The 72,089-nt window shown below is 52.3% G+C and overlaps 1 protein-coding gene across 1 annotated transcript; it reads left to right on the plus strand.

The window, feature by feature from the left end:
- Positions 1-26,641: 26,641 nt before the first annotated feature.
- On the plus strand, positions 26,642-37,849 carry LOC120928761 (zinc finger protein 84-like). The gene is made up of 2 exons (XM_040339752.1): positions 26,642-26,884; positions 35,606-37,849. The coding sequence occupies exon 2, from the start codon at positions 35,920-35,922 to the stop codon at positions 36,925-36,927; it is 1,008 nt and encodes a 335-aa protein (XP_040195686.1). The 5' UTR covers positions 26,642-26,884; positions 35,606-35,919; the 3' UTR covers positions 36,928-37,849.
- The last annotated feature ends 34,240 nt before the right edge of the window (positions 37,850-72,089 follow it).

The following is a 72,089-nucleotide window of genomic DNA, read 5'->3' on the forward strand; positions in this document are numbered from 1 at the left end:
GAATGGGGGGACCAGAGAATCATGAGGGAGAGGAGCATGGGGGGACCAGAGAAGCATGGGGGACCAGAGGAGCATGGGGGGAGAGGAGCATGCGGGGGACCAGAGAAGCACAGGGGGAGCGAGGAGCATGCGGGGACCAGAGAAGCATGGGGAGGACCAGAGGAGCATGGGGGAGAGAGGAGCATGCGGGGGACCAGAGAAGCATGGGGGGGGGGAGAGGAGCATGCGGGGGACCAGAGAAGCATGGGGGGGAGAGGAGCATGCGGGGGACCAGAGAAGCATGTGGGGGACCAGAGGAGCATGGGGAGGACCAGAGGAGCATGGGGAGCACCAGAGGAGCATGGGGAGAACCAGAGAAGCATGTGGGGACCAGAGGAGCATGGGGAGGACCAGAGAAGCATGGGGGGACCAGAGGAGAATGGGGGGAGAAAGGAGCATGCGGGGGATCAGAGAAGAATGGGGGGACCAGAGAAGCACGGGGGGGAGAGTAGCATGCGGGGGATCATAGAGAAGAATGGGGGGACCAGAGAAGCATGGGGGGGAGAGGAGCATGCGGGGACCAGAGGAGCATGTGGGGGACCAGAGGAGCATGGGGAGCACCAGAGGAGCATGGGGAGAACCAGAGAAGCATGTGGGGACCAGAGGAGCATGGGGAGGACCAGAGAAGCATGGGGGGACCAGAGGAGAATGGGGGGAGAAAGGAGCATGCGGGGGATCAGAGAAGAATGGGGGGACCAGAGAAGCACGGGGGGGAGAGTAGCATGCGGGGGATCAGAGAAGAATGGGGGGACCAGAGAAGCACGGGGGGGGAGAGGAGCATGCGGGGACCAGAGGAGCATGTGGGGGACCAGAGAAGCATGTGGGGGATCTGAGGAGCATGCGGGGGATCAGAGAAGCATGGGGGGGACCAGAGGAGCATGGGGGGGGGGGACCAGACAAGCATGTGGGGGACCAGAGAAGAATGGGGGGAGAAAGGAGCATGTGGGGGACCAGAGAAGCATGTGGGGGACCAGAGGAGCATGTGGGGGACCAGAGGAGCATGGGGAGGACCAGAGGAGCATGGGGAGGACCAGAGAAGCATGGGGAGGACCAGAGGAGCATGGGGGGGACCAGAGAAGAATGGGGGGACCAGAGAAGCATAGGCTATCAGAGAAGCATGGGGAGGACCAGAGAAGCATGGGGGGAGAGAGAAGCATGCGGGGGATCAGAGAAGAATGGGGGGACCAGAGAAGCATGGGGAGGACCAGAGAAGCATGGGTGGGGGACCAGAGAAGCATGGGGAGGACCAGAGGAGCATGGGTGGGGGACCAGAGAAGCATGGGGGGAGAGAGGAGCATGCGGGGGATCAAAGAAGAATGGGGGAACCAGAGAAGCATGGGGAGGACCAGAGGAGCATGGGGGGAGAAAGGAGCATACGAGGGATCAAAGAAGAATGGGGGGACAAGAGAAGCATGGGGAGGACCAGAGAAGCACAGGGGGAGAGGAGCATGCGGGGGACCAGAGAAGAATGGGGGGACCAGAGAAGCACAGGGGGAGAGGAGCATGCGGGGGACCAGAGAAGAATGGGGGGACCAGAGAAGCATGGGGAGGACCAGAGGAGCATGGGGGGAGAGAGGAGCATGGGGAGGACCAGAGGAGCATGGGGGGAGAGAGGAGCATGCAGGGGATCAGAGAAGAATGGGGGGATCAGAGAAGCATGGGGGGAGAGAGGAGCATGGGGGGAGAGAGGAGCATGCGGGGATCAGAGAAGAATGGGGGGACCAGAGGAGCATGGGGGGAGAGAGGAGCATGCGGGGGATCAGAGAAGAATGGGGGGACCAGAGAAGCACGGGGGGAGAGGAGCATGCGGGGGACCAGAGAAGCATGGGGGGACCAGAGGAGCATGGGGGGGAGAGAGGAGCATGCGGGGATCAGAGAAGAATGGGGGGACCAGAGAAGCACGGGGGGAGAGAGGAGCATGCGGGGGACCAGAGAAGCATGGGGGGAGAGGAGCATGGGGGTACCAGAGAAGCATGGGGGGACCAGAGGAGCATGGGGGGAGAGAGGAGCATGCGGGGGACCAGAGAAGCATGGGGGGGAGAGAGGAGCATGCGGGGGACCAGAGAAGCATGTGGGGGACCAGAGGAGCATGTGGGGACCAGAGGAGCATGCGGGGGACCAGAGGAGCATGTGGGGACCAGAGGAGCATGGGGGGACCAGAGAAGCATGGGGAGGACCAGAGGAGCATGGGGGAGAGAGGAGCATGCGGGGGACCAGAGAAGCATGGGGGGGGAGAGGAGCATGCGGGGGACCAGAGAAGCATGTGGGGGACCAGAGGAGCATGTGGAGACCAGAGGAGCATGCGGGGGACCAGAGGAGCATGTGGGGACCAGAGGAGCATGGGGGGACCAGAGAAGCATGGGGAGGACCAGAGGAGCATGGGGGAGAGAGGAGCATGCGGGGGACCAGAGAAGCATGGGGGGGGAGAGGAGCATGCGGGGGACCAGAGAAGCATGGGGGGGAGAGGAGCATGCGGGGGACCAGAGAAGCATGTGGGGGACCAGAGGAGCATGTGGGGGACCAGAGGAGCATGGGGAGAACAAGAGAAGCATGGGGGGATCAGAGGAGAATGGGGGGAGAAAGGAGCATGCGGGGGATCAGAGAAGAATGGGGGGACCAGAGAAGCACGGGGGGGGGGAGAGGAGCATGCGGGGGATCAGAGAAGAATGGGGGGACCAGAGAAGCATGTGGGGGACCAGAGAAGCATGTGGGGGACCTGAGGAGCATGCGGGGGACCAGAGAAGCATGGGGGGGACCAGAGGAGCATGGGGGGGACCAGACAAGCAAGTGGGGGACCAGAGGAGCATGGGGAGGACCAGAGGAGCATGGGGAGGACCAGAGAAGAATGGGGGGAGAAAGGAGCATGTGGGGGACCAGAGAAGCATGTGGGGGACCAGAGGAGCATGGGGAGGACCAGAGGAGCATGGGGAGGACCAGAGAAGCATGGGGAGGACCAGAGAAGCATGCGGGGGACCAGAGAAGAATGGGGGGACCAGAGAAGCATGGGGAGGACCAGAGGAGCATGGGGAGGACCAGAGGAGCATGGGGAGGACCAGAGGAGCATGGGGGGGATCAGAGAAGCATGGGGAGGACCAGAGAAGCATGGGGGGACCAGAGAAGAATGGGGGGACCAGAGAAGCATGGGGAGGACCAGAGGAGCATGGGGAGGACCAGAGGAGCATGGGGAGGACCAGAGGAGCATGGGGGGGATCAGAGAAGAATGACCAGAGAAGCACAGGGGGAGAGGAGCATGCTGGGGACCAGAGAAGAATGGGGGGACCAGAGAAGCATAGGCTACCAGAGAAGCATGGGGAGGACCAGAGAAGCATGGGGGGAGAGAGAAGCATGCGGGGGATCAGAGAAGAATGGGGGGACCAGAGAAGCACGGGGGGAGAGGAGCATGCGGGGACCAGAGGAGCATGTGGGGGACCAGAGAAGCATGTGGGGGACCTGAGGAGCATGCGGGGGACCAAAGAAGCATGGGGGGGACCAGAGGAGCATGGGGGGACCAGAGAAGCATGGGGAGGACCAGAGAAGCATGGGGAGGACCAGAGGAGCATGGGGGGAGAGAGGAGCATGCGGGGGATCAAAGAAGAATGGGGGAACCAGAGAAGCATGGGGAGGACCAGAGGAGCATGGGGGGAGAGAGGAGCATGCGGGGGATCAAAGAAGAATGGGGGAACCAGAGAAGCATGGGGAGGACCAGGGGAGCATGGGGAGGACCAAAGGAGCATGGGGGGAGAGAGGAGCATACGAGGGATCAAAGAAGAATGGGGGGACAAGAGAAGCATGGGGAGGACCAGAGGAGCATGGGGGGAGAGAGGAGCATGGGGAGGACCAGAGGAGCATGGGGGGAGAGAGGAGCATGCAGGGGATCAGAGAAGAATGGGGGGATCAGAGAAGCATGGGGGGAGAGAGGAGCATGTGGGGGATCAGAGAAGGATGGGGGACCAGAGAAGCATGGGGGGGAGAGAGGAGCATGCGGGGGAACAGAGAAAAATGGGGGGACCAGAGAAGCATGGGGGGACCAGAGGTGCATGGGGGGGACCAGAGGAGCATGGGGGGACCAGAGGAGCATGGGGGGGACCAGAGGAGCATGGGGGGGACCAGAGGAGCATGGGGGGAGAGAGGAGCATGCGGGGGATCAGAGAAGAATGGGGGGACCAGAGGAGCATGGGGAGGACCAGAGGAGCATGGGGGGAGAGAGGAGCATGGGGAGGACCAGAGGAGCATGGGGGGAGAGAGGAGCATGCAGGGGATCAGAGAAGAATGGGGGGATCAGAGAAGCATGGGGGGAGAGGAGCATGCGGGGGACCAGAGAAGCATGGGGGGACCAGAGGAGCATGGGGGGGAGAGAGGAGCATGGGGGGGACCAGAGGAGCATGCGGGGAACAGAGAAAAACGGGGGGACCAGAGAAGCATGGGGGGACCAGAGGTGCATGGGGGGGACCAGAGGAGCATGGGGGGGACCAGAGGAGCATGGGGGGAGAGAGGAGCATGCGGGGGATCAGAGAAGAATGGGGGGACCAGAGGAGCATGGGGGGAGAGAGGAGCATGCGGGGGATCAGAGAAGAATGGGGGGACCAGAGAAGCACGGGGGGACCAGAGGAGCATGGGGGGAGAGGAGCAAGCGGGGGACCAGAGAAGCATGAGGGAGAGGAGCATGGGGGGACCAGAGAAGCATGGGGGGACCAGAGGAGCATGGGGGAGCGAGGAGCATGCAGGGGATCAGAGAAGAATGGGGGGATCAGAGAAGCATGGGGGGAGAGAGGAGCATGTGGGGGATCAGAGAAGGATGGGGGACCAGAGAAGCATGGGGGGGAGAGAGGAGCATGCGGGGGAACAGAGAAAAATGGGGGGACCAGAGAAGCATGGGGGGACCAGAGGAGCATGGGGGGGACCAGAGGAGCATGGGGGGACCAGAGGAGCATGGGGGGGACCAGAGGAGCATGGGGGGGACCAGAGGAGCATGGGGGGAGAGAGGAGCATGCAGGGGATCAGAGAAGAATGGGGGGATCAGAGAAGCATGGGGGGAGAGGAGCATGCGGGGGACCAGAGAAGCATGGGGGGACCAGAGGAGCATGGGGGGGAGAGAGGAGCATGCGGGGGAACAGAGAAAAACGGGGGGACCAGAGAAGCATGGGGGGACCAGAGGTGCATGGGGGGGACCAGAGGAGCATGGGGGGGACCAGAGGAGCATGGGGGGAGAGAGGAGCATGCGGGGGATCAGAGAAGAATGGGGGGACCAGAGGAGCATGGGGGGAGAGAGGAGCATGCGGGGGATCAGAGAAGAATGGGGGGACCAGAGAAGCACGGGGGGACCAGAGGAGCATGGGGGGAGAGGAGCAAGCGGGGGACCAGAGAAGCATGAGGGAGAGGAGCATGGGGGGACCAGAGAAGCATGGGGGGACCAGAGGAGCATGGGGGAGCGAGGAGCATGCGGGGACCAGAGAAGCATGGGGAGGACCAGAGGAGCATGGGGGGGGGAGAGGAGCATGCGGGGGACCGGAGAAGCATGGGGGGGAGAGGAGCATAAGGGGGACCAGAGAAGCATGTGGGGGACCAGAGGAGCATGGGGAGGACCAGAGAAGCATGGGGGGACCAGAGGAGAATGGGGGGAGAAAGGAGCATGCGGGGGATCAGAGAAGAATGGGGGGACCAGAGAAGCACGGGGGGGAGAGGAGCATGCGGGGGATCAGAGAAGAATGGGGGGACCAGAGAAGCACTGGGGGGGGGGGAGAGGAGCATGCGGGGACCAGAGGAGCATGTGGGGGACCAGAGAAGCATGTGGGGGACCTGAGAAGCATGCGGGGGACCAGAGAAGCATGGGGGGGACCAGAGGAGCATGGGGGGGGACCAGACAAGCATGTGGGGGAGAAAGGAGCATGTGGGGGACCAGAGAAGCATGTGGGGGACCAGAGGAGCATGGGGAGGACCAGAGGAGCATGGGGGGAGAAAGGAGCATGTGGGGGACCAGAGAAGCATGTGGGGGACCAGAGGAGCATGGGGAGGACCAGAGAAGCATGGGGGGGATCAGAGAAGAATGGGGAGACCAGAGAAGCATGGGTGGGGGACCAGAGAAGCATGGGGGGAGAGAGGAGCATGCAGGGGATCAGAGAAGAATGGGGGGATCAGAGAAGCATGGGGGGAGAGAGGAGCATGGGGGGGATCAGAGAAGGATGGGGGACCAGAGAAGCACGGGGGGAGAGGAGCATGCGGGGGACCAGAGAAGCATGGGGGACCAGAGGAGCATGGGGGGAGAGAGGAGCATGCGGGGGAACAGAGAAAAATGGGGGGACCAGAGAAGCATGGGGAGGACCAGAGGAGCATGGGGAGGACCAGAGGAGCATGGGGGACCAGAGGAGCATGGGGGACCAGAGGAGCATGGGGGGAGAGAGGAGCATGCGGGGGAACAGAGAAAAATGGGGGGACCAGAGAAGCATGGGGAGGACCAGAGGAGCATGGGGAGGACCAGAGGAGCATGGGGGGGATCAGAGAAGAATGGGGGGACCAGAGAAGCATGGGGAGGTCCAGAGAAGCATGGGGAGGACCAGAGGAGCATGGGTGGGGGACCAGAGAAGCATGGGGGGGAGAGAGGAGCATGCGGGGGATCAAAGAAGAATGGGGGGATCAGAGAAGCATGGGGGGAGAGAGGAGCATGCAGGGGATCAGAGAAGGATGGGGGACCAGAGAAGCACGGGGGGACCAGAGGAGCATGGGGGGGAGAGAGGAGCATGCGGGGACCAAAGGAGCATGGGGAGGACCAGAGAAGCATTGGGGGACCAGAGGAGAATGGGGGGACCAGAGGAGCATGGGGAGGACCAGAGAAGCATTGGGGGACCAGAGAAGCATGGGGGGACCAGAGGAGCATGGGGAGGACCAGAGAAGCATGGGGGGACCAGAGGAGAATGGGGGGACCAGAGGAGCATGCGGGGGACCAGAGAAGAATGGGGGGACCAGAGAAGCATGGGGAGGACCAGAGGAGCATGGGGGGACCAGAGAAGCATGCGGGGGACCAGAGGAGCATGGGGAGGACCAGAGGAGCATGGGGAGGACCAGAGAAGAATGGGGGGACCAGAGGAGCATGGGGAGAACCAGAGGAGCATGGGGAGGACCAGAGAAGCATGGGGGGACCAGAGGAGCATGGGGAGGACCAGAGGAGCATGGAGAGGACCAGAGGAGCATGGGGAGGACCAGAGAAGCATGTGGGGGACCAGAGAAGCATGGGGAGGACCAGAGGAGCATGGGGGGACCAGAGAAGCATGCGGGGGACCAGAGGAGCATGGGGAGGACCAGAGAAGCATGCGGGGACCAGAGGACCATGGGGAGGACCAGAGAAGCATGGGGGGACCAGAGGAGCATGGAGAGAACCAGAGAAGCATGGGGGGACCAGAGGAGAATGGGGAGGACCAGAGAAGCATGCGGGGGACCAGAGAAGAATGGGGGGACCAGAGGAGCATGCGGGGGACCAGAGAAGAATGGGGAGGACCAGAGAAGCATGGGGAGGACCAGAGGAGCATGGGGAGAACCAGAGGAGCATGGGGAGAACCAGAGGAGCATGGGGAGGACCAGAGAAGCATGGGGAGGACCAGAGAAGCATGGAGAGGACCAGAGGAGCATGAGGAGAACCAGAGGAGCATGCGGGGACCAGAGGAGCATGGGGAGGACCAGAGAAGAATGGGGAGGACCAGAGAAGCATGGGGAGGACCAGAGAAGAATGGGGAGGACCAGAGAAGCATGGGGAGGACCAGAGAAGAATGGGGAGGACCAGAGAAGCATGGGGAGGACCAGAGAAGAATGGGGAGGACCAGAGAAGCATGGGGAGGACCAGAGGAGAATGGGGAGGACCAGAGGAGCATGCGGGGGACCAGAGAAGAATGGGGGGACCAGAGGAGCATGGGGAGGACCAGAGGAGCATGGAGAGGACCAGAGGAGCATGCGGGGGACCAGAGAAGAATGGGGGGACCAGAGGAGCATGGGGAGGACCAGAGGAGCATGGAGAGGACCAGAGGAGCATGGGGAGAACCAGAGGAGCATGGGGAGGACCAGAGGAGCATGGGGAGGACCAGAGGAGCATGGGGAGGACCAGAGAAGAATGGGGAGGACCAGAGAAGCATGGGGAGGACCAGAGAAGAATGGGGAGGACCAGAGAAGCATGCGGGGGACCAGAGAAGAATGGGGGGACCAGAGGAGCATGGGGAGGACCAGAGGAGCATGGAGAGGACCAGAGGAGCATGCGGGGGACCAGAGAAGAATGGGGGGACCAGAGGAGCATGGGGAGAACCAGAGGAGCATGGGGAGAACCAGAGGAGCATGGGGAGGACCAGAGAAGCATGGGGAGGACCAGAGAAGCATGGAGAGGACCAGAGGAGCATGAGGAGAACCAGAGGAGCATGCGGGGACCAGAGGAGCATGGGGAGGACCAGAGAAGAATGGGGAGGACCAGAGAAGCATGGGGAGGACCAGAGAAGAATGGGGAGGACCAGAGAAGCATGGGGAGGACCAGAGAAGAATGGGGAGGACCAGAGAAGCATGGGGAGGACCAGAGAAGAATGGGGAGGACCAGAGAAGCATGGGGAGGACCAGAGGAGAATGGGGAGGACCAGAGGAGCATGCGGGGGACCAGAGAAGAATGGGGGGACCAGAGGAGCATGGGGAGGACCAGAGGAGCATGGAGAGGACCAGAGGAGCATGCGGGGGACCAGAGAAGAATGGGGGGACCAGAGGAGCATGGGGAGGACCAGAGGAGCATGGAGAGGACCAGAGGAGCATGGGGAGAACCAGAGGAGCATGGGGAGGACCAGAGGAGCATGGGGAGGACCAGAGAAGAATGGGGAGGACCAGAGAAGCATGGGGAGGACCAGAGAAGAATGGGGAGGACCAGAGAAGCATGCGGGGGACCAGAGAAGAATGGGGGGACCAGAGGAGCATGGGGAGGACCAGAGGAGCATGGAGAGGACCAGAGGAGCATGCGGGGGACCAGAGAAGAATGGGGGGACCAGAGGAGCATGGGGAGGACCAGAGGAGCATGGAGAGGACCAGAGGAGCATGGGGAGAACCAGAGGAGCATGGGGAGGACCAGAGGAGCATGGGGAGGACCAGAGAAGCATGGGGGGACCAGAGAAGAATGGGGGGACCAGAGAAGCATGGGGAGGACCAGAGGAGCATGGGGAGGACCAGAGGAGCATGGGGAGGACCAGAGGAGCATGGGGGGGATCAGAGAAGCATGGGGAGGACCAGAGAAGCATGGGGGGACCAGAGAAGAATGGGGGGACCAGAGAAGCATGGGGAGGACCAGAGGAGCATGGGGAGAACCAGAGGAGCATGGGGAGGACCAGAGAAGCATGGGGAGGACCAGAGAAGCATGGGGGGACCAGAGAAGAATGGGGGGACCAGAGAAGCATGGGGAGGACCAGAGGAGCATGGGGAGGACCAGAGGAGCATGGGGAGGACCAGAGGAGCATGGGGGGGATCAGAGAAGCATGGGGAGGACCAGAGAAGCATGGGGGGACCAGAGAAGAATGGGGGGACCAGAGAAGCATGGGGAGGACCAGAGGAGCATGGGGAGGACCAGAGGAGCATGGGGAGGACCAGAGGAGCATGGGGGGGATCAGAGAAGAATGACCAGAGAAGCACAGGGGGAGAGGAGCATGCTGGGGACCAGAGAAGAATGGGGGGACCAGAGAAGCATAGGCTACCAGAGAAGCATGGGGAGGACCAGAGAAGCATGGGGGGAGAGAGAAGCATGCGGGGGATCAGAGAAGAATGGGGGGACCAGAGAAGCACGGGGGGAGAGGAGCATGCGGGGACCAGAGGAGCATGTGGGGGACCAGAGAAGCATGTGGGGGACCTGAGGAGCATGCGGGGGACCAAAGAAGCATGGGGGGGACCAGAGGAGCATGGGGGGACCAGAGAAGCATGGGGAGGACCAGAGAAGCATGGGGAGGACCAGAGGAGCATGGGGGGAGAGAGGAGCATGCGGGGGATCAAAGAAGAATGGGGGAACCAGAGAAGCATGGGGAGGACCAGAGGAGCATGGGGGGAGAGAGGAGCATGCGGGGGATCAAAGAAGAATGGGGGAACCAGAGAAGCATGGGGAGGACCAGGGGAGCATGGGGAGGACCAAAGGAGCATGGGGGGAGAGAGGAGCATACGAGGGATCAAAGAAGAATGGGGGGACAAGAGAAGCATGGGGAGGACCAGAGGAGCATGGGGGGAGAGAGGAGCATGGGGAGGACCAGAGGAGCATGGGGGGAGAGAGGAGCATGCAGGGGATCAGAGAAGAATGGGGGGATCAGAGAAGCATGGGGGGAGAGAGGAGCATGTGGGGGATCAGAGAAGGATGGGGGACCAGAGAAGCATGGGGGGGAGAGAGGAGCATGCGGGGGAACAGAGAAAAATGGGGGGACCAGAGAAGCATGGGGGGACCAGAGGTGCATGGGGGGGACCAGAGGAGCATGGGGGGACCAGAGGAGCATGGGGGGGACCAGAGGAGCATGGGGGGGACCAGAGGAGCATGGGGGGAGAGAGGAGCATGCAGGGGATCAGAGAAGAATGGGGGGATCAGAGAAGCATGGGGGGAGAGGAGCATGCGGGGGACCAGAGAAGCATGGGGGGACCAGAGGAGCATGGGGGGGAGAGAGGAGCATGTGGGGGAACAGAGAAAAACGGGGGGACCAGAGAAGCATGGGGGGACCAGAGGTGCATGGGGGGGACCAGAGGAGCATGGGGGGGACCAGAGGAGCATGGGGGGAGAGAGGAGCATGCGGGGGATCAGAGAAGAATGGGGGGACCAGAGGAGCATGGGGGGAGAGAGGAGCATGCGGGGGATCAGAGAAGAATGGGGGGACCAGAGAAGCACGGGGGGACCAGAGGAGCATGGGGGGAGAGGAGCAAGCGGGGGACCAGAGAAGCATGAGGGAGAGGAGCATGGGGGGACCAGAGAAGCATGGGGGGACCAGAGGAGCATGGGGGAGCGAGGAGCATGCGGGGACCAGAGAAGCATGGGGAGGACCAGAGGAGCATGGGGGGGGGAGAGGAGCATGCGGGGGACCGGAGAAGCATGGGGGGGAGAGGAGCATGCGGGGGACCAGAGAAGCATGTGGGGGACCAGAGGAGCATGGGGAGGACCAGAGAAGCATGGGGGGACCAGAGGAGAATGGGGGGAGAAAGGAGCATGCGGGGGATCAGAGAAGAATGGGGGGACCAGAGAAGCACGGGGGGGAGAGGAGCATGCGGGGGATCAGAGAAGAATGGGGGGACCAGAGAAGCACTGGGGGGGGGGGAGAGGAGCATGCGGGGACCAGAGGAGCATGTGGGGGACCAGAGAAGCATGTGGGGGACCTGAGAAGCATGCGGGGGACCAGAGAAGCATGGGGGGGACCAGAGGAGCATGGGGGGGGACCAGACAAGCATGTGGGGGAGAAAGGAGCATGTGGGGGACCAGAGAAGCATGTGGGGGACCAGAGGAGCATGGGGAGGACCAGAGGAGCATGGGGGGAGAAAGGAGCATGTGGGGGACCAGAGAAGCATGTGGGGGACCAGAGGAGCATGGGGAGGACCAGAGAAGCATGGGGGGACCAGAGAAACATGGGGAGGACCAGAGGAGCATGGGGGGGATCAGAGAAGAATGGGGAGACCAGAGAAGCATGGGTGGGGGACCAGAGAAGCATGGGGGGAGAGAGGAGCATGCAGGGGATCAGAGAAGAATGGGGGGATCAGAGAAGCATGGGGGGAGAGAGGAGCATGGGGGGGATCAGAGAAGGATGGGGGACCAGAGAAGCACGGGGGGAGAGGAGCATGCGGGGGACCAGAGAAGCATGGGGGGACCAGAGGAGCATGGGGGGAGAGAGGAGCATGCGGGGGAACAGAGAAAAATGGGGGGACCAGAGAAGCATGGGGAGGACCAGAGGAGCATGGGGAGGACCAGAGGAGCATGGGGGACCAGAGGAGCATGGGGGACCAGAGGAGCATGGGGGGAGAGAGGAGCATGCGGGGGAACAGAGAAAAATGGGGGGACCAGAGAAGCATGGGGAGGACCAGAGGAGCATGGGGAGGACCAGAGGAGCATGGGGAGGACCAGAGGAGCATGGGGGGGATCAGAGAAGAATGGGGGGACCAGAGAAGCATGGGGAGGTCCAGAGAAGCATGGGGAGGACCAGAGGAGCATGGGTGGGGGACCAGAGAAGCATGGGGGGAGAGAGGAGCATGCGGGGGATCAAAGAAGAATGGGGGGATCAGAGAAGCATGGGGGGAGAGAGGAGCATGCAGGGGATCAGAGAAGGATGGGGGACCAGAGAAGCACGGGGGGACCAGAGGAGCATGGGGGGGAGAGAGGAGCATGCGGGGACCAAAGGAGCATGGGGAGGACCAGAGAAGCATTGGGGGACCAGAGGAGAATGGGGGGACCAGAGGAGCATGGGGAGGACCAGAGAAGCATTGGGGGACCAGAGAAGCATGGGGGGACCAGAGGAGCATGGGGAGGACCAGAGAAGCATGGGGGGACCAGAGGAGAATGGGGGGACCAGAGGAGCATGCGGGGGACCAGAGAAGCATGGGGAGGACCAGAGGAGCATGGGGGGACCAGAGAAGCATGCGGGGGACCAGAGGAGCATGGGGAGGACCAGAGGAGCATGGGGAGGACCAGAGAAGAATGGGGGGACCAGAGGAGCATGGGGAGAACCAGAGGAGCATGGGGAGGACCAGAGAAGCATGGGGGGACCAGAGGAGCATGGGGAGGACCAGAGGAGCATGGAGAGGACCAGAGGAGCATGGGGAGGACCAGAGAAGCATGTGGGGGACCAGAGAAGCATGGGGAGGACCAGAGGAGCATGGGGGGACCAGAGAAGCATGCGGGGGACCAGAGGAGCATGGGGAGGACCAGAGAAGCATGCGGGGACCAGAGGACCATGGGGAGGACCAGAGAAGCATGGGGGGACCAGAGGAGCATGGAGAGAACCAGAGAAGCATGGGGGGACCAGAGGAGAATGGGGAGGACCAGAGAAGCATGCGGGGGACCAGAGAAGAATGGGGGGACCAGAGGAGCATGCGGGGGACCAGAGAAGAATGGGGAGGACCAGAGAAGCATGGGGAGGACCAGAGGAGCATGGGGAGAACCAGAGGAGCATGGGGAGAACCAGAGGAGCATGGGGAGGACCAGAGAAGCATGGGGAGGACCAGAGAAGCATGGAGAGGACCAGAGGAGCATGAGGAGAACCAGAGGAGCATGCGGGGACCAGAGGAGCATGGGGAGGACCAGAGAAGAATGGGGAGGACCAGAGAAGCATGGGGAGGACCAGAGAAGAATGGGGAGGACCAGAGAAGCATGGGGAGGACCAGAGAAGAATGGGGAGGACCAGAGAAGCATGGGGAGGACCAGAGAAGAATGGGGAGGACCAGAGAAGCATGGGGAGGACCAGAGAAGAATGGGGAGGACCAGAGAAGCATGGGGAGGACCAGAGGAGAATGGGGAGGACCAGAGGAGCATGCGGGGGACCAGAGAAGAATGGGGGGACCAGAGGAGCATGGGGAGGACCAGAGGAGCATGGAGAGGACCAGAGGAGCATGCGGGGGACCAGAGAAGAATGGGGGGACCAGAGGAGCATGGGGAGGACCAGAGGAGCATGGAGAGGACCAGAGGAGCATGGGGAGAACCAGAGGAGCATGGGGAGGACCAGAGGAGCATGGGGAGGACCAGAGGAGCATGGGGAGGACCAGAGAAGAATGGGGAGGACCAGAGAAGCATGGGGAGGACCAGAGAAGAATGGGGAGGACCAGAGAAGCATGCGGGGGACCAGAGAAGAATGGGGGGACCAGAGGAGCATGGGGAGGACCAGAGGAGCATGGAGAGGACCAGAGGAGCATGCGGGGGACCAGAGAAGAATGGGGGGACCAGAGGAGCATGGGGAGGACCAGAGGAGCATGGAGAGGACCAGAGGAGCATGGGGAGAACCAGAGGAGCATGGGGAGGACCAGAGGAGCATGGGGAGGACCAGAGAAGCATGGGGGGACCAGAGAAGAATGGGGGGACCAGAGAAGCATGGGGAGGACCAGAGGAGCATGGGGAGGACCAGAGGAGCATGGGGAGGACCAGAGGAGCATGGGGGGGATCAGAGAAGCATGGGGAGGACCAGAGAAGCATGGGGGGACCAGAGAAGAATGGGGGGACCAGAGAATCATGGGGAGGACCAGAGGAGCATGGGGAGAACCAGAGGAGCATGGGGAGGACCAGAGAAGCATGGGGAGGACCAGAGAAGCATGGGGGGACCAGAGAAGAATGGGGGGACCAGAGAAGCATGGGGAGGACCAGAGGAGCATGGGGAGGACCAGAGGAGCATGGGGAGGACCAGAGGAGCATGGGGGGGATCAGAGAAGCATGGGGAGGACCAGAGAAGCATGGGGGGACCAGAGAAGAATGGGGGGACCAGAGAAGCATGGGGAGGACCAGAGGAGCATGGGGAGGACCAGAGGAGCATGGGGAGGACCAGAGGAGCATGGGGGGGATCAGAGAAGAATGACCAGAGAAGCACAGGGGGAGAGGAGCATGCTGGGGACCAGAGAAGAATGGGGGGACCAGAGAAGCATAGGCTACCAGAGAAGCATGGGGAGGACCAGAGAAGCATGGGGGGAGAGAGAAGCATGCGGGGGATCAGAGAAGAATGGGGGGACCAGAGAAGCACGGGGGGAGAGGAGCATGCGGGGACCAGAGGAGCATGTGGGGGACCAGAGAAGCATGTGGGGGACCTGAGGAGCATGCGGGGGACCAAAGAAGCATGGGGGGGACCAGAGGAGCATGGGGGGACCAGAGAAGCATGGGGAGGACCAGAGAAGCATGGGGAGGACCAGAGGAGCATGGGGGGAGAGAGGAGCATGCGGGGGATCAAAGAAGAATGGGGGAACCAGAGAAGCATGGGGAGGACCAGAGGAGCATGGGGGGAGAGAGGAGCATGCGGGGGATCAAAGAAGAATGGGGGAACCAGAGAAGCATGGGGAGGACCAGGGGAGCATGGGGAGGACCAAAGGAGCATGGGGGGAGAGAGGAGCATACGAGGGATCAAAGAAGAATGGGGGGACAAGAGAAGCATGGGGAGGACCAGAGGAGCATGGGGGGAGAGAGGAGCATGGGGAGGACCAGAGGAGCATGGGGGGAGAGAGGAGCATGCAGGGGATCAGAGAAGAATGGGGGGATCAGAGAAGCATGGGGGGAGAGAGGAGCATGCAGGGGATCAGAGAAGGATGGGGGACCAGAGAAGCATGGGGGGGAGAGAGGAGCATGCGGGGGAACAGAGAAAAATGGGGGGACCAGAGAAGCATGGGGGGACCAGAGGTGCATGGGGGGGACCAGAGGAGCATGGGGGGACCAGAGGAGCATGGGGGGGACCAGAGGAGCATGGGGGGGACCAGAGGAGCATGGGGGGAGAGAGGAGCATGCAGGGGATCAGAGAAGAATGGGGGGATCAGAGAAGCATGGGGGGAGAGGAGCATGCGGGGGACCAGAGAAGCATGGGGGGACCAGAGGAGCATGGGGGGGAGAGAGGAGCATGTGGGGGAACAGAGAAAAACGGGGGGACCAGAGAAGCATGGGGGGACCAGAGGAGCATGGGGGGGACCAGAGGAGCATGGGGGGGACCAGAGGAGCATGGGGGGAGAGAGGAGCATGCGGGGGATCAGAGAAGAATGGGGGGACCAGAGGAGCATGGGGGGAGAGAGGAGCATGCGGGGGATCAGAGAAGAATGGGGGGACCAGAGAAGCACGGGGGGACCAGAGGAGCATGGGGGGAGAGGAGCAAGCGGGGGACCAGAGAAGCATGAGGGAGAGGAGCATGGGGGGACCAGAGAAGCATGGGGGGACCAGAGGAGCATGGGGGAGCGAGGAGCATGCGGGGACCAGAGAAGCATGGGGAGGACCAGAGGAGCATGGGGGGGGGAGAGGAGCATGCGGGGGACCGGAGAAGCATGGGGGGGAGAGGAGCATGCGGGGGACCAGAGAAGCATGTGGGGGACCAGAGGAGCATGGGGAGGACCAGAGAAGCATGGGGGGACCAGAGGAGAATGGGGGGAGAAAGGAGCATGCGGGGGATCAGAGAAGAATGGGGGGACCAGAGAAGCACGGGGGGGAGAGGAGCATGCGGGGGATCAGAGAAGAATGGGGGGACCAGAGAAGCACTGGGGGGGGGGAGAGGAGCATGCGGGGACCAGAGGAGCATGTGGGGGACCAGAGAAGCATGTGGGGGACCTGAGAAGCATGCGGGGGACCAGAGAAGCATGGGGGGGACCAGAGGAGCATGGGGGGGGACCAGACAAGCATGTGGGGGAGAAAGGAGCATGTGGGGGACCAGAGAAGCATGTGGGGGACCAGAGGAGCATGGGGAGGACCAGAGGAGCATGGGGGGAGAAAGGAGCATGTGGGGGACCAGAGAAGCATGTGGGGGACCAGAGGAGCATGGGGAGGACCAGAGAAGCATGGGGGGACCAGAGAAACATGGGGAGGACCAGAGGAGCATGGGGGGGATCAGAGAAGAATGGGGAGACCAGAGAAGCATGGGTGGGGGACCAGAGAAGCATGGGGGGAGAGAGGAGCATGCAGGGGATCAGAGAAGAATGGGGGGATCAGAGAAGCACGGGGGGAGAGGAGCATGCGGGGGACCAGAGAAGCATGGGGGGACCAGAGGAGCATGGGGGGAGAGAGGAGCATGCGGGGGAACAGAGAAAAATGGGGGGACCAGAGAAGCATGGGGAGGACCAGAGGAGCATGGGGAGGACCAGAGGAGCATGGGGAGGACCAGAGGAGCATGGGGAGGACCAGAGAAGAATGGGGGGACCAGAGGAGCATGGGGAGAACCAGAGGAGCATGGGGAGGACCAGAGAAGCATGGGGGGACCAGAGGAGCATGGGGAGGACCAGAGGAGCATGGAGAGGACCAGAGGAGCATGGGGAGGACCAGAGAAGCATGTGGGGGACCAGAGAAGCATGGGGAGGACCAGAGGAGCATGGGGGGACCAGAGAAGCATGCGGGGGACCAGAGGAGCATGGGGAGGACCAGAGAAGCATGCGGGGACCAGAGGACCATGGGGAGGACCAGAGAAGCATGGGGGGACCAGAGAAGAATGGGGGGACCAGAGGAGCATGCGGGGGACCAGAGAAGAATGGGGAGGACCAGAGAAGCATGGGGAGGACCAGAGGAGCATGGGGAGAACCAGAGGAGCATGGGGAGAACCAGAGGAGCATGGGGAGGACCAGAGAAGCATGGGGAGGACCAGAGAAGCATGGAGAGGACCAGAGGAGCATGAGGAGAACCAGAGGAGCATGCGGGGACCAGAGGAGCATGGGGAGGACCAGAGAAGAATGGGGAGGACCAGAGAAGCATGGGGAGGACCAGAGAAGAATGGGGAGGACCAGAGAAGCATGGGGAGGACCAGAGAAGAATGGGGAGGACCAGAGAAGCATGGGGAGGACCAGAGAAGAATGGGGAGGACCAGAGAAGCATGGGGAGGACCAGAGAAGAATGGGGAGGACCAGAGGAGCATGCGGGGGACCAGAGAAGAATGGGGGGACCAGAGGAGCATGGGGAGGACCAGAGGAGCATGGAGAGGACCAGAGGAGCATGCGGGGGACCAGAGAAGCATGGGGGGACCAGAGGAGCATGGGGAGGACCAGAGGAGCATGGAGAGGACCAGAGGAGCATGGGGAGAACCAGAGGAGCATGGGGAGGACCAGAGGAGCATGGGGAGGACCAGAGGAGCATGGGGAGGACCAGAGAAGAATGGGGAGGACCAGAGAAGCATGGGGAGGACCAGAGAAGAATGGGGAGGACCAGAGAAGCATGCGGGGGACCAGAGAAGAATGGGGGGACCAGAGGAGCATGGAGAGGACCAGAGGAGCATGCGGGGGACCAGAGAAGAATGGGGGGACCAGAGGAGCATGGGGAGGACCAGAGGAGCATGGAGAGGACCAGAGGAGCATGGGGAGAACCAGAGGAGCATGGGGAGGACCAGAGGAGCATGGGGAGGACCAGAGGAGCATGGGGAGGACCAGAGGAGCATAGGGAGGACAAGAGAAGCATGGGGGGAACCAGAGAAGCACGGGGGGAGAGAGGAGCATGCGGGGGACCAGAGGAACATGGGAGGGACCAGTGGAGCATGGGGGGGACAAGAGAGCATGGGAGGGACTAGCGGAGCAGGCCGGCATGGGAGAGACCTGTCACCTGAAGTGGGCGGGTCTGGATGAAGTGGGCGGGGCCTAATTTTTGGAGATGTTTGTATTACAATCCTCTTATCTGTCTTCAGAGACGAACGCCCCTGAAAAGGATCCAAATCATCCCCCCTCCCCCCACCTTCAATAAAGAGGAAGAAGGGCTCAAGGTGTGACGAATCAGGAACAGGAATAAACTTCCCGGCCCCCCCCACATCACCCCCCCCCCCCCCCCTCACTCTAGTCGCTCGGATGCGAGCCGGGAAATGTCGCATCATCAAAGAGCGAAATGGTGGCGTTTGCCCGGGACGTGGGTCCTCTTCCCCTTCTAGGGCTCCTCACCGGCACGAGTGGAAGAGAGAAAACCCGTTGGGCATGCTCAGTGGAAGTTCTACCAGGGAAGCCAGTAGGGTGGAGCCTCGGATGACGAGGATAATCCGTTCCGAGAGAACGCTCGTAATCCAAAGCACTCTCATATCAAAGCGACTTTCTCCATAGAAGTCAATGGAAACGAAAATAATTTGTTCCGCATTGACTTCAATGGCATGCAATACCTCATGTGGCCAAAGGTGGGGGGGGGCGCCGGAGAGCCTCGGAAACGGACGAAAAGTCCCGAGGACTGACCTCGGCAAACCTCGGAAACGCTCGGGAACGGAGTCGGAGATTGAACCAGATATCCGGCCCCTTCCTTCCTCACGCCAGACTCCAAACCAATTTCCGTCGCGAGGCGGGGGATTTTTTGAACCCTGTCGTAGGCAGAGGGCTGCCCTTTTATGGGCTAGGAAAGAGGTTGTCCGGGGGGGGGGGGGGTCAGAGGGGGCGGAGCTAAACCCAAGGTGGGCTGACAGGAGGAGGATCTAGGAAAGGAAAATTATGGTAAGAAAACAATTTTCCTCAACCAAAGAAGATACTCGGCTCTGTGTTCTCTTGGTAGGGGGTGGAACCAAGGGGGCGGTGCTCAGAGGTGGGTGGGGCCTCGGAGACAAGGGGGTTACTCAAAAAGGGGGAGTACTTTAACCCTGAAGTGAGGAGAAGATTTTTGAAGATTTTTATTACACTTTTTCCGTTGTCCGTCCTTCTCGAAATGCAACCCAATAAAAGTGTCTAAAACACCGAGCATGGAGTCACCGCAATAAAACGCCATTTTCATTGTAGTCCTGCCTGTTGTCTTCCTGTGTAACTGCTTCCTACTAAAGCCCCTCCCACTGTGTGCATAGCTCCTCCCACAGTGTGCATAGCTCCTCCCACCGTGTGCATAGCTCCTCCCACAGTGTACATAGCTCCTCCCACCGTGTACATAGCTCCTCCCACAGTGTACATAGCTCCTCCCACCGTGTACATAGCTCCTCCCACAGTATACATAGCTCCTCCCACCGTGTGCATAGCTCCTCCCACAGTGTGCATAGCTCCTCCCACCGTGTGCATAGCTCCTCCCACTGTGTGCCTGGACTGAGCGCCATTTCTATTTTCAGTGAAATCATTTTCCCAGCCTGATGTCTCCTCCTTCACCTCCGGCCTCCTATAGCTGCTTACATGATGTGCGTTGTGTCCGTCCGATATTTCCCTATTTTATCTCTGAAATTCTTATTTTTCCCCTTCAATACCTGCCCTCTACCCCCCACCTCCATTACCAGGCACTCTCACCCCCTACCTGCCCCCTACCCCCCCAATACCAGGCACTTTCACCCCCTACCTGCCCCCTACCCCCCCAATACCAGGCACTTTCACCCCCTTCCTGCTTTCCACCCGTCCAATCCCGGGCACCTTCACCCCATTCCTGCCCTCCCCCTATACCAGACACTTTCACCCCCATCCTACCCTTCACCCCCCCAATACCGGAACACTGTCACCCCCTTCCTGCCTCCACTCACCAATACCAGGCACTTTCACCTCCTTCCTGTCCTCCAATCCTCCCCCCAAAAACAGTCACTCTTACCCCCTTCCTGCCCTCCACCCTCACTCCATCTTGCCCTTCCCCCCTCCAATACCGGGCACTTTCACCCCCTTCCTACCTTCCACCCCCCCCCCCAATACCGGGCACTGTGACCGCCTTCCTGCCCTCCACCCCCCAAAACCAGGACACTTTCACCCCCTTCCCGTCCTCCACCCCTCCCCCCAATACCCGGCACTCTCACTCCGTCCTGCCCTCCACCCCCCCCAATATCGGGCACTTTCACCCCCTTCCTGCCCTCCACCCCCCAATTCCAGGCACTTTCATCCCCTTCCTGCCCCCCCACCCCCCAATACCGGGCACTTTCTGTAAAAAGCGCTTTGATGGGGCAATTAATGTAAGGGACACTTTGATGAGTACATTTGATGTCGGTGAAGGAGAAGTCGGGTGATGTCTCTAATCCTCGGTGGAGGAGAAGTCGGGGGATGTCTCTAATCCTCGGTGAAGGAGAAGTCGGGTGATGTCTCTAATCCTCGGTGGAGGAGAAGTCGGGTGATGTCTCTAATCCTCGGTGGAGGAGAAGTCGGGGGATGTCTCTAATCCTCGGTGGAGGGGAAGTCGGGGGATGTCTCTAATCCTCGGTGGAGGAGAAGTCGGGGGATGTCTCTAATCCTCGGTGGAGGAGAAGTCGGGTGATGTCTCTAATCCTCGGTGGAGGAGAAGTCGGGTGATGTCTCTAATCCTCGGTGGAGGAGAAGTCGGGGGATGTCTCTAATCCTCGGTGGAGGAGAAGTCGGGTGATGTCTCTAATCCTCGGTGGAGGAGAAGTCGGGTGATGTCTCTAATCCTCGGTGGAGGAGAAGTCGGGTGATGTCTCTAAGCCTCGGTGGAGGAGAAGTCGGGTGATGTCTCTAATCCTCGGTGGAGGAGAAGTCGGGGGATGTCTCTAATCCTCGGTGGAGGAGAAGTCGGGTGATGTCTCTAATCCTCGGTGGAGGAGAAGTCGGGTGATGTCTCTAATCCTCGGTGGAGGAGAAGTCGGGTGATGTCTCTAATCCTCGGTGGAGGAGAAGTCGGGTGATGTCTCTAACCCTCGGTGGAGGAGAAGTCGGGTGATGTCTCTAATCCTCGGTGGAGGAGAAGTCGGGTGATGTCTCTAATCCTCGGTGGAGGAGAAGTCGGGTGATGTCTCTGATCCTCGGTGGAGGAGAAGTCGGGTGATGTCTCTAATCCTCGGTGGAGGAGAAGTCGGGGGATGTCTCTAATCCTCGGTGGAGGAGAAGTCGGGTGATGTCTCTAATCCTCGGTGGAGGAGAAGTCGGGTGATGTCTCTAATCCTCGGTGGAGGAGAAGTCGGGTGATGTCTCTAATCCTCGGTGGAGGAGAAGTCGGGTGATGTCTCTAATCCTCGGTGGAGGAGAAGTCGGGTGATGTCTCTGATCCTCGGTGGAGGAGAAGTCGGGTGATGTCTCTGATCCTCGGTGGAGGAGAAGTCGGGGGATGTCTCTAATCCTCGGTGGAGGAGAAGTCGGGTGATGTCTCTAATCCTCAGTGGAGGAGAAGTCGGGTGATGTCTCTAATCCTCGGTGGAGGAGAAGTCGGGTGATGTCTCTAATCCTCGGTGGAGGAGAAGTCGGGTGATGTCTCTAATCCTCGGTGGAGGAGAAGTCGGGTGATGTCTCTAATCCCCGGTGGAGGAGAAGTCGGGTGATGTCTCTAATCCTCGGTGGAGGAGAAGTCGGGGGATGTCTCTAACCCTCGGTGGAGGAGAAGTCGGGTGATGTCTCTAATCCCCGGTGGAGGAGAAGTCGGGTGATGTCTCTAATCCTCGGTGGAGGAGAAGTCGGGGGATGTCTCTAATCCTCGGTGGAGGAGAAGTCGGGTGATGTCTCTAATCCTCGGTGGAGGAGAAGTCGGGTGATGTCTCTAATCCTCGGTGGAGGAGAAGTCGGGGGATGTCTCTAAGCCTCGGTGGAGGAGAAGTCGGGTGATGTCTCTAATCCTCGGTGGAGGAGAAGTCGGGTGATGTCTCTAATCCTCGGTGGAGGAGATGTCGGGTGATGTCTCTAATCCTCGGTGGAGGAGAAGTCGGGTGATGTCTCTAATCCTCGGTGGAGGAGAAGTCGGGTGATGTCTCTAATCCTCGGTGGAGGAGAAGTCGGGTGATGTCTCTAATCCTCGGTGGAGGAGAAGTCGGGGGATGTCTCTAATCCTCGGTGGAGGAGAAGTCGGGGGATGTCTCTAATCCTCGGTGGAGGAGAAGTCGGGTGATGTCTCTAATCCTCGGTGGAGGAGAAGTCGGGTGATGTCTAACCCTCGGTGGAGGAGAAGTCGGGGGATGTCTCTAATCCTCGGTGGAGGAGAAGTCGGGGGATGTCTCTAATCCTCGGTGGAGGAGAAGTCGGGTGATGTCTCTAATCCCCGGTGGAGGAGAAGTCGGGGGATGTCTCTAATCCTCGGTGGAGGAGAAGTCGGGTGATGTCTCTAATCCTCGGTGGAGGAGAAGTCGGGGGATGTCTCTAATCCTCGGTGGAGGAGAAGTCGGGTGATGTCTCTAATCCTCGGTGGAGGAGAAGTCGGGGGATGTCTCTAATCCTCGGTGGAGGAGAAGTCGGGGGATGTCTCTAATCCTCGGTGGAGGAGAAGTCGGGTGATGTCTCTAATCCTCGGTGGAGGAGAAGTCGGGGGATGTCTCTAATCCTCGGTGGAGGAGAAGTCAGGTGATGTCTCTAATCCTCGGTGGAGGAGAAGTCGGGGGATGTCTCTAATCCTCGGTGGAGGGGAAGTCGGGTGATGTCTCTAATCCTCGGTGGAGGAGAAGTCGGGTGATGTCTCTAATCCTCGGTGGAGGAGAAGTCGGGTGATGTCTCTAATCCTCGGTGGAGGAGAAGTCGGGTGATGTCTCTAATCCTCGGTGGAGGAGAAGTCGGGTGATGTCTCTAATCCTCGGTGGAGGAGAAGTCGGGTGATGTCTCTAATCCTCGGTGGAGGAGAAGTCGGGTGATGTCTCTAATCCTCAGTGGAGAAGAAGTCGGGTGATGTCTCTAATCCTCGGTGGAGGAGAAGTCGGGGGATGTCTCTAATCCCCAGTGGAGGAGAAGTCAGGTGATGTCTCTAATCCTCAGTGGAGGAGAAGTCGGGTGATGTCTCTAATCCTCGGTGGAGGAGAAGTCGGGGGATGTCTATAATCCTCGGTGGAGGAGAAGTCGGGTGATGTCTCTAATCCTCGGTGGAGGAGAAGTCGGGTGATGTCTCTAATCCTCGGTGGAGGAGAAGTCGGGTGATGTCTCTAATCCTCGGTGGAGGAGAAGTCGGGTGATGTCTCTAATCCTCGGTGGAGGAGAAGTCAGGTGATGTCTCTAATCCTCGGTGGAGGAGAAGTCGGGTGATGTCTCTAATCCTCGGTGGAGGAGAAGTCGGGGGATGTCTCTAATCCTCGGTGGAGGAGAAGTCGGGTGATGTCTCTAATCCTCGGTGGAGGAGAAGTCGGGTGATGTCTCTAATCCTCGGTGGAGGAGAAGTCGGGTGATGTCTCTAATCCTCGGTGGAGGAGAAGTCGGGTGATGTCTCTAATCCTCGGTGGAGGAGAAGTCGGGTGATGTCTAACCCTCGGTGGAGGAGAAGTCGGGGGATGTCTCTAATCCTCGGTGGAGGAGAAGTCGGGGGATGTCTCTAATCCTCGGTGGAGGGGAAGTCGGGTGATGTCTCTAATCCTCGGTGGAGGAGAAGTCGGGTGATGTCTCTAATCCTCGGTGGAGGAGAAGTCGGGTGATGTCTCTAATCCTCGGTGGAGGAGAAGTCGGGTGATGTCTCTAATCCTCGGTGGAGGAGAAGTCGGGTGATGTCTCTAATCCTCAGTGGAGGAGAAGTCGGGTGATGTCTCTAATCCTCGGTGGAGGAGAAGTCGGGTGATGTCTCTAATCCTCGGTGGAGGAGAAGTCGGGTGATGTCTCTAATCCTCGGTGGAGGAGAAGTCGGGTGATGTCTCTAATCCTCAGTGGAGAAGAAGTCGGGTGATGTCTCTAATCCTCGGTGGAGGAGAAGTCGGGGGATGTCTCTAATCCCCAGTGGAGGAGAAGTCAGGTGATGTCTCTAATCCTCAGTGGAGGAGAAGTCGGGTGATGTCTCTAATCCTCGGTGGAGGAGAAGTCGGGTGATGTCTCTAATCCTCGGTGGAGGAGAAGTCGGGGGATGTCTCTAATCCTCGGTGGAGGAGAAGTCGGGGGATGTCTCTAATCCTCTGTGGAGGAGAAGTCGGGTGATGTCTCTAATCCTCGGTGGAGGAGAAGTCGGGTGATGTCTCTAATCCTCGGTGGAGGAGAAGTCAGGTGATGTCTCTAATCCTCGGTGGAGGAGAAGTCGGGTGATGTCTCTAATCCTCGGTGGAGGAGAAGTCAGGTGATGTCTCTAATCCTCGGTGGAGGAGAAGTCGGGTGATGTCTCTAATCCTCGGTGGAGGAGAAGTCGGGGGATGTCTCTAATCCTCGGTGGAGGAGAAGTCGGGTGATGTCTCTAATCCTCGGTGGAGGAGAAGTCGGGTGATGTCTAATCCTTGGTGGAGGAGAAGTCGGGTGATGTCTCTAATCCTCGGTGGAGGAGAAGTCGGGTGATGTCTCTAATCCTCGGTGGAGGAGAAGTCGGGTGATGTCTCTAATCCTCGGTGGAGGAGAAGTCGGGTGATGTCTCTAATCCTCGGTGGAGGAGAAGTCGGGTGATGTCTCTAATCCTCGGTGGAGGAGAAGTCGGGTGATGTCTCTAATCCTCGGTGGAGGAGAAGTCGGGTGATGTCTCTAATCCTCGGTGGAGGAGAAGTCGGGTGATGTCTCTAATCCTCGGTGGAGGAGAAGTCGGGTGATGTCTCTAATCCTCGGTGGAGGAGAAGTCGGGGGATGTCTCTAATCCTCGGTGGAGGAGAAGTCGGGTGATGTCTCTAATCCTCGGTGGAGGAGAAGTCAGGTGATGTCTCTAATCCTCGGTGGAGGAGAAGTCGGGTGATGTCTCTAATCCTCGGTGGAGGAGAAGTCGGGGGATGTCTCTAATCCTCGGTGGAGGAGAAGTCGGGTGATGTCTCTAATCCTCGGTGGAGGAGAAGTCGGGTGATGTCTCTAATCCTCGGTGGAGGAGAAGTCGGGTGATGTCTCTAATCCTCGGTGGAGGAGAAGTCGGGTGATGTCTCTAATCCTCGGTGGAGGAGAAGTCGGGTGATGTCTCTAATCCTCGGTGGAGGAGAAGTCGGGTGATGTCTCTAATCCTCGGTGGAGGAGAAGTCGGGTGATGTCTCTAATCCTCGGTGGAGGAGAAGTCGGGTGATGTCTCTAATCCTCGGTGGAGGAGAAGTCAGGTGATGTCTCTAATCCTCGGTGGAGGAGAAGTCGGGTGATGTCTCTAATCCTCGGTGGAGGAGAAGTCGGGTGATGTCTCTAATCCTCGGTGGAGGAGAAGTCGGGTGATGTCTCTAATCCTCAGTGGAGGAGAAGTCGGGTGATGTCTCTAATCCTCAGTGGAGGAGAAGTCGGGTGATGTCTCTAATCCTCAGTGGAGGAAATTCTCTCCATCTACAGGCGGTGACTACAATGTATGGAGGATCTTCATACACCTCATTGTTCTCTCCCTTCCCCTATCTCCCCGGATATTTCTCCTAGTCTGTCTCTCTAGCTGAAGCTCCATGTGAGAGGAGGAGGGACGTCCTCCATTTTCTTGTAGTTCAGAGAGGGGAGGAGGTGTGCTTTTCATTTTCTTGTAGCTCACAAAGAGAGAGAGAGGTGTCCTCCATTTTCTTGTAGCTCAGGGAAGGGGGAGGGGTGTCCTCCATTTTCTTGTAGCTCAGGGAAGGGGGAGGGGTGTCCTCCATTTTCTTGTAGCTCAGGGAAGGGGGAGGGGTGTCCTCCATTTTCTTGTAGCTCTTTGATTTGTTTTTCTTTCTTTCCCTCAGAGATTGTCTTTTTTTTAACATTCTGCTAAAACTTTGAGTATTAATACTGCTGGGACCTTGAAGAAGGGGCGCACACCCCGAAATCTTGTCTTGAAAAATGGTATATTAGTGCAAATTAAAAATCTATATCACTGACAATACTCAGGAAGGGGGAGGGGTGTCCTCCATTTTCTTGTAGCTCAGGGAAGGGAAGGGGGTGTCCTCCATTTTCTTGTAGCTCAGGGAAGGGAAGGGGGTGTCCTCCATTTTCTTGTAGCTCAGGGAAGGGGGTGTCCTCCATTTTCTTGTAGCTCAGGGAAGGGAAGGGGGTGTCGTCCATTATCTTGTAGCTCAGGGAAGGGGGAGGGGTGTCCTCCATTTTCTTGTAGCTCAGGGAAGGGGAGGGGGGGTGTCCTCCATTTTCTTGTAGCTCAGGGAAGGGGAGGGGGTGTCCTCCATTTTCTTGTAGCTCAGGGAAGGGGAGGGGTGTCCTCCATTTTCTTGTAGCTCAGGGAAGGGGAGGGGTGTCCTCCATTTTCTTGTAGCTCAGGGAAGGGAAGGGGTGTCCTCCATTTTCTTGTATCTCGGTGATCAGTCTCTGTGTAACGTCTCTGTCTTGTTTCCTTCCATCTAGTGTCTGCTCTCCATACTGCACCCTCCGTATTATCGGTCCCGTTATTCTAGTGATCCTCCTGAAGGGAGAAATCCCGGACTGAGCATGTGCGAAATGTCACTTCCTGTCCATGGAACACGTTTCCTGTTTTCAGCCATTTTAGATCGGATTCCAGCAGATTCTCCGTCTCCATCCTGAACACACGACCACCAGAGGATGTTCTCCGTGTCACACCACACAGGTAAGTCAGGTGGGTGTCCTATTCATGGTACGGGGCTCCTGTCCCTCTATAGACGTATCAATCATCTGGGTATATATATATATACTGTATAGATTGTATTCCCACACTTTGTGTCTGTCGATCACCTTGATAAAGAAGGTCTCCGCACTCTAAATGTTGGAGGAACTTCTCTGCTGATTCCGAAACTCCGACTTCAGAATCTCCTCAGTGTTTCCTCTTCATTGCCGATCATCAAACGTTCCTCAGAATGGATCCGGATTTCCCTCCCAGGAAGGAGATTCAGACTCGTCTCCCTCCATGTTCTCTGATGTGTGTGACACAGAAGAAGAGGGGGAAACATCCGGAGAACCCGCCGGGTCCCGACACCCCGAGAATCCAGGTTTATGGTGGAGAAGAGACCCCGAAATGTCATCAGATACTCCTTCCTGGGGGCCATTATACTGCCCACTGTCACCCCCCACACTCCTCTCCTGTACATAGTGCCCACTGTCATACCCCCTAACTCCTCTCATGTACATACCGCCCACTGTCATACCCCCTAACTCCTCTCCTGTACATAGTGCCCACTGTCATACCCTCCACACTCCTCTCCTGTACATACTGCCCACTGTCATACCCTCCACACTCCTCTCCTGTACATAGTGCCCACTGTCATACCCCCCACACTCCTCTCCTGTACATAGTGCCCACTGTCATACCCCCACACTCCTCTCCTGTACATACCGCCCACTGTCACCCCCCACACTCCTCTCCTGTACATAGTGCCCACTGTCATATCCTCCACACTCCTCTCCTGTACATAGTGCCCACTGTCATACCCCCCACACTCCTCTCCTGTACATACCGCTCACTGTCATACCCTCCACACTCCTCTCCTGTACATACCGCTCACCGTCATACCCTCCACACTCCTCTCCTGTACATACCGCTCACTGTCATACCCTCCACACTCCTCTCCTGTACATACCGCTCACTGTCACACCCCCCACACTCCTCTCCTGTACATAGTGCTCACTGTCATACCCTCCACACTCCTCTCCTGTACATACCGCTCACCGTCATACCCTCCACACTCCTCTCCTGTACATACCGCCCACTGTCATACCCTCCACACTCCTCTCCTGTACATACCGCTCACTGTCATACCCTCCACACTCCTCTCCTGTACATACCGCCCACTGTCATACCCTCCAATAGCGGGTCCCAATAAAGAGAATGAGGTGATCTGAGGAGGAGAGGGTCCCAATAAAGAGAATGAGGTGATCTGAGGAGGGGAGGGTCCCAATAAATGGAATGAGGTGATCGGAGGAGGGGAGGGTCCCAATAAAGAGAATGAGGTGATCGGAGGAGGAGAGGGTCCCAATAAATGGAATGAGGTGATCGGAGGAGGGGAGGGTCCCAATAAATGGAATGAGGTGATCGGAGGAGGGGAGGGTCCCAATAAAGAGAATGAGGTGATCGGAGGAGGAGAGGGTCCCAATAAATGGAATGAGGTGATCGGAGGAGGGGAGGGTCCCAATAAAGAGAATGAGGTGATCAGAGGAGGAGAGGGTCCCCAATAAAGAGAATGAGGTGATCGGAGGAGGAGGGGAGGGACCCAATAAAGAGAATGAGGTGATCGGAGGAGGGGAGGGTCCCAATAAAGAGAATGAGGTGATCGGAGGAGGGGAGGGTCCCAATAAAGAGAATGAGGTGATCTGAGGAGGGGAGGGTCCCAATAAAGAGGAGGAGGCAGTCCGAGGAGGGGAGGGTCCCAATAAAGAGAATGAGGTGATCGGAGGAGGGGAGGGTCCCAATAAAGAGAATGAGGTGATCGGAGGAGGGGAGGGTCCCAATAAAGAGAATGAGGTGATCTGAGGAGGGGAGGGTCCCAATAAAGAGAATGAGGTGATCGGAGGAGGAGAGGGTCCCAATAAAGAGAATGAGGTGATCGGAGGAGGAGAGGGTCCCAATAAATGGAATGAGGTGATCGGAGGAGGGGAGGGTCCCAATAAAGAGAATGAGGTGATCAGAGGAGGAGAGGGTCCCAATAAATGGAATGAGGTGATCGGAGGAGGGGAGGGTCCCAATAAAGAGAATGAGGTGATCAGAGGAGGAGAGGGTCCCAATAAATGGAATGAGGTGATCGGAGGAGGGGAGGGTCCCAATAAAGAGAATGAGGTGATCAGAGGAGGAGAGGGTCCCAATAAATGGAATGAGGTGATCGGAGGAGGGGAGGGTCCCAATAAAGAGAATGAGGTGATCGGAGGAGGAGAGGGTCCCAATAAATGGAATGAGGTGATCGGAGGAGGGGAGGGTCCCAATAAAGAGAATGAGGTGATCGGAGGAGGGGAGGGTCCCAATAAAGAGAATGAGGTGATCGGAGGAGGGGAGGGTCCCAATAAAGAGAATGAGGTGATCGGAGGAGGGGAGGGTCCCAATAAAGAGAATGAGGTGATCGGAGGAGGAGAGGGTCCCAATAAATGGAATGAGGTGATCGGAGGAGGGGAGGGTCCCAATAAAGAGAATGAGGTGATCTGAGGAGGGGAGGGTCCCAATAAAGAGGAGGAGGCAGTCCGAGGAGGGGAGGGTCCCAATAAAGAGAATGAGGTGATCGGAGGAGGGGAGGGTCCCAATAAAGAGAATGAGGTGATCGGAGGAGGAGAGGGTCCCAATAAAGAGAATGAGGTGATCGGAGGAGGAGAGGGTCCCAATAAAGAGAATGAGGTGATCTGAGGAGGAGGGGAGGGTCCCAATAAAGAGAATGAGGTGATCGGAGGAGGAGAGGGTCCCAATAAATGGAATGAGGTGATCTGAGGAGGGGAGGGTCCCAATAAAGAGAATGAGGTGATCTGAGGAGGGGAGGGTCCCAATAAAGAGAATGAGGTGATCGGAGGAGGAGAGGGTCCCAATAAAAAGAATGAGGTGATCTGAGGAGGGGAGGGTCCCAATAAAGAGAAGGAGGCAGTCCGAGGAGGGGAGGGTCCCAATAAAGAGAATGAGGTGATCGGAGGAGGGGAGGGTCCCAATAAAGAGAATGAGGTGATCTGAGGAGGAGGGGAGGGTCCCAATAAAGAGAATGAGGTGATCGGAGGAGGGGAGGGTCCCAATAAAGAGAATGAGGTGATCGGAGGAGGGGGAGGGTCCCAATAAAGAGAATGAGGTGATCTGAGGAGGGGAGGGTCCCAATAAATGGAATGAGGTGATCTGAGGAGGGGAGGGTCCCAATAAAGAGAATGAGGTGATCGGAGGAGGGGAGGGTCCCAATAAAGGGAATGAGGTGATCGGAGGAGGGTTGGGTCCCAATAAAGAGGAGGCGGCCCGAGGAGGAGGAGGAGGAGGCAACCACCAGCAGTGCTGTACATCCTGGTGAAGTTATGCCCCCCAGCAGTGCAGTACCCTCAGGTGATAGGACGGGTTCTAGTATTGGGGTGTCACGTCCACCACAATGAAGTGGGGCCCATTCTGGCCTCTCAGAGGAGCTTCTGTGTCCAGCATGGCTTTGTAGCCGCATTATTCCAGAAGGGGGCCCATCTCTTTTACACTAGCCTCTTATTATTCCACCATCTTTATCTCAATCTGTGGCTTGTCGGACATTTTGGCCAAAGTGCAAGAGCTTCCCACAACGATTGGTCGCCACAAAACTCCAAAGGGGTGGAGTCTGCCAGTTTGCTGAATGAAGGGATGGAAGCCCTAAAGTGGAGGGATAAAGGAGATGTCTACGTCCTTTCCTCCATCCAATGGTGACACCTCGGTGGGGGTTTGTCCTTTTTCTAGCACAAACCCCCAAATTTCCTCCGCTCCTTGCACAAATCCTCTTCACCCATCTCCTCGCCAACACAAATCACCACTCATAGAAAACGCCTCCCCCAAATTTCCCCTCCTAGAACAATTCTGACACCCCCCAATCTCATAGTACCACCCCCCCACCTCACATGATTCCGCAGTGCCCAGGGCAGTCTCTCCCCCTTGTCCCGCCCCTTTATATACAGTACAGTTATCCCTGTACAATTCCTATGTCATCACACAAAGGCCCCCATCCTACCTCCATCCAAGATTCCCACGCATTGGGTTTTCCGGTTTTACTCGGCAACGTTGACACAAAATACCGAACCTCCTGGCTCTCCAACCAGCAGTGCTTCTGCTCTGTTTTGTCTCGCAGACCGCGGGCCATTCAGGCTCTCTCAGCCTAGATTGCGTTACCTCGCTGCACAGGCCCATCCCTGGCCTTCAAATAGGGTTCTCTAGCCCCCTTGGATTTGCTCTCTGAGACTTCCAGACTTTTCCCAGCAGCCACCCTGGACTCGCTAGCCACCTCAGCTTTCTCCACCTCCCAGGCCCTCTCTTGATCTCCCAGGCCCACATAGCTGTCTTGACTTTCCCAGTCCTTTTGGGCAGAATTCCCTCACACAAGGGATGCAATGCGGTCTCTGATACGAACAACCAGGTCCCCCGACAGTCTCCACACGGCGGCAACTGCCCTGAGCTCTCACCAGACCACCATCATAAGGGCTGTGTGCACCTGGACACACCCCCTGCTGGTTCTCCACAAAACCCAGACACCGGGTTGGAGATTTCGTCCCTCCCGAGACACTCTGAAATCACCAATCTACGGAGTCCCATCCAGGATGGCCACAATCCAGAGAAGGCTGTAAAAAGGTTTTCTCCACTCCTAAAATATGTAAGGAAATGTCCCACACTCCACTGGAGTGCTTTCGTCACATGCAGGGCCATTTAAAGGAATTTGGGGGCCCCAAGCAAAATGGACATGGAGTCCCACGCACGCACGTCCTTCTTACTCCCCCTCCCCATGTACTTTTTACTCCCCCCTCCCCTCTCCCTATGTTCTTTTTACTCCCCCCCATGTTCTTTTTACTCCCCCCTCCCTATCGTACCGCGCGGTACAGGAGATTCAGTTTCCTGTTCCCGGCCGGACTGACAGGAAGTGCACACACTGAGTGCTCACTTCCTGTCAGTCTGGCCGGTGTATTGTCACAGTTTGCTGCCTATCCTAGAACGCTCCTGAAGTCACGTGGCGGCCAACTGCGCATGCGCGATGCGTTCCAAACGCAAATGCGATGCGTTCCAATGCATTCACGACAGTGCACACCAGTGAAACCTTGGTCGGCATCCAGGCTCTTTCCTTAACATCCCCGTGGTTTGGAGGATGTTAAAAAAAGAGCCAGGAGGCCGAGCGAGCCGTCCGAGCGAAGCGAGGACGTGAGGCCGACTGGCCACTTTCCTCTAAATCCACGTCGCCCTGAATGCCGGGTTCGCTAGTGTGTGCTGTCGAAAATCCATTGGAACGCATCGCACTTGCGTTTGGAACGCATCACGCATGCGCAGTTGGCCGCCACGTGACTTCCGCAGCATTCTAGGATAGGCAGCAAACTGTGACACTACACCGGAACAGGAAACTGAATCTACTGTACCGCGCGGTACCCGGCCGGAACTGACAGGAGGAAGGAAGAGGAGCTCGGCCACGCTACAGGGAAGGGGGAAGTGACGAAAGAGGCAGCAGTGCTGCAGCCGCCTGAGGCTCTCTATAGAGCGCTCAGACGGCTGCAGCATTTATAGGAAGCTCGGCAAGGGCCTTGCTTGGGTGCCCCAGGCCTGCTCGGAGGGGCCCCAAGCAATTGCTTGGTTTGCTTGCCTCCCTGCGACGGGCCGTGTCATATACCACTTCCTCCCAGTCTGAATATAGATATCAGGTATTCCAAACCGCTCACAAGCACCAAACAAGGCGAGACTCGTTTGATTGCTGAACATGGACTGTTTATTAGAACCAGAATACAAGTCTTATATACAGTAGAAGAGGAGGTTCCCCCCCCTCCCGCTCATATTACTCTAACAATACACCTGTGACCAGAAACATAAATTAACATGAGCTGTTAAAATTCAATGTGACACCCAATACTATTGTCCTCAATGTCCCTCCCAGCCTGGCCTCTGTATAAGAGAGGGCTTCCATATCTACCAGACATCACTATGACATGAAGATATTTCTCCCGTGTCCCCTCCCTGAAGGAGTGCTGTGTCTTTGCTTCCGAACCCGAAGCTTGGAAGAGATAAACATTTATTATTTTTAGCCACAGAAGACTTCACCTTCTTCAGCGGCAAACATGTAATGATTATGGCCCAGATTCACAGACAGCAGACGCACATTACGCCGCCGTAGCGAAAATCAATGTACGCTACGCAGCGCAGAGAGGCAAGTGTGGAATTCAGGAAGCCAGTGCTCCCAAAGCTGCGTCGGCGTGGCGTAGGTTTCGAAGGCGTAGGTGGAAGTGGGCTTGCCCCATGCAAAGCCATGCAAATGAGGCGTGACCCCATGCAAATGATGGTTTGAGAGCCAGACAAGTACGTTTAACGAACTGCGCATGCATCGTGACGTGGACGCATCCCCGTGCGCATGCTCACAACCACGTCGGAACAACTGCCTAAGATACGCCGGATCACTGCCTACACCATGAACGTAACCTACGCCAAGCCAGACACTCGTCAAACGCAAACTACGCCGGCTTGTGTTCCCTGATGCAGACCTTTACATGTCTGCTGCTGGGTTACACCCCCTTTATGGGGCTTAACTTTACGCTGGACGTACACGCCCACCTCTCGTAGCCTGCGTCGGGCGCGCGCAGGTTCGTGAATCGCAGTATTTTTCTCATTTGCATATTTGAATGGCTAATCAATGGCAGCGCCACCATGCGTCCGGCGTAAATGTGTGCCCATCCTACGCCGGCGTAGGCAAGTTACGTCGGCGGGATGAAGCCTGTTTTTAGGCGTATCTTAGTTTGTAGGTTCGGCGCACATTTGCACTTACGTAGGCGTATCTTGAGATACGTTGGTGCAAGTGCTTTGTGAATCCGGGCCAATGTGGATAAAGGTCTCCAAGACATTGTCAAATAGGGCTTTCCAGCAGTTTTTTGCTTATGCTGACTCTATAATAGGCCCGGGTTTAGGATCACTGCTGGCGGAACCCGTAGAGCTAGTTTTAGCTAGTGTTGGGCGAGCAGATCAAATCCAGCATAAGTTTGGCCTTAACATATACGTTCACCCCAATTTGCCGGGTGCTCGTCGGGATGTTTGCCTACCAAGCACCCCACAATGCACTGCACAGTGCATTCTAAGCTCTGGTTGGCTGAAGCAATTTAAGGCTTTGCCCAATCGGGACACATTAAATAGCTGGTTGTTAGGAGTGGGCCGGGAATCCGGCCACCGCATCCTTACCAAAGGATGAGTCCTCAGCGGTCAACGGGCTTCGCCACTGACAGCTGAATGGAACATTGCCGACTATACAAAAATGTGAAAAAAATGGCATGGGGGTCCCTCCCCCAATCCATACCAGGCCCTTTGCTGGGTGCCAGAATCTGTGGATGCGTGTGTACGCACATGTGCCCGCATGTATGCGCGGATGTGCATTTGTGTGAGCATTCTTGTCCTTGCTTCTAATCTCATGACTTTGCACATGCGCAAAGAATGAGCACCTGCTACACAAAATCCCTGATAGGGTCTCAGATACCACAGCAGATCACTTACTGACCCCTTGGATCCAGAACAAAGTAGAGCTTCACAGTGTCAGTACCTTTAAGCCGACCCGACAACAGGGCAAGCACGTCACCAGGCCCTTTTGAAAGACCAGCCTCCATCCTAGCTCTCTCCAGCAAGGGTCCTCCCCTGGATCTTCTCACCTTGGCTAAGCTTCCTCCACAGCCTCAGGACCACTTCAGCGTACATAGACCTCCCAAATAGGCTTGGCCTCAATACAGAGCTCCCTTCAGCAGCGCCTCAGACTAAGGCAAGAGAGCCAGCACATGGGCTGTCAAAATATATATGCTTCCCCAGCATGCACCAGGAGCCAAGAACCTCCTACTGGGCTGGCTGAAGGAAATATAAATATTCATACATCAGCCTGTTTGTGAAATCTCATACTATGGCCTGTAGTATCCGTGACGCCTACTAACGACCAGTGAGAAATGCACAGCCCAACTAAGCTTGGGGAAAGCCCCAAATACAAACCATGCAATCAGTCTTAGCTGCCTACAGCCCAACCAAAAACAAATTTTACATAGAAGCCTCATTTTAGGACCGGGGAGCTACAGTACCTAGTCTATGTATTTAATCCCAAACTAGTATAGAGACACTCACGGGTCTTGGAGGAGGTAGATCAAAGCACAGCATTTTTATTGTCAATTTTTCGATGAACCTCAATCCATCTTTTTTCAAGACCGATAGTCTATTGCCGCGTACACACGCTCGGAATTTCCGACAGAAAATGTTCGATGGGAGCTTGTTGGCGGAAATTCCGACCGTGTGTAGACTTCATCGGACATTTGCTGTCGGAATTTCCGACAACAAAAATTTGAGAGCTGGTTTTCAAATTTTCCGACAATAAAGGTTGTGTGTAGACAATTCCGATGCACAAAGTTCCACGCATGCTCTGAATCAAGCAGAAGAAAAAACTGGCTATTGATATTCATTTTTCTCGGCTCGTCGTATGTGTTGTACATCACCGCGTTCTTGACGTTCGGAATTTCCGACAACGTTTGTGTAACCGTGTGTATGCAAGACAAGTTTGAGCCGACATTCCGTCTGAAAAAAGTCCACGGTTTTGTTGTCGGAATGTCCGATCGTATGTATTAAATATATTCAGTAATGGAAGTTAAAACAAAAAGAAACTTTAATTTGGTCCTATTGATAGTTCTGGCTTTTCATTTTTGTTTATTTTTTATCTCTGTACAGGTGAATGGACGGGATTTGTTGGTCTTCAGAAGCACAACTGAGTCACGCACGTTGGAGACAAGTCCATATGGATGTTCTGAGAGACTGAAAGACTACAGATCGTTGGAGGATTCCCACAGGACACAAGTCATATGTGTGTTCTAAACGTCGTAAATGTTTTGAATACTCATCGTGGATCCAGCCTCAGAGGACAGGAGCCAAGTCTTCCGTGGAAGTGACGATGGCTTTACAATAAAGTCAGACCCATACATACCCGAGAGACGTCCCACAATAGAAAAGATATATCGTCTTTGGATTGTAACAACGTTTTTACAATGGAATCAAATCTTATCGGGCACCAGAAGGTTCACACAGAAGAAAATCCATATCAGTGCCCTGAATGTGGCAAATCTTTTAACCAGAATTCACATCTCGTGAGGCACAAGAGGGTCCACACCGGAGAGAAACCATATCCGTGTTCTGAATGTGATAAATCTTTTGCGGGGAAGGGCGATCTTATCAAACACGAGACCATTCACACCGGAGTGAGGCCGTATCCATGTTCTGAATGTGACAAATCTTTTAGGCTGAAGGCGCACCTTCTCATACACGAGAGGGTCCACACCGGGGAGAAGCCATATCAGTGCGGTGAATGTGACAAATCTTTTAGCGTGAGGTCACAGGTTGTAGCGCACCAGATGGTCCACACCGGAAAGAAACCATTTCAGTGTACCGTGTGTAACCAAACGTTTCGAAGGAAGGAGGCGCTGACCAGACACCAGAGGATTCACACCGGAGAGAATCCGTATCAGTGCTCCGAATGTGATAAAGCTTTTCGAGCCAAGTCAAATCTTACCATACACCAGAGGATTCATACGGGGGAGAAACCTTATCGGTGCTGCGAGTGCGATAAAGCTTTTGCAAGGAGGGAAGATTTTGTCAAACACAAGAAATGTCACAAAATTGCAACAAAAGTGTATCCATGTTCTGAATGTGACAAAGCTTTCAAAGCGAAGAAGAGCCTTATCGCCCACCAGGTAGTCCACACCGGAGAGAAGCCCTACACTTGTTCTGAATGTAATAAAAGCTTTGCAACAAAGTCCTATCTTACCATACACCAGAGGTTTCACACCGGAGAGCGGCCGTACCCGTGTCCTGACTGTGACAAAGCTTTTGCAGTGAAGACTCATCTTCTCAGACACCGGAGAGGTCACACCGGACAGCAGCCACATCAGTGTTATGAATGCGATAAATCTTTTAGAGGAAAGTCGGAGCTCATCAAACACCAAAGGAGTCACAGTCTTACATTTTGGCTACAAAGCGGAAACTCTGGGAGAAAATAGAGTGTTAAAAAGAGTAGCAGATACCCCCAAAACCCTATCAGAAATGTTTATCGCAGCAGTTGCACGTCCCGTGTCATGCCCCAAGCTAATGGAAAAGTGAAACGGTAGAATGCTACAATCTGTGAGAAAACCGGAATGAAATGGACGAATGTATGGAGTTTACCATTTAGGTCTACCAGACACATCTAGAAAGCTTTTTTGACCATCAAAGGCTGAACTCTGGTCTCATTCTTTCTTTATTGCTGAATATGTATTTTACACTAATTGACCTTCACCCCCCAAGTGTTTCCTTCATTGCCAGATCTTGCCTCAGTACCAGAGACTTGGTAGTAGTCAAGTGGTCTGTTGCCAAGTCTCCATAGCCTTGTTGGAAGAGATCTTCCCAGGTTCTGATCACTATTGCTACGTCATTGTAGCTCTATGGTTCCAGGTAAACCCATCTGTAACGGCACCCCAAATGGGAAAGAGGTTAACGCCGTTTAGGATATTCCAATCCCGAACACAAGGCAGCTACCGACACCCAACAATCAGGCAAACAAACCCCATAAGAATTCCCCCCCCCCCACTAACGAGACACACAGCTCTGTTTGAGGTTCAAAACTGGGTATGCCTTTAATGAGAAATACAGGCTCTTATATACAATTTAGGATACCACAGGAGATATGGCCTGGATCCACCCACAACATCACACAATGGTACCGAACGAGCCCCCCCCAATACACATCATCCTCAATACACCTCTTTAGCAGACATCCTGTCTCCAGGGCCTGACCTAATTTACATGAGCTAATTAATTACAGCTGATGACTCAGACACCTCACCTTTAGGCTTCCCAGTCTGGCTGTCTGTTAACTTACAATACACATTATCACAGGACTTCACACAATACAGGGTCAATTAGCACAAGCCACAATGAAAGATCCTCAGGAGCCATCCTAGATTCATTTACATCACAACAGACAGACAGATGTGCTGGAGGGGATGGCATTAGCATCTAACAGTATGTGTCCCCACATTATGAATGAGTCACTCTTTCAATTGACCCGTTGAGTTCAGAATCAACAACCAGTAAATAGTTCTACAAATATCCTGGAATATATTGTGAATTACAGACCCATGTTAAAGCAATCCAAAACATATTCTGCATGTCTATCATTTTCTGGCTCATAGTTTCTAGGAGCTTCTGGGTTCCACAGGCCCTCCCGTTACACCATCTAGCCCACATCTCCTGTTTTAAGCAGGTTCTCCGCTGTTTTATGTGTTGCTTTAAATGAACTGATGTATGGTGTGACGAATCCAGGACCGTGTCCGCCGTCAATGCTTCCTCTGTCCAGAACCAGCACCATTTAAGACTCTTTAGCCCCCCCCAGTCACCAGACAACACCTCAGTGTAGACTGGCAAACAACAAACTCATTTATTATCACACATGGACACTACAGATAAATAACTCAGACTCTTCCCCCTCCCCACCCTTGGAAAACAGGGCGGGTTAAACTTAGGGGTGCAACGGATCACAGGTGATCCGAACGGGTCACCCCCTTCGGGTCGGAACACACTGTGATCCGCGGATTGCCGCGGCTCCGGAGCTAGGCCGAAGCCGCGGCCTTTCCTAATGTTATGGCCGTGGCTCCGGAGCTAGGCCGAAGCCGCGGCCTTTCCTAACGTTATTGCCGTGGCTTCGGCCTAGCTCCGGAGCAGCGGCCATAACGCTAGGAAAGGCCGCGGCTTCGGCCTAGCTCCGGAGCCGCTGGAATAACATTAGGAAAGGCCGCGGCTTCGGCCTAGCTCCGGAGCCGCGGCCATCTTGGTACACCCGGCGGCGGCCCTCCTCTGTTTACACCCACAGAGGAGGAGCCCGCACTCGTGGGACACACGCTGGGAGTGCCTGTACTGTCCGAGGGGGGTCTCTTGCCCTGAGAGGAGGGGGGGTCTTTTGCCCTGAGAGGAGGGGGGGTCTTTTGCCCTGAGAGGAGGGGGGTCTCTTGTACTGAGAGGAGGGGGGTCTCTTGCCCCGAGAGGAGGGGGGGTCTCTTGCCCCGAGAGGAGGGGGGTCTCTTGCCCCGAGAGGAGGGGGAGGTCTCTTGCCCTGAGAGGAGGGGGGGTCTCTTGCCCTGAGAGGAGGGGGGGTCTCTTGTACTGAGAGGAGGGGGGAGTCTCTTGTACTGAGAGGACGGGGGAGTCTCTTGTACTGAGAGGAGGGGGGGTGTCTGCACCGAGGGGGTACTATAGTGGGGGGGGAGATGTGTATATTACAGTGGGGGGGAGATGTGTATATTACAGTGGGGGGGGAGATGTGTATATTACAGTGGGGGAAAACATTTTTTTTTCTTTTTTGCCGATCCGAAAAATTATCCGATCCGTGACTCCTGATCCGAGGAACGATCCGAACCGTGAGTTTTTTGATCCGTTGCACCCCTAGTTAAACTGTCCAATGACAATAGACACACAGGTCAGGTGGGTTCAAACTTCTCATCAGTAAACAGTCTTATCCGCAGGGGGCTGCTGGAAGAATCCCCCCTCCCTTTTTCCTCACAGCAAACACACTTACACATGCCATAATATTTGAGGCAGACACCACAATAGACAATACAATACAGTCACACCCCAAACCATCCCAGCAAATAGTACACAACAGCATTAAACAACACACAATATATATACAACATTGGGTCTGATTAGCACATATCATAGTTGGGGGGGTTCTCAGTCACCCTGTACCCCTATTAGAGACACAGGGTGATTTATACATAAGAGGGTCGGGGAAGCCAGACAAGGAGCCTCCAGAGCTCTCCAGGGTAAGCTGAGTTCCACAAACCCCCCACCCAAAGTGACCCCGGATTACCATTTATTCCCATTAAGCCTCGCACACACGATCGGTTTTGACCGATGAAAACGGTCCATCAGACCGTTGTCCTCTGGTTAACCTATCGTGTGTACGAGGCCTTAGACTCACAGCTAGAACGCCTTAGCATTTTTTACCTTTTGAGATACTTTTTGATTGAGCACCAAAGACTGAACTATGGTCTCGTCCTTTATTCATGGCTGAATATGTATTATATTTGTATCATACACTTCTTGAACTTCATCCCCAAGTGTTTCATTGCCAGATCTTGCCTCAGTGCCAGAGACTTGGTAGTTGCCAAGGTGCCGAGTCTTGTTGGAAGAGATCTTCTCAGGTTCTGATGACTATTGCTACGTCATTGGAGCTCTAGGGTTCCGGGTAAACCCATCTTAGCTCACGTCTCCTAGTATAAGAAGGTTTCTCCCGCCTCTGTTTTATGATTTGCTTTAGACCAGAGTTTCTCCAGAGGTTGCTAGGGGTTCCTTGAGCAATAAGCAATGTCTACCTCTCAGATAAGTTCTAACCCCTTCAATACCGGACACTTTCACCCCCTACCTGTCCATGCCAGTTTTCAGCGCTCTCATACTTTGAATGACAATTACTCAGGCAACACTGTACCCACATGACATTTTTTACAATTTGTTTTGAGACAGACAGAGCTTTCTTTTGGTGGTATTCACCCCAAATCATCAAGTACTTAGAACATTTTGCATTTCATTTGGAAATCGTAGTCCCAGAGTCTGGAGGAGGAGTGGAGAGGCACAGAATCCAAGTTGTGTGAGGTTTCCACAGTCGGTGATGATTTGGGGAGTCATGTCATCTGCTGGTGTTGGCCCCACTGTGTTTTATCAAGTCCAAAGTTAGCGCAGACCTTTACCAGGAAATTCATGCTTCTCTCTGCTGACCAGCTTTATGGAGATGCTGATTTCATTTTCCAGCAGGACTTGGCACCTCTCGCACCTAAATCCCGCTACAAATCGAAAGGAGAACGAAGATTCTCGGTCCAAGGACCACGGCTCTGGAATGCTCTACCCACGACCATCCGCTTGGAAGAAAACCATCGGGCATTCAGGAAAAAGCTAAAGACCCACCTCTTCTGAAAGATCTGTACAACTCTGGATGGCAAGCGCCTTGAGGCGATTAAGTTCGCATTTGCTGCGCTATACAAGTTACTCACTCACTCACTCACACTGCCAAAACCACCAATACCTGGTCGCATGATCATGGGATCACTGTGCTTGATTGGCCAGCCTGACCTTAACCCCATAGAGAATCTGTGGAGGAAGATGAGACACCAAAGCCAACAATGCAGATGAGATGAAGGACCTTCCATAACACCTCAGCAGTGCCCCAGGCTGATCTCCCCCACGCCCCATTGATGCCGCAATTCATGGAAAAGGAGCCCCGACCAAGTATTGAGTGTATACTACACTGTACATGGACAGACTTCTCACTAAGCCATCATTTCTGTATTAAAAATCCTTTTTTTATTGCTCTTATGTAATATTCAAATTTTCTGCGATACTGATTTTTGTGGTGTCACTAGCTGGAAGCCATAATCATCAAAATTAAAAGTGTAACGCCTGGTTACTTCAAAGGACCGGTGCTATTTAAATTTAGAGGTAGATCAGAGAGTAGTTAAACTCTGATCTGGTTAAGATGTTTAAATCGGGTCTCTGTCTCAGCTTGGCTGTGCTGTGGGCCCATTCTGCTGTATTGGGGTGTTCTTCCCACCCCAGTGCAGTAGGTGGCAGCAGTGGAGTCAAGGTTTGGGTGCTGTTCCCCAGCAGCCAATCAGGAGGATTGAGCCTCGCTTTGTAAGCTGGGGGAGGGGTATTTATGGGGCAGACACCATTAGTTATGGGTCTTTTTCGTAGAGTGTGTCACCCACCTTTAGGGTGACCACATCACGGCGCCCCGGGGGTTATGGCTTACCTGGCTGGGGCGTGCGTGCCACGTGGTGTTCCGTTGGCCCGGAACATTTGAGCAGCAACGGGGACCCAGTGATCGACTGGGTTCCCACCTCTGAGGATCCCAAGCTAGGTAGCTGTTCGGTGGGGAGTCTGAGGAGCACCAATGAGAGGTTGGCGGTACAAAAGGATTTCGACAAACCACCGGGGATCGAGGTAACCGGACACTGAGGGATTGATCATCTGTCATTTCGTACCTGGGCGACGTTAAGGAGATCCAGACGTAATTCACCAAAGAGGATTGCCTCCGTATCTACAATCAGAGAGGGCCTGTGGCAGAGGCGTCTCCCTGATGTTCATTTCAGGAGGGTCTGTGGAAGAGACTTTATCCTACAAATGTCCGAGTGATAATCCGGCTGCCAGGTCAGTGAGAGAGGCCTGTCCGGGTCAGTGAGAGAGGCCTGTCCGGGTCAGTGAGAGAGGCCTGTCCGGGTCAGTGAGAGAGGCCTGTCCGGGTCAGTGGGAGGGGCCTGTCCGGGTCAGTGAGAGAGGCCTGTCTGGGTCAGTGGAAGGGACCTGTCTGGGTCAGTGGGAGGGTCCTGTCCGGGTCAGTGGGAGGGTCCTGTCCGGGTCAGTGGGAGGGGCCTGTCCGGGTCAGTGAGAGAGGCCTGTCCGGGTCAGTGGGAGGGGCCTGGTCGGGTCAGTGAGAGAGGCCTGTCCGGGTCAGTGAGAGGAGCCTGTCTGGGTCAGTGGGAGGGGCCTGTCTGGGTCAGTGGGAGGGGCCTGTTCGGGTCAGTGAGAGAGGCCTGCCCGGGTAACTAAACCCACTCAAGCAGGAGTGGCGCAGAGAAGTGTTACGTTTGGGAGCAGGACTGTTTCCTATCATTACACCTGAATCTGCTGTTCTTCTTCAACTTTACTTTCCTCACCACAAGTTTTATTGTTTTTACCCGGCTGGGTAATAAAGAGCGCAGCAAAGAGCACCTGTCTGGACATTCCTTTACTTCTACTACATGCAATACACATCATTCACCCCTAGGAGGAGCCACGAGGTAAATGTGCCACCCAAAACAACCAGCAGCGCCTCCGGAGGTAGTGCTACATGTGGGGGCTCATCCGGGGGTAGTGCTACATGTGGGGGCTCAACCGGGGGTAGTGCTACACGTGGGGGCTCATCCGGGGGTAGTGCTACATGTGGGGGCTCGTCCGGGGGTAGTGCTACATGTGGGGGCTCGTCCACGGGTAGTGCTATATGTGGGGGCTCGTCCGGGGGTAGTGCTACACGTGGGGGCTCGTCCGGGGGTAGTGCTACATGTGGGGGCTCGTCTGGGGTAGTGCTACATGTGGGAGCTCGTCCCGGGGGTAGTGCTACATGTGGGGGCTCGTCCGGGGGTAGTGCTACATGTGGGGGCTCGTCCGGGGGTAGTGCTACATGTGGGAGCTCGTCCGGGGGTAGTGCTACATGTGGGGGCTCGTCCGGGGGTAGTGCTACATGTGGGAGCTCGTCCGGGGGTAGTGCTACATGTTGGGGCTCGTCCGGGGGTAGTGCTACAGGTGGGGGCTTGTCTGGGGGTAGTGCTACACGTGGGGGCTCGTCCGGGGGTCGTGCTACATGTGGGGGCTCGTCCGGGGGTAGTGCTACATGTGGGGGCTCATCCGGGGGTAGTGCTACATGTGGGGGCCTCGTCCGGGGGTAGTGCTACAAAAGAAAGAAATGTTTCAAATACATTGATCTGCGTGTAACACATCTATATATAAAATATCAGAGTTTCACTTTTTGAATCGAATTATTGAAATAAATGAACTTTTTGATGATATTCAAATTTTATTTTATGAGATGCTCCTGTATATAGTATGTGTATCTCTCTTATATATATATATATATATATATATATATATATATATATATATATATATATATATATATATATATATAAATAGCTATACATCATTTATTTTGAAAATGGATCAATCATGATGTACTGACTACCTATTTCATTCCTGGGGCCCTAAAATGCCATGACAGTACAAATACCCCCCAACTGACCCCTTTATGGAAAGTAGACAGTTGGAGGGATTTAACCAGCTCACGGCAGAATGGCTCTCCTGGGCGAAATCTCGCATATATATACGGCTTCGCCCAAGAGAGCCACCAGAGGGCGCGCGTGCGCTCCCTGCGGGTCGGAGAACCCGATGGGTGTGGCCGGCGGGCACGATCACGTGCATGAGCGGGAGCAGGGGGGAGGGGTTTGTGATGTCTGAGGAGAGAAGGACAGATCGTGTCTTTCTACAAAGTAGAAAGACATGATCTTGTCATCTTCTATAGTGAGTCCCATCCCTCCCACAGTTAGAACACACAATAGGGAACACAGTTAACCCCTTGATCGCCCCCTTTGTGTTAACCCCTTCCCTGCCAGTGACATTTATACAGTAATCGGTGCATTTTTATAGCACTGATCTCTCTGTAAATGTCAACGGTCCCAAAAATGTCTCAAAAGTCTCCGATCTGTCCGCCGCAATGTCACAATATTCGTGTTCCTGCCTTCCTCAACCTCAGAACCAACATCCGGATCCAGTAATGTCTGTGCATCGTCAAGGAGCAAGTGGCTGGCGCTGTGTTCAAATAATTCAGCTGACTCCTCCATGCCTGATGCTGGGGCTACGGCAGGAATAGCTGTGGACAAGGAGGCAGATTTGCCACTCTGGCAGCTGCAGGGGACTGGGCACTAGTCTCTGCTTGGGTGAAGGAGGATGAGGACGATTTAGTATGCCAGCTCACCACCTCCTCTGCATGCTGTGGCTGGAGGACAGCACAGTGGTGTAGTAGTTAGCACTTTCACCTAGCAGCAAAAGGGTCGCTGGTTCGAATCCTGACCACAACACCATCTGCCTAGAGTTTGCATGTTCTCCCTGGGCCAGATTCAAGAAGCACTTGCGCCCGTGCAACCATAGGTTGCGCGGCGCAAGGGCTTACTTGCTCCGGTGTAACGAGTGCTCCTGATTCAGGAACCTCGTTACACCGAATGCAGCCTAGGATATGACAGACATAAGCCTCCTTATGCCTTCATATCTCAGGCTGCATTCTTGCGTTGGCCGCTAGGGGGCGCGGCCATTGTGATCGGCGTATAGTATGCAAATTGCATACTACCACCGATTCACAAAAGTTGCGCGGGCCCTGCGCACGCAAGGTACGGAGTTTCCGTACGGCGACTTTAGCGCAAGGTTGCTCCTGCTGTAGCAGGGGCAACCAATGCTAAAGTATAGCCGCCCTTCCCGCTCGTGAAATTTAAATTTCACGTCGTTTACGTAAGTGATTCGTGAATGGCGCTGGACGCCATTCACGTTCACTTAGAAGCAAATGACGTCCTTTGCCGCAATGCACGTCGGGAAAGTTTCCCGACGGAGCATGCGCTGTTCGCTCGGCGCGGGAGCGCGCCTAATTTAAATGATTCCCGTCCCCGGCGGGATCATTTACATTAGGCGCCCTTACGCCGGGCTATTTAGCATATCGCCCGCGCAATTTACGGAGCTACTGCTCCGTGAATCGCGGGCATTTCAAAATATTTGCGTGGGCGCAGAGCAAAACTCGTTGCCCTTTGCCCACGCAAATATTGCGCGGTTCTACCTGAATCTGGCCCCCTGTGTCTGTGTGGGTTTCCTCCGGTTTCCTCCCACACTGCAAAGACATGCTGGTAGGTTAATTGGATCCTGTCCAAATTGGCCCAGTATATATGTGTGTCCCAAGCACGGCGAGATCCTACAGTCAATAACCGCGCAAGCTAGGCGGACACTGGCTGCAAAAAGCGCCTTGAGGCGATTTAGTTAACATTTGTAGTGCTATACAAGTTACTCATTCATTTACTCATAGCACGGGCAACATTGCGAAAGAGAGGAAATGAGGCCCTGCCTGAGGACTGGCACGTCCACAAACGCTACTGGCCCCATTACAGTGCCACGGGAACGTCTGCATCTCCTTGTTGTCCTCCCAGGCATGATGGGGGGTGCTTATTAACAAAATGTAATAAAGATGTGTGCGTGGATGCACTTTACCCACTTAAGGACCCCTTCACGCCGATATACATCGGCAGAATGGCACGGATGATTCCTTTAGCCCAGCCGTGGGGTCGCGACCCCTTCCAAAGCTCTGTGACCACGGCCGCGGGACCCGTGGACCCGATCGCCGCCGGTGTCCCGTGATCGGGTCACCAGAGCTGAAGAACGGGGAGAGGTGAGTGTAAACACAGCTTCCCCGTTCTTCTCTGTGGCAATGTCACTGATCGTCTGTTTCCCTGATATAGGGAACGACGATCAATGACGTCACACGTCCAGCCACACCCCCATACAGTTAGAAACACATATGAGGTCACACTTAACCCCTTCAGTGCCCCCTAGTGGTTAACTCCTAAATTGTCATTTTCACAGTAACAGTGCATTTTTATAGCATTTGTTGCTGTGAAAATGACAATGGTCCCAAAAAAGTGTCCGCCGTAATGTCGCAGTCACGAAAAAAAAAAACGCTGATCACCGCCATTATTAGTAAAAAAAAAAATATTAATAAAAATGCCATAAAACTATCCCCTATTTTGTAAACGCTATAAATTTTGCGCAAACCAATCAATAAACGCTTATTGAGATTTTTTTTACGAAAAATATGTAGAAGAATACGTATCGGAATTAACTGAGGAAAAAATATGTTTTTTTATATATTTTTGGGGGATATTTATTATAGCAAAAAGTAAAAAATATTGATTTTTCAAAATTGTCGCTCTATTTTTGTTTATAGCGTAAAAAATAAAATCAAATACCACCAAAAGAAAGCTCTTTTTGTGGGGGAAAAAGGACGCCAATTTTGTTTTGGAGCCACGTCGCACGACCGCGCAATTGTCAGTTAAAGCGACGCAGTGCCGAATCGCAAAAACTGGCCGGGTCCTTTACCTGCATATTGGTCCGGGGCTTAAGTGGTTAATCAATGTAAAGTGGTGTTTGGTGCACTTTAATTTGAGTATTCAAATACTTAAATATATGGCGTTAAACTTGCAGTAACACAATGAAATATATGGCGTTAATTGTTCACTAAACAGCCAAAGTTCAGCCCAAACTAATGCTCGAGCCAAACCGTTTGCCCATCCTTACCTACTACTGACCTCTGAACTGTGCATTAGATATGTGCATTCCCGTTCGTACGAATGTTATTTTCGTACGAAAATGTTCATTTTCGTACCCGCAGAATAATGTGTACATACGAAAAAATGTAAGCACCAAAATACGAAAACGACGGGATTACGAACGAATGAGTCGCATAACGAACAACCGCAAATACGAACGAACGATCCGACGAAAATACGACAAAACGAAAACGGCAAAAGAACGAATATGACATCTATAACAAAAGACTTGCATTCTTTATGAGACTGTAGGCCACACACACACCAGCACCCATCTTACCAACTTATTCTAACTAATAAATAGAAACATACACCAATCAATCTTTTTGGCAAATATAATGGCCGCGGTACCTTTATTGGTTTTAAAACATCATAAACAAAACCACTTTATTTATTAACCTTCATTTATTTAATAAACACCAGCATCCTACCCAGTTATCTTAAACTCGGGCAGACAGTTACCATCAATTTATTAAACAACAAAAACCCCACCAGGCGGGCTTGTTTCAAGCCCGGCCCACCCCCACCACCACGGCCATTTCAATACTGGACTGCAAACCAAGATTAAACAGGTCCAAACCTATTTCCGAAAAGTGGACCCCATCAGATCTGTAAAAACCGGGAACACCACCTTCCAGATCAATATGCCGATAAGATAGTCCACCAATGGTGGGCATGAATTTCTCCATGGCCCTATTCACCCTTTTCCTCATCCGTTCCATTACCCTCCTCATATCAGAGGAGAGCCATGCCAGGCGAGGAACTATTTCCGAAAATATGATGACCGTATTTGGGGAAATAGCATGAAATCTACCAAGATCCCGTTTGATAAAACTTAAAAGATCCACAGTCCTGAGATTTCCTAAATCGTTACCCCCTAGGTGCAGCACTAAAATAGAGGGAGGTGGCCAAACTTGTAATAAACGTGACAAATGAAAATGTAACTGATGCCATTGGAGGCCACGTACTCCTTTCCAAAGCACCCTGTAGGATTCCGGTTGAAGTGATAAATTTACCGTATATGGACGATGAGTCGCTCTCTTATGAGCCCAATGTATGAAAGAGTGTCCCAGAATCCAAACAGTGCGATGTAAATCTGAAATTTAAACAAACAATTTAGGTCTTATGTACAATTTAAAAGAATCCGACCTCCACCTCCCCATTTCCCTAATAGCAGACTCTTCCATACCCCTCCTTGCTGCTTCCGAGGCCGCACCTATCCTGAAAGAATGTGAAGAGAATTTTAAACCCTGTAAACCCAGCAACTTCAGGCATTTGTTGAAAACAAAATTAAATTGGTACCTGGATAAAGGCGCTAAGTTATTGTGCACAAGTAATTGGCCATTACCTTGCGGTCTTACCTTTAAAAATTGATGAACCAAGGATACTGGGCATACCTCTTTATTGATCTGAGCCTGCAACGTGACCCAAGAGCCTCTACCACATTGATCCGTTTTTGATCGTTGCAGCCAAATGCGTATCACAGAACCTTCCAACACCACATGCTCCGAGCGGATGCCCGAGACCCCATACTTTGAATCTGGTACTAATTCTGAAATCCGAAATGCACCAAAAAATGCTAAAACAAAAGCGTTTTTGAAAAGCAATGCTTCATAATCTGAAAAACACACCAAATCAGTCCCGGCACATAGACCGGACAGTATTTCGAGTGAGATAGGCCTTCTGCTATCTGCAACAAAGGTTCTCCTTCTGTACCCTTTAATTGCCTGTTTAATTGAAAAATACGACATGCAAGATGGCAGACCTTTTAGCCGACAAAAGAATGAAATACCTGCCAATGATTTTACTAAATGACTGTAAGAAAAACCATCTTCCATGAGATAAGCTAATCCTCCGACGGCATACTGCCATTAAAACCTGAGTTATTAGCAAAACCCGTCCAATCCCTCCAGGAGGCCAAATAGCCTGCCCATGTCTTGGGCGCTACGGAACTCCTGATCGCTTCGGCCGCCATGCTCATACTATTGACCATAAATGGTCTGGGCACCTGGTGCCTACCTCGTCTGCCTCTGGCAGCAAACTCCGAAAGCGGTCCATCTGAAAACGCGACAGAGAGTCAGCGATTGTGTTAAGTACACCAGGGGTGTATTTGGCTTTCAGCCAGATGTTATATTTGAGACAAAGAAAAACTATTTGGCGTAAGGCCTTTACTACCCATAAAGAGCTAGATGATAGGCAGTTTACAGCAAATAACACTCCCTTATTGTCCGTTTCTACTAAAATACGCTGGTTTGCGGAAAAGCTCAAGCAAAACTATATTTTTAGTAGCGCCCAGTTGAATCCAGTAATCTGGCCAGGTTGCGCAACACCAATGGGATCCCCAGATGGCTCCAAAACCCTTAGAACCCGCTGCATCCGTAAATAATTTAAAATCAGGGGCAAACACAAAATCCTTCTGAAAAACCGATCTCCCATTGTAAGATTCTAGAAATCTTGACCATACACGCAAGTCCTCCTTCATAGAAATTGTTAATCGGATGTGAGCGAAAGGGGATTTCACTCCTGACGTAGCCAATGACAGTCTCCGAGAAAAGATGCGCCCCATCGGCATTATCCTACACGCAAAGGCCAACATGCCTAATAAGGACTGCAGCTCCTTTAACAATACTTTTTTCTTCTGCATAAAACGAGACAATAAGAACCTCAATTTTTTAATCTTCGCTTCAGGTAGGCTGAATTCCATCTTCACTGTGTCAATATATATCCCTAAAAATTCTAAAGAAGAAACTGGAGTGCATGTTTTTTCCTCCGCTAGCGGGATGCCAAACACCTGCGCTAATGACTGAAAAGTACACAACAAATCCGCACAACGTGAATCATCCGCTGGCCCAATAAACAAGAAGTCGTCCAAATAGTGGACCACACTGTGTGCCTTTGATTTGGAACAAACTACCCACTGCAAAAATGTGGAAAAAACTTCAAAATATGCACATGACAATGAATCGCCCATTGGAAGACATTTATCAAAAAAAAAACAGTCATCAAACTGAAAACCTAAAGAGTTAAATGCCCCAGGGGAAATGGGCAACAGACGGAATGCTGACTTTATATCTGCTTTTGCTAACAGAGCCCCTGGACCACAAGACCTGATTTTCTCAATTGCCTCCTCAAATGTAGCGTAAGAAACTGAACATAAAGATGCATCTATATCGTCATTCAAAGACTGCCCCTTCGGGAAGAATAGGTGATGTATTAGGCGAAAAGAGTTAGGCTCCCTTTTAGGGACTACCCCCAACGGTGACAGTCGGAAATTCCTGAAAGGAGGGGCCCCAAAAGGACCTTCCACCCGTCCTTCACTAATTTCTTTCCAAATCTTATCCCTTGCCACCTGGGGATAGGCCGAAACAGATTTTAGATTGTCCACCTCACACCCAACTCCCTTAAAGGTAGGTATCTGGAAACCCTGGGAAAAAACTTTAATGAGGACATGGGCCTTCTCCCTGTCTGGATACTGCTCCAGCCATGGGCGCATTCTTTCCAGCCTCACTGGAGTGCAGGCTTTTGGGAAAAATATCTCTTTGTCCAGGTGCGGATACGGCGGCACTCTTTTTAAAACATTTCGCCACCGGATGCGCACCAGCACAAAAGGAACACTCGTGCCTATATTTGCAAGAGGCATTCCAGCGGCATTGCTGTTCGTTAAAAGCAAAACAGCAACCCCTCCTAAAGTTGGCTGCTGATTGGGGAACCATACCTTGCCTAGGGTCATGCTATTTTTGGGGCACCATTAGGTTGAGCCATAGGCCCACATCCTTCATGCCCCACCTAAGAGAAGGGTGGATAGCTAATTTTTGATGGAATGCTTTGTCATAAAAGAACCATCCTAAACCTCCAAAATTTCTATATGCCTCCAGTATGTGGTCTAAGTGCTGGAACAACCCACCGCAAACACCTGGGTTCTTTTCAGCCATCACACCTGAATAAATAAAGAATGCCTGGAGCCAATTTTGAAAAGATCTTGGAGCCTGCCTGCGTCTATCCTCCTCCTGCTTCTCCTCCCTCCTGTCAGTCTTAGCAAATAGCTCTTTTTGCATGGGAAGCAGGGACAGAATGTCTATGAAATCGCCTTTCCAAATTTTTTCTTTTACCTGCCCACTAAGGTGGTAGCCTAAGGGAGAAAATTCACATGGCATAACATCTTTCATCAGAGTTTCCGGAAGCCTTTGCTCCCTTAAAACTATTGCATTGTTAATATTAGAAACATTTACCGGCTGATGCACATTAGAAAAACCAGGGAAATTAGCAGGAGAGGTAGATAATGCAGCAGTAGAGGGAGCAGCAGTGACAGAGTTAACAGGAGGAGAGAGAGATTTTACCAATGAAGAAAGGGAATCCATAATGACCTGCAGTGCCTGTGTTTGATTACACTCACCAGCCACTGGGGGTCCTCCTGCTCCCTGCTGCGACGCTCTATCCATCAACTCGCTCTGTACTGCAGAGTTCTGTAGCTTGTTGGCCTGGCCGACTGCCGGCTGCTGGTTCCTTACCACGCTGGGAGGCCTGGGGACTTCCACAGGGGATGGCCCCCCTTTCTTCGCCTGAGTCGCGGGCTTCTTTGCTCCGCCCCGCCGTCCGCTGCTTGCTGGTGACCGCGAGCTGGCCCCCCTCTTTCCGCCTGTCCTGCCGCCCGACTGGCCGCGGCCGACCTCCGCTGCCATGTTCTCGTCCACCGCCGCGTCCTCCGTCCCCGCAGCAGCTGGGCTGGATCTCCTGGTCGCCATTCCGCGCCTCGGATAGCGCTCCTCCGCCGGCTCGTCCACCCACTGACCCGCGCTTGTCCTCTGCGACGTGGAGCAGCTTGCTTCTTCTTCATCCTCACTTGCGGTGGCAGGTTCCAGGCATCGACGCAGCCAGGCTTTACCGTCCTCTTCACTGGCCCGGTTCAGGAGCAGTTTCATCAGAGATTCCATTTTCTAAGGTAGGATGTTGAAAAATCCGGCAGCACTTCGCCTGTTGATCTGGTCCAGGGGGAAGAGGATGAGCCCCACAGCAGCTGTTCTTATATAGGCCTACCTGAGGGCTTCCAGTATCTTCCCTGGATTACTATTGGGTCAAGCACACCTGTAAGTTAAACTGTACATAATTAAACACCTAGCTATCGCTTAATAACTACAGGTGTGCTGGCCACACTCTCAAGCAGGAGGGCCCCGATTAGTGCCCTCCTTTTACATTTTGTTTGAATCCTTGTTCTGTTCGTATTTTGATTTTCAGTCGTATGTTCATATGACATCTAACAAAAGATTTTCATTCTGTATTTTGTTTGATTCCTTTTTCTGTTTGTATGTTCATATGACATCTTATAACAAAAGATTTGCATTCTGTATTCTGAATTCCTTTTTTCTGTTCGTAATTTGGTTTCAAAATACAGAATGCAAATCTTTTGTTATAGATGTCGGGCCAGATTCACGAAGCAGATACGACGGTGTATCTCAGATACACCATCGTATCTCAGCTTTTTTCAGGTCCTATCTATGCGCCTGATTCATAGAACCAGTTACGCATAGATAGGGCTGAGATCCGACAGTGTCACACTGTGTTACACTGTCGGATCTTTTTTTTGAATTAAAAATGGCGCCGGGGGCGTTCCCGCTGATTTACACTGAATAATATGTAAATCAGCGAGATACGCGAAATTCACGACCGTACGCGGACCCGACGCAGTGTTCTTACGTCGTTTCCGTAGCGCGGTACCCGTCGTATACTTACCCCTGCTAAAAGCAGGGGTAAGTATTGTTAAGTATAGCCGTCGTTCCCGCGTCGAGTTTGAAATTTCCTACGTCGTTTGCGTACGCCGATTCACGAACACGCGCGTCGCAAGTCTAGCTCCCGTCGCAACCACTGACGTCCTATTGACGTCAGTGGGAGCAATGCACGCCGGGAAATTCCCCGGACGACGCATGCGTATTTAAATCGGCGCGGGAGCGCGCCTGATTTAAATATGACACTCCCCTAGCCGCGGAATTTGAATTCCGCTGGGGGATTTAGGATCCGCCGTCGCAAGTTTGGAGGTAAGTGGTTTGTGAATTAGCCACTTGCCTCCTAAACTTGCGGGAGCGGATCTTAATTCACGTAGAACGAGCGGATCTATAGATCCGCTGCGCTACGTGAATCTGGCCCGTCATTTTCGTTTTTTTGAATGGGCAGTGAGTGTAGTTAGTTAGTGAAGCAGCTTCTCTTTTGTGCTGAGTACAGTAGTACAGTAAAGCCAAATAAACTTTTCTGTGGATTTTCGTCTGAAGGGAGAGATCAGTTGGCCAGACTTTTGAACCTGGAACCCAAAAATGGTTTTCTGATGGAGTTTAAAAACGAACGAACGTTCGGTAAAACGATCGTTTTTATGTTTGTTGTTAAAAAAGTCTGACCAAGTGTATGGGGCTTAACAATAGTTAATATGGATGAGCCGCGTGTTGAAAGTGCCGCGAATCCCGCGATATATTTACTAAAGTACAAAATGATGAAAATTCATGAAAATTATTGTCTAACAAGTAACGAACATGAATTAAACAGAATAACGAACCATCCCGCATGTACGAAAATAAAACGGTAACCAAAATACGAAATGATCGGAATACGAAAAAATCGCGTCGTACGAAGAACGAACAGGAAAACGGGCGTCTTACGAAAAACGAACGGGAACGAACCTACGGAACAATACGAAACAGAACAAAAAAAAACGAAAAAAAATTCTGTGCACATGTCTACTGTGCATCACTTACCACCTCGGAACTCTTTGTTGCTTGCGGATGATCTCTGAACTCAGTGGCCCAGATTCACATACATTGGCGCATATTTATGCCGACGCAGCGCAGAGAGGCAAGCACAGTATTCACAAAGCACTCGCTCTTAAATCTACGCTGGGTTTCCTCAGCGTAAACCGTAGGTGGAAGTGGGCGTGGGCCATGCTAATGAGGCGTGACCCCATGCAAATGATGGGCCAAGCGCCATAAAAGTACTTAAAACGAACGGCGCATGCGCCGTCCCGTGAACGCATCCCAGTGCGCATGCTCAGAATCATGTCAGATCAACTGCCTAAGATACGTTGAATCACTGCCTACAACGTGAACGTAACCTACGCCTAGCCCTATTCACGTACTACGTAAACAACGTAAAATACGACGGCTGTGTTCCCTGGTCCATACCTTTGTATGAGTTGCGCCTCATCTATGGGGAATAACTTTACACTGGACGTACGACTTACGCAAACCGCGTGTATTATGCGCCGGGCACAAGAAGGTTTGTGAATCGACGTATCTCCATCATTTCCATATTTGAATAGGAAATCAATGGCACTTGCGGCCAGCGTAAATATGCGCCCACGATACGCCAGCGTAGGGAAGTTACGTCGGTCGGAAGAAGCCTATTTTCAGGCGTATCTTAGTTCTGTGAGCACGGCGCACAAATACGACCGTGCATTTTTACACTTACGCAGCGTTTCTCGAGATACGTCGGCGTAAGTGCTTTGTGAACCCGGGCCATAGTCACTACTGAACTTCGCATTAATTACTCTTTGTCACTTTCTACTGACCTCTTCCTCACATATCAGAGGCTCATCTCTCCTTATATATTTGTGTCCTAATGAAGCTGCTTAGATACCATCCAGCCACTGTAATATATTTCTGTCTCTTTATCACTCAGATAATACAACCTAATATTTTATTTCATGATAAGACCCTGTCACGTACCTGATTGGAGTCTGAAGTGACGAGGTCAGCCACTTTTGTATCTCCGGCCCTGGCTCTGCTGAGAGTGAGGGCAGGAGAAACCAAGGTGCCCTGTGTGCCTCGCGGCTCGCGCCGCGGCTGTGTCCCTCAGCGGAGCGGGAGGGAAGCTGCCGCCCCCTCCTCTATTTACATCCACAGAAGAGGAGGAGCCCATGCTCGAGGGACACACCGCTGTGTGTATCTGCTGCTCTGTTCTGAGGTCTGTAAGGTAAGGGGAGGCGTCTAATGCTGGGGGGGGGAGCTGTCTGTACTACTGGGGTCTGCACTGGGGGGTGGTTGCACCAGGAGGGAGTCTGTAACTGAGGGAGTGTCTGTAACTGAGGGGGGTCTGTAACTGAGGGGGGTCTGTAACTGAGGGGGTGTCTGTAACTGAGGGGGTGTCTGTAACTGAGGGGGTGTCTGTAACTGAGGGGGGTCTGTACTGAGGGGATGTCTGTACTGAGGGGGTGTCTGTAACTCACACAACAATTTGTTGCCACCCGGGAGCCGCGGGCAGGTTTGACATCACTTGGGGGGCAGGGCAATGATGTCAGCAAGAGCAATTTGGCCACACCCACTATTCGCTGTGGCGCGCTATGCAAACCGCATTACTACTCTCCTTGGCGGCACCCAAAGGTGTCCCAGGCCGCTAAAGTGTTCAGGTTTGGCTTAAAGAAAAGGTGGCGCCCCCTAGCTGTAGCTGTTATTGTGTAGACAGGAGAAGGGATGTTACTCAGAGATTCAGTGGAGGCGAGGGGGGGGGGTGGGGAAGGGGGGTACTCTTTAGCTTGGCTGAGATTGGAAGAATGTTACCCTTCTCGGTGGCTCTCATACAGAACATTTCAGGGTTTTCCCACAACGAGGTAAATAAATAGATACACAACATGTCAGACCTTAAATTTTACGCGAGCCCGTAAAAAATGGCGGCAAACTTCAGTACCCTATATCTGCCATAGGTTAGGGTGACCAGACATCCCCAGTTTCAGGGGACAGTCCCCTGATTGAGGACACTGTCCCCGGACCAAGTCTGTCCCTTGTTTTGTCCCCAGATTGTTTTTGAAATTGCCCCTGCCCCCTATTAAATCCAATCAGTGCAGAATTAAAATAAAAACATTTGAATTACACACCCCCGCTCCGCCGTGCCTACTAGCATAGGGTGGGGGGGTGTATTTTTTCCATTATCTGTGCCCCTTTCTGATGATCATGTGCTGGTCGGAGCGGAGGGAAAATGTCTCCAGTTTCGGGCGCATGCCCATTCAGCTCCGCTCGCATGTTCTTCTGCCTTGGCTCAAATCCTGGCCACCCACCCAGGGCTGCTGTTAGAAATCATGGGGCCCCGTACAACTTACCTGTCAGGGTAATTTTAAATTGCAACAGTAAGCCAAGCATTTGGCTTTAAGGTGCAGAGCAGCCCCATTGAACTCAATGAGAAGTTTGACAGGTGGTGCCGCCTTTCAAACTCTGCAGCCTGCGTTAAAAATGCTGCAGCTGTGAAGTAAAGCATCACAGCCATGGCATGTATACAGCCAGGGGCGGACTAACCATTGGGACTTTCGGGCACTGCCCGAGGGCCCCATGCCACTAGGGGGCCCCATCAGGGTTGCCAGGCTCAATAAAACCAGGGACAGTATGTAAAAATCTATGTTTTTTTTACATCTGTCCCTGCTATGTCTTAAACCGACATGCTTTTGATGTGAAAATCCTGAGATTTTAGCTGCCCCGCCTCTGCACTGCCTCCTGGCGTGGTGGCCACCTGTAAGCCCAGGGGCCCCATAATCTTCTATTGCCCGGGGGCCCCATGGGTTGTCAGTCCACCCCTGTATACAGCCCTGTCTGACTATATGACAGGCGACTTCTGAAGGGGCATGACCAAAGAAGGTCTGCTGACCATCTCCCAATGGCGGAGAGCGCTGACTGGAATGTTCTGGCGGGGAAGACGTCCCCCTGTCAAAACACAATAGAACAGCAGGGGCATGTGTGTTAGAACAGTGGCTTTGACCTAAGGTGTCAGTTTTTTTTTTTCGTTCAGCCTGCTGGGTAAAAAAAAACTAGCAGTGTATTCTAGGCATTATGCTGCATTCACATTTGACGTTTTCTGGATGTGTGACAGCGCACAGGTAACGGGCGTTTTTGGAAATGCACCACAAATGCGCATATTGCTTGTGGTGCCATTAATTGTAAATGGCACACCAAATGCAAAATAACTGACCAGTGTTTTGTCATGTGGCAAAGCTGCATGCCTCAAAAGGTTCTAGACTAGAGCCTCTGTGATGTGTTTGTCACACATATGGCAGCCCATTTAAGTGAATCTGAAATGAAGTGAATGGTGTATGGTAAGATTTGATTTGTCTGTAAAAGCTTTATCACATTTGGAGCACTGATATGGCTTCTCTCCAGTGTGAACCCTCTGGTGTCTGAGAAGATGAGTCTTCGCTACGAAAGCTTTGTCACAGTTAGGACACGGATACGGCCGCTCTCCGGTGTGAAACCTCTGGTGTACGAAAATATCTGACTTTGTTGCAAAGCCTTTATAACATTCAGAACAAGCGTAATGCCGCGCACACACGATCATTTTTCAGCATGAAAAAATGTCGTTTTTCAAAAACGTCATTTAAAACGATGGTGTGTGGGCTTCACATCATTTTCCAGGTTCTGAAAAACGACCAAAAAAAAAAAATTCGAACATGCTGCATTTTTTAACGTAGTTTTAAACTATGTCATTTTTCGGGTTGAAAAAAATGATCGTGTTTGGGCTAAAAATCCACGCATGCCCAGAAGCAAGTTATGGGACGGGAGCGCTCGTTCTGGTAAAACTACCGTTCATAATGGAGTAAGCACATTCATCACGCTGTAACAGACAAAAAAGCGCGAATCGTCTTTTACTAAAAAGGAATCAGCTAAAAGCAGCCCAAAGGCAAATAGAACTTGGGAAAACTTAGTTTTTTTTAGACATGCTGAAAAACAACGTTTTCTTTTATGCTGAAAAATGATCGTGTGTACGCGGCATAAGGCTTCTCTTCGGTGTGGACTATCTGGTGTGCTTTAAGGCTTTTATTTGCTTTGAAAGATTTGTTACATTCAGAACATGGATACGGTTTATTTTCAGTGTGACTTTTCTGGTGTTGGATAGAATCTTCCCTCCTTGTAAAAGTTTTATCACACTCACAACACCGATACGGCTTCTGTCCTGTATGAATCCTCTGGTGTATGGTAAGATTTGATTTATCTGTAAAAGCTTTATCACATTCGGAGCACTGATATGGCTTCTCTCCAGTGTGAACCCTCTGGTGTCTGGTCAGCGCCTCCTTCCTTTGAAACATTTTGTTACACTCACTACACTGAAATGGTTTCTTTCCCGTGTGAACCGTCTGGTGCGCTATAAGCTGGGCCTCCACGCCAAAAGAGTCATAACATTCACCGCACTGAAATGGCTTCTCCCCGGTGTGGATCCTCTCGTGTATGAGAAGATGCGACTTCAGTCTAAAAGATTTGTCACATTCAGAACACTGATACGGCTTCTCTCCGGTGTGAACCATCTTGTGTTTGATAAGATTGCTCGTCAATGAAAAAGATTTATCACATTCAGAACACGGATATGGTTTTTCTCCAGCGTGACTCCTCTCGTGCATCACAACATGTGACTTCAGGCTAAAAGATTTGCATTCAGGGCACTGATATGGATTTTCTTCTGTGTGAACCTTCTGGTGCCCGATAAGATTTGCTTCCATTGTAAAAACGTTGTTACAATTCAAACAAGATACAGTCCCTGACAAAAGTCTTGTCGCTTCTCTATTTTGTAGAAACTCCTGCTATTAACCTGACTTTTAATTAATCAATTGGTGTAAAGCCTCGTACACACGATAGGTTAACCAGAGGACAACGGTCTGAAGGACCGTTATCATAGGCCCCGTACACACGAGAGGATTATCCACTTGAAACGGTCCTCTGGACCGTTCCCGCGGATAAATCCTCTGGCGGATTTTGATCTGATGGTTGTACTAACCATCAGATCGAAATCCGCGCGGAATCCATCCGCGGTGACGTGAGCGACGCTGGAAGATAAAGACTTCCACGCATGCGTCGAATCATTACGACGCATGCGAGGGAGAGGAGCGGACGGATTGATCCGGTGAGTCTGTACAGACCACCGGATCAATCTGCTGGACAGGATTCCAGCGGATAGATTTCTTAGCATGCTAAGAAATTTTTATCCGCTGGAAATCCATCGGCCGGAAATATATCCACGGAAAAATATCCGCTCGGACGTACACACCACCGGATCTATCCGCTGGAACTGATCTGCGGATAAATCCCAGCGGATAGATCCGGTGGTGTGTACGAGGCCATAGGTTAAATGATGAAGCTGACTGATGGTCCGTCACGCCTACACACCATTGGTTAAATACCTGATTGTGTCAGAACGCGGTGACGTAAAACACAACAACATGCTGAAAACAAACGAAGTTCAATGCTTCCAAGCATGCGTCGACTTGATTCTGAGCATGCGTGGATTTTTAACTGATGGTCGTGCCTACTAACGATCGGTTTTGACCTATCGGCTAGGAATCCATAGGTTAATTTTAAAGCAAGTTGCCTTTTTTTAACCTATGGTTAAATAACCTACGGGGCCCACACACGATCGGTTTTGACCGATGAAAACGGTCCTTCAGACCGTTGTCCTCTGGTTGACCTATCGTGTGTACGAGGCCTTAGAAATATGAAAAGCTAAAGCCCTCCCAAATGATGTTTAATGCACTGAAATAAATTAGTTTCACTGAAAAAAGATTTATCATTTAATCAAGACGGAAAGGTCAAATTTTGGCAAGACAAAAGTTTTGTCGCCTATACAGAAATTGAACAACTTTACTGAAAATCCAAAAATATGTCAGCAAATTTAATATCTTGTATGACTTCCATGAGCTTGAAGGACAGCGTCCATGCGGCTTGGCAAGGATTCGTACAATTTATTGATGAAGTCATCAGGAATAGCAAAGAAAACAGTCTTGCATGCCGCCCAGAGTTCATCAATATTCTTTGGTTTCGACTTCCATGCTTCCTCTTTCATCCTACACCACATATGCTCAATGATGTTCATGTCTGGTGACTGGGCTGGCCAACCCTGGAGCATCTTGATCTTCTTCGCCTTAAGGAACTTTGATGTGGAGATGGAAGTATGCGACGGAGCACCACCCTGCTGCAAAATTTGGCCTTTTTTATGGTTGGGAATATAAGAGGTAGCTAAGATTTCTTGGTATCTTAGACTATTGATGTTGCCTTCCACCCTGCAGATCCCTCGCACACCCCCATATTGGATGGAACCCCAGACCATGATTTTGCCACTAGGTCTCCTGCAATATTTGCGGCGACTGTGGTGTAATTCAACAGAAGATTCATCTGAAAAATCCACCTTCTGCCACTTTTCCAGAGTCCATCCTTTTAGCAGGCTGTGGCCCTTGGCAAATGCCACACGGTTTTTCAATTGTCTTTTGTTTAGTGCTGGCTTTTGGGCACCCATTCGACCACGGAGGCCATTTCGAGACAGAATCCGACAAACTGTTCTGGTTGACACAGGGACTTCCGGTGACCAGGTCTCGTGGAGCTTTGCTGCAGTGGAAAATGGGCTGGCCTTGGATTTTCGAGCCAACGAATGGTCCTCTTGGGCAGTTGTCTTACGGGGTCGGCCTGACCTGGCCTTGTCCAAAACGTCTCCAGTCTCTTCGAATCTTTTTTTTATCCTCTGAACTTGACGCTGAGACACATTGAAGGTGTCTGCCACATCAGCAGTGGATCTGGTCTTCAGACTCTTGATGATCAACACTTTAGTCCACGGGTGAATCTTGGGCATGTTTGCCGAGGTCTAGTTGCGGGTGAGAAGGTCTCGTGTACTGCTGGGGTTCTTTTTATACACACCTGAAACCTAATTGATCCATTAGTAGTCACAGGTAAAGCTCATATGACAAGGCGACAACACTTGTGTCTGGGCGAAAATTCACTCAATGGGCTTTACCAAGCTGTGAATATTAGAAAACTTTCTGCACTGAAACATTATTACAGAAGCTGTTGGGATGAAAATGACCCATTTCTTGTAACAACATCTTCATTAGAAATATATTTCAGGTCAATTTGTACACAAGCGACAAGACTTGTCAGGGACTGTATATCTTCTCCATTGTGGGACGTCTCTCCGGTATGTATGGGTCGGACTTAATTGTAAAGCCATCGTCACTTCCAAGGAAGACTTCTCTCCTGTCCTCTGAGGCTGGATAAATGAGGGGGGTCTTCAAAACATTTATGTAAATCCTCCATTGATCTACCACAGGGGTCTCCAAACTTTCTAGGCAAAGGGCCAGTTTACTGTCCTTCAGGCTTTAGGGGGGGCAGATGGTGGCCAGTGGGAGTAGAAAATACCCCAGAATCAGTGTCCCATCATTCGTTTTGATGGAAGGTTTAGTGCCCCATTGTCGATATATGAATAAGAAGAAGAGTGCCTCATTGATGGTGCCAGTAGGTGGAACAGTGCTCCATCTTTGGTGTCAGTGAAATAGTCCCCAAGGGCCGGATAAGGGCAAGCAGAGGGCCACATCTGGCCCCCAGGCCGCAGTTTGGAGACCCCTGATCTACAGTAAAGCCTTTCAGTCTCTCAGAACATCAATAGGACTCGTCTCCAAAGTGACTCAGTTGTGCTTCTGAAGACCAACAAGCCCGTCGATCCACCTGTACAGAGATAAAAAAAATGAAAAGTCAGAACTATATCAATAGGACTAAATTAAAGTTACGTCTTATTTTCTAACCACTTAAGACCTAGACCAGGGATATGCAATTAGCGGACCTCCAGCTGTTGCAGAACTACAAGTCCCATGAGGCATAGCAAGACTCTGACAGCCACAAGCCTGACACCCAGAGGCATGATGGGAATTGTAGTTTTGCAACATCTGGAGGTCCGCTAATTGCATATCCCTGACCTAGACCATTATGCAGCTAAAGGACCCGGACAGTTTTTGAGATTCGGTACTGCGTCGCTTTAACTGACAATTGCGTGGTCGTGCGACGTGGCTCCCAAACAAAATTTACGTCCTTTTTTTCCCACAAATAGAGCTTTCTTTTGGTGGTATTTGATCACCTCTGCGGTTTTTATTTTTTGCGCTATAAACAAAAATAGAGCGACAATTTTGAAAAAAAAAAACAATATTTTTTGCTATAATAAATATCCCCAAAAAAGATATAAAAAACCTTTTTTATTCTCAGTTTAGGCCGATACGTATTCTTCTACATATTTTTGGTAAAAAAATAAATAAAAAACGCAATTAGCGTTTAACGATTTGGTTTGCGCAAAATTTATAGCATCTACAAAATAGGGGATAGTTTTATGGCATTTTTATTAATATATATATTTTTTTTTACTACTAATGGCGGCGATCAGCGATTTTTTTTTTTTCCGTGACTGCGACATTATGGCGGACACATCGGACAATTTTGATACATTTTTGGGACCATTGTCATTTTCACGGCAAAAAATGCTATAAAAATGCACGGATTACTGTGAAAATGACAATTGCAGTTTAGGAGTTAACCCCTAGGAGGCGCTGTAGGGGTTAAAGCGGAGGTTCACCCTAATATATTTACATCTGACCAACTTCCTTATAGTTGTAAGAAGCACAGTCCGCATTTTTTTTTTTTATGCCGCACGTACCTTGTAATCAATCTTTTCAATCTGCTTCTCACCGCGGGAGTAGGCGTTTCTATGCCTAAGAGGATAGTCATCTGGGAGGTCGGCCAGATGATTGATGGCTGTTCCCCCCAGCGGATAAGGCCCCCGCCCCCCTGTATTTCGTAGGCGTGCATAAGTCACGGCGTTTCCGGAAAAAGCCGAACATGCAGATTGCATGCGCCGTATAGAGCCGACTCACATCTCTGCATGTTCGGCTTCTTTCGGAAACCCTGTAACTCGTGCGCACCTACGAAATACGGGGGCGGGGCCTTAACCGCCGGGGGGGAACAGCCATCAATCATCTGGCCGACCTTCCAGATGACAATCCCCCTAGGCATAGAAACGCCTACTCCCACGGGGAGAAGTACATTGAAAACATGGATTACAAGGTACGTAAAGGATAAAAAAAAAAAAAAAAAAATCCGGACTGTAGTTGTTACGAATATAAGGAAGCTGGTCAGATATACATGTCAATTAGGGTGAACCTCCGCTTTAAGTGTGACCTCATATGTGTTTCTAACTGTAGGGGGGCGGGGCTGGACGTGTGATGTCACTGATCGTCGTTCCCTATATCAGGGAACAGACGATCAGTGACATTACCACTGTGAAGAACGGGGAAGGTGAGTTTACACTCACCTCACCCCGTTCTTCAGCTCCTGTGACCGATCGCCGGACACCGGCGGCGATCAGGTCCGCGGCTCCCACGGCCACTGAGCTTCGGACCGGGTCGCGACCCATGGCTGGGCACTGAAAGGAGATGCAGGTACGTGCCTGTGCCCAGTCGTGCCATTCTGCCGACGTAAATGTGCAGGAGGCGGTCCTTAAGTGGTTAACCTCCATTACTAAATATATTTAATACATATGTAATGAAACGTCCCACACTCCGCTTGAGTGCTTCCGTCATATACCACTTCCTCCCAGTCCGAATCTAGATATCAGATATTCCAACCGCTCACAAGCACAAAACATGACGATACTCCTTTGTTTGCTGAACATGGACTGTTTATTAGAACCAGAACACAAGTCTTATATACAGTTAAAGAGGAGGTTCCTTCCTCTTTCTGCTCGTAATACTCTAACAATACACCTGTAACCAGAAACATAAGTTAACATGAGCTAATTAACTAATCCCCTAAAGCAGCGGATGTGACTCCGTGCCCTCCTGGCCATTGTTATGATAAATCAGGATGTCACTACAGGTCAGACTTGTTGTCACCGATCTTCACACAGTAGATGATACATTATCATAAGTATAAACACAGGACACCTTCACACAGGGTGACTTAGACATAAGAGGTGCATTGGGAGCGGAAAAACAAGAGTTTCCCAGCCTTTCCAAGGGATTCTGGATTCCACGGGCCCTCCCGTCACAACATAGACTATTAGTCTTGAGAAAGATGGACTAAACTTCATTGAAACATTGACAATAAAAAAAAAGCTTCTGCTTGGATCTACCTCCTTGGCAAGACCCGTGAGCGCCTCTATACTAGTGCTGGATTAATACATAGACCATGAACTGTACAGGTTTAGGTTTGTATTGGACTGTGGACACCATATTCTTCCCATTAGCTGGAATGGCAAAGCGCCTATTACATCGTTCTGAAGGAAAACCTCATCTTTGGTCTCAGGAGCATCGTGCTGCATTTCTAGCCCCCCCCCCTGTGATATCAGTGATATCAGTGTAACGGAACGTCCCACACTTCGATTGAGTGCTTCTGTCATATACCACTTCCTATCGGTCTGGATAGAGATATCGGATATTCCAGCTGCTCACAACACACCACGAGACGAGACTTGTTTGTCTGCTGAAAATGGAGTGTTTATTAGAACCAAGAATACAACCTTATATACAGTTTAAAGAGGAGGTAACCAGAACATAAATTAACATGAGCTAATTAACTAATCATTTACCCAGACGAGGCGACTCCGAGATATGACCTTTCAGGGTAGACGTCCCGTCTCCTCGCTCACCTACTATACAATACACATTGTCATAAGTGTAAACACAGGACATCTTCACACAATAGCAGGGTCAATTAGCACAGAGACCAGACAGATGGCTGGAGGGGAGGACATTAGCATCTAACAGTCTGTGTCCCAACAGTATGAAGGAGTCACTCTTACAATTAACCCGTTGAGTTCAGAATCAACAAACAGTAAATAGTTCTTTACAGATATCCTGGAATATATTGTGGATAATAATCCCATCTCAGGTAGTCCAAGATATCATTTCTCAGTCATCCTATGCCCCTAGTGGACATAGGATGATTTTAGACATAAGATGGTCCGGGGATGTCCCGTGTGAATCAGCATTGTGAGGGTTTGGCTGTTCTTTGTGTGGAACACATAGCCTTTCCGGTGTTCTGGCGAGAAATGCCCCGTGTCGAATAATGCCCGCCCTGTACTGCGCAAGCGCAGCGCTTGTGTAGTAGGGAGCCGCCGAACGTTGGAATACGTTCCCGATGCTCGTGCAAGTCTGCAAGGGGCGGACTTGTTCATAATGGGAGCGTGTGAGGGACAGATGGCAACAGAAGGGGGGGGTATTTTATAATGATGGGCTGTGCTATTAAGAGGGGGGGCGGAATTTGTCACGAAACTCACACATCACCTGAACAAAGATATCTCTGCTATTCTTCCTACACAATTAAGGGCAACACGTGTTCACACGTAGTTTTTTTTATGAGCGGCTCAGTGTGAAAGGACTCTTAGATGGAAATGGTATGGTAAAGAAAGAAAACGCAAAGAAAGCTATGGTTATCGTTTCTATGGTAAAGCTATGGAAAATCTTTATTTTTTTGCTCTCCTCATTAGATGTCATTAGATATACTGTGTACAGTGGCGACAATTGATGGGCACAGTGGCGACAATTAATGGGCACAGTGGTGACAATTGATGGCATGGCATAGTGGCTGCATTTGATGGCACAGTGGATGTGTTTGGCATGGCACAGTGGCGACAATTGATGGGCACAGTGGCGACAATTAATGGGCACAGTGGTGACAATTAATGGCATGGCATAGTGGCTGCATTTGATGGCACAGTGGCTGTGTTTGGCATGGCACAGTGGTGACAATTGATGGGCACAGTGGCGACAATTGATGGCACAGTGGCGACAATTGATGGCACAATGACTGCGTTTGATGGCATGGCACAGTAGTGGTTCTTGTAGACTTTGTGTGAGTGCATGGGCGGGGGGTGGGCCTCCATGTCCATTTTGCTTGGGGCCCCCAAATTCCTTCAAACGGCCCTGACTCCACGTTCTTGATGTTTGGAATTTCCGAGCAACATGTGTGTGACCGTGTGTATGTCAGCTATACCTTTCCTTCATCAGGGAATCTTTTTGTCTTCAACGGAAATCAAGGGTGCCGATCGGCACATTTCATTATTTTGAGCTTCACCACGGCCATCTGTGTTTTGTAATGGGAGGACCTTTGTGGCCCCACCTTTATACCACGGGTTTTCACCAAGGTGCTGGCCCCAGTATTGGCTTTTCTCAAGCTCAGGGGATCATTATTTTGGTATATCTGGAATACTTGACTTTGTGGGAGCAATCGGTAGACAAGCTGCCAATCAATATCCAGAGGATGATGCAGGCTCTGCAGAGCTTGGAATGGACCCAGAACTTTCAAGAATCAGCATTGGATCCATCAAACCACCTATATGGGTCTAGTTATGGACACAGCCCTGGCACGTTTTCATCCCCCAGGTAAGCCAATGTAGAGAATCTGTGGCCTACGATTCTCTCCTGAGTGTGCTTCAGCATGAAAGTATTGGGCTTGATGGTGGTCTCCTTCTAGGCCCAGTTCCACTCCAGACTATTTCAACTCAATGTTCTGACAGTGTGGGACAAACAGGCCCAGTCCCTGGATATACCTATGCAATGTCTGACCAGAAACACCAGGATGGCCCTGTGGTGGATGTTCAGTTTTGGCACTGGAGATAGGGAAGCCCTTTCTACTGATCGTCTAGATCAGTGGTTCTCAACCCCGTCCTCAAGGGGCCATGTTTTGGGAATTTCTCTTAGATAAAATAGCTGTCCAAAAATACCAAGTCGTCATCGACTGATTTAAAAGCACCTGTGCACACCTGCAAACATGGCCTGTTGGGGGTACATAAGGACAACTTTTTTTCTCACACAGTATTTGCGCAATCATTTTTAAAATGCCTTTTTTTGGGAAAAAAACGGTTTCATGAATTAAAAAATAACAAAACAGTAAAGTTTGCCCAATTTCTTTGTATAATGTGAAAGATGATGTTACGCCGAGTAAATCGATACCTAACATATCACGCTTTAAAATTGCGCACATTCATGGAATGACGCCAAACTTCGGTACTTAAAAATCTCCATAGGTGACGCTTTAACATTTTTTTTTCCGAGTTTCAGAGAAGGTCTAGTGCTAGAATTGTTGCACATGCTCTAACGCACGCGACGATACCTCACATGTGGGGTTTGAACGGTGTTTACATATGTGGGCGGGACCTGCATGCATGTTCGCTTCTGCGCGCGAGCTACCGGGGACAGGGGCGTTGTGAAAAAAAAAAAAAATTACTTTTTTTTTATTTTACTTAATTTTTTTTATTTTTACACTTTAAAAAAAAAAAAAAATTTGATCACTTTTATTCCTATTACAAGGAATGTAAACATCCCTTATAATATGAATCAGTGTGACAGGTCCTCTTTATGGAGAGAGGCGGGGTCAATGAGACCTCCCCCTCCCCCCACATCTCTCCTCCAGGCTTACAAGCATGAAATCGGTGAAAAAAGAATCACTGATCTCACACCGACAGTCGCGATTGCGGCTTTGTTTACTTCTGGGTACCGGGCGTGACGTCATACTGTCGCGCCCGGTCCTCCGACGGTCACCAGTCATCTCTATGGTTCCGCAGCGAGTGCCGGCCGATTCACTCTCCTGGCCCCCGATGGCACGGGAGAGCCCGGAGAAGCACCGAATGGCGGCGGGAGGGGGGGGGGGGGCGTCCACTCCCGCTGCCTATAAGAACGATCAAGCGGTGGAACCGCCGCTTTGATTGTTCTTATGGTGCAGAGAATCGGCGGCTGAAGACGGCGATATCTGAATGATGTCTGTAGCTGCCCCATCATTCAGATATCACCGCTCAAAGTGGAGGACGTCCCAGGGACATCCTCGGTGGTAAAGAGGTTAAAGGGGTGGTCCCCCCTAAAACAAATGTCTAACAATACATTCGGAAGACTGCTTACATTGCGGGTAGGCTGGCTTTTTTTTTTTCGTACATACCTCGATCATATCGCATATCGCCGTTTCATCCCTCGGCTTCCGGGTATGATGCTTGCTGGACCTAGTTGATTGACGTTCCTCCGACCGGCGCATACTGCGCATCACGACTTTCCGACAGAAGCCGAACGTCATTGCGCAGGCGCCGTATAGAGTCGGCTCTATACGGCGCCTGCGCAGCGACGTTCGGCTTCTTTCGGAAAGTTGTGACGTCAATCAACTAGGAACGCCCACCGCCACAAGACTCATACTCGGAAGTCGAGGGATGAAACGGCGATATGCGATATGATCGAGGTATGTACGAAAAAAAAAAAAAGCCAGCCTACCCGCAGTGTAAGCAGTCTTCCGAATGTATTGTTAGACATTTGTTTTAGGGGGGAACCACCGCTTTAATGCCCAACCTTAAACCTGAATATCGTTTGTTTATTTACAGCACTCACAGATTAGGTACGCATCGCCGCTTGATTGCCAAATTCACATACGTAAGATATATTTTATATTCTTCTTTCCTGGCATTTTCCATATTGCTTGTGGGCACGTGAAGCCCGCCGGAAGTGACTGCTCCCTTGTGATGGCAACGAAGCCCTCGGCGCTGCCCACCGACTCCAGGGAAACGATGACACACATCTCCCAGGAGAACTAGCGACCCCGGGGGGTGCCGAGAGGAAATGACGTCAGGCGCCAGGGAGAGGAAGAGGCAGGTTACAAGGCACCCCTTAGCAACAGCCAGGAAAGAGTAAATTAAAAAATGTTGCTGAGGTTTATTGCTACTGAATACTGCAAAGTAAATTTTATGGGTGGAACTCCGCTTTAAGAAAACCCCTGCCCATTGGCTGAGATACCCCATATACGCCTAACCTGTCCTTGCTTTGCCCTCGTCTTATCGAATACCACCAGATACCCGGCCACCTAGTGACAGAAGAGAGAAGTGCAGCAATTCCAGACTTATGCCGCGTACACGCGCTCTGAATTTCTGACACTAAATGTTCGATGTGAGCTTTTGGTCGTAAATTCCGACCGTGTGTAGGCCCCATCGGACATTTTCTGTCGGAATTTCCAACAACAAAAATTTGAGAGCTGGTTCTCAAATTTTCCGACAACAAAATCCGTTCTCGTAAAATCCGAGTGTGTGAAGACAATTCCGACACACAAATTCCGCGCATGCTCTGAATCAAGTACGAGACGGAAGCGCTCGGCCTGGTAAAACTAGCATTCGTAATGGAGATAGCACACTCGTCACGCTGTAACGGACTGAAAAGCACGAGGCTGAAAAGCGCGAATCGTCTCTCACCAAACTTCTACTAACACGAGATTAGCAGAAGGAGCCCAAAGGGTGGCGCACTTGGTATGGGATTCTGTTTTAGAGCGCCGTTGTACGTGACCACGTTCTTGACGTTCGCAATTTCCGACAAAATTTGTGTGTACGCAAGACAAGTTTGACTGAACATCCGACGGAAATGTATGCACGTTTTTTTTTTTTTTTCAATTTCTTTATTTTCAAAATAAATTTTCCTCTTCATTTATACAAAACATGGAAAATAGCAATCGTCTTTAACAAATGTAAGTAAATAAATCCAAATACATTCAAAAGAACTTATCACAGTACACTCTCTCTATTCGTTCCTCTCCAAGGAGAGGAAGAAAAGAAAGAGAGAAAGGGAAGAAGAGAAAAAAAACAAAACAAAAAGGAACCAAACAATAACATTCCTACCATTGGGGTCTTTCCCTCTCCCCTGTTTAATTCCCATCCTCCCACTCTTCCGAGTCGAAGGCATGGCCAATTAACTCCCAATATTAATCCATAGCAAAGGGGGGGAGAGCCCTGTAGGGGGTAGCATTTGATAGACACGGTTTTGTTATCGGAATGTCCGATCGTCTGTACGTGGCATAAGTGTGAACTCAATTGACCCCCAACAATGAGCAAAGGTAACTCTACCTGGCAGGTACATTTTAGGAGCAACCCCCCGCCTAGACATCAGGGTGCCCCACACACACTGTATATATCCTTATCAATTATCACGAGGAGGAGGAGCCGGTCACAGATGATTGATACGTCTATAGCAGGGACAGGAGCCCCGTACCATGAATAGGACACCCACCTGACTTACCTGTGTGGTGTGACATGGAGAACATCCCATGGTGGTCGTGTGTTCAGGATGGAGACGGAGAATCTGCTGGAATCCGATCTAAAACAGGAAACATGTTCCATGGACAGGAAGTGACATTTCGCACATGCTCAGTCCGGGACTTGTCCCATCAGGAGGATCACTAGAATAACGGGACCGATAATACAGAGGGTGCAGTATGGAGAGCAGACACTAGATGGTGCCGGTCCACAGAGAGGAAAAAGACGGAGGCTGATCACCGAGCTACAAGAAAATGGAGGACACCCCTCCCCCTTCCCTGAGCTACAAGAAAATGGAGGACACCTACTCCCCTTCCCTGAGCTACAAGAAAATGGAGGACACCCTTCCCCCTTCCCTGAGCTACAAGAAAATGGAGGACACCCCTCCCACTTCCCTGAGCTACAAGAAAATGGAGGACACTCCCTCCCCTTCCCTGAGTATTGTCAGTGATATGTTTTTTATTTGCACTAATATAAACATTTTCAAGACAAGATTTCGGGGTGTGCGCCCCTTCTTCAAGGTATCAGCAGTATTAATACTCAAAGTTTTAGCAGAATGTTAAAAAAGAGACAATCTCTGAGGGAAAGAAAGAAAAAGAAAACAAAGAGCTACAAGAAAATGGAGGACACCCCTCCCCTTCCCTGAGCTACAAGAAAATGGAGGACACCCCCCTTCCTTCCTGAGTATTGTCAGTGATATTTGTTTTATTTACACTAATAGACAATTTTTCAAAACAAGGTTTCGGGGTGTGCGCCCCTTCTTTATGGTCTTAGCAGTATTAATACTCAAAGTTTTAGCAGAGTTTTTAAAAAAAAAGAAGACAATCTCTGAGGGCAAGAAAGAAAAAGAAAATAAAAAGCTACAAGAAAATGGAGGACAAATTTTTCCCTTTCTGAGCTACAAGAAAATGGAGGACACCCTTCCTGAGCTACAAGAAAATGGAGGACACCCCCCTCCCTTCCTGAGCTACAAGAAAATGGAGGACACCTACTCCCCTTCCCTGAGCTACAAGAAAATGGAGGACACCCCCCTTCCTTCCTGAGTATTGTCAGTGATATTTGTTTTATTTACACTAATAGACAATTTTTCAAAACAAGGTTCCGGGGTGTGCGCCCCTTCTTTATGGTCTCAGCAGTATTAATACTCAAAGTTTTAGCAGAGTCTTAAAAAAAAAGAAGACAATCTCTGAGGGCAAGAAAGAAAAATAAAATAAAAAGCTACATGAAAATGGAGGACAGATTTTTCCCTTCCTGAGCTACAAGAAAATGGAGGACACCCCTCCCCCTATCTAACAGCTGCAGATAGAGACAGAGGAGAGAAAGAAGGAGACACTTCTGACGAGATTGGTGGATCCCGATGAATGTGTGTATAACGATCACCTCAGTTTAGGCCGATACGTATTCTTCTACATATTTTTGGTAAAAAAAATCGCAATAAGCGTTTATTGATTGGTTTGCGCAAAAGTTATAGCGTCTACAAAATAGGGGATAGTTTTATGGCATTTCAATAGCGTTTTTTTTTGGCGACATTGCGGTGGACACATGGGACACTCCTCATGCTTCTCCATTCTCTGTGTTTCCTCTTCAGTCAAAAGCGCTGGGCACCCAATAGGATCTCCCGGTGCTTTGGCCAATCGGGAAACAGGTCTCACTGACCTGCCTTCTGATTGGCAGGAGGCACTGTAGCGTGACCATTTTTATTTGCTCTGGTCATGCAACTGGCTGGGTGGGATCAGGGCGCAGGCTCTGTGCCCCAGGCCCACCCTTTTTTGAAGCCTATTAGAGTAAGGTGACCAGACATCCCCAGTTTCAGGGGACAGTCCCCTGATTGAGGACACTGTCCCCGGACCAAGTCTGTTCCTGGTTTTGTCCACGGATTGGATTTAATAGGGGGCAGGGGCAATTTCAAAGAAAGTCAGTGCAGAATTAAAATAAAAAAAATAGAATTACACACCCCCGCTCCGCCGTGCCTACTAGCATAGGGGGGTTGTATTTTTCCCATTATCTGTGCCCCTTTCTGATGATCATGCGCTGGTCGGAGCGGAGGGAATATTTCTTCAGTTTCGGGCGCTGCCCATTCAGCTTCCCTCGCATGTTCTTCTGCCTTGGCTCAAATCCTGGCCAGCCACTTCTCGACAAATTCTGCCGAGAAACTCTGTCGTGTGTACGAGGCCTGAGAGAGATATCTGATAATCGATCGATCCTGATGTAATGATCTCATTTCTTGGGGCCCTAAAATGCCAGGACAGTACAAATACCCCCCAAACCCCCCCCCCCAGTAGAAATACCCCCAAATCACCCCCCAGTAGTAATACCCCCCAAATCACCCCCCAGTAGAAATACCCCCCAAATTACCCCCAGTACAAATACCCTTGTAATGACCCCCCAGTACAAATATCCCCCAAATCACCCCCAGTACAAATATCCCCCAAATCAAC

This window comes from Rana temporaria, chromosome 2 (genome assembly GCF_905171775.1).
Source record: "Rana temporaria chromosome 2, aRanTem1.1, whole genome shotgun sequence".
Taxonomy (NCBI): domain Eukaryota; kingdom Metazoa; phylum Chordata; class Amphibia; order Anura; family Ranidae; genus Rana; species Rana temporaria.

What these genes read in the sequence shown, in the direction of transcription:
- LOC120928761 (XM_040339752.1), top strand. Translation starts at nt 35,920, where the DNA reads ATGGAATCAAATCTTATCGGGCACCAGAAGGTTCACACAGAAGAAAAT.